The sequence below is a fragment of the Balaenoptera physalus genome (assembly GCF_965194825.1).
Source record: "Balaenoptera physalus genome assembly, chromosome: 6".
In the NCBI taxonomy this organism is placed as follows: domain Eukaryota; kingdom Metazoa; phylum Chordata; class Mammalia; order Artiodactyla; family Balaenopteridae; genus Balaenoptera; species Balaenoptera physalus.
In genome coordinates this window covers 3,119,030-3,191,118 of record NC_138885.1, presented here as the reverse complement: position 1 = coordinate 3,191,118, position 72,089 = coordinate 3,119,030, and the positions used below count along the sequence as shown (strand labels likewise).

Here is a 72,089-nt window from a genome sequence, read left to right as displayed (position 1 = left end):
TTTTTTGGCATAGAGTTGCTTGTAGTAGTCTCTTAGGATGCTTTGTATTTCTGCTGTGTCTGTTGAAACTTCTCCTTTTTCATTTCTAATCTTATTGATTTGAGTCCTCTCCCTCTTTTTCTTGATGAGTCTGGCTAATGGCTTAGCAATTTTGTTTATCTTCTCAAAGAACCAGCTCTTAGTTTTATTGATCTTTGCTATTGTTTTCTTTGTTTCTATTTCATTTATTTCTGCTCTGATCTTTATGATTTCTTTCCTTCTGCTAACTATGGGTTTTGTTTGTTCTTCTTTCTCTAGTTTCTTTAGGTGTAAAGTTAAATTGTTTACTTGAGATTTTTCTTGTTTCTTGAGGTAGGCTTGTATAGCTATAAACTTCCCTCTTAGAACTGCTTTTGCTGCATCCCATAGGTTTTGGATCGTCGTGTTTTCATTGTCATTTGTCTCTAGGTATTTTTTGATTTCCTCTTTGATTTCTTCAGTGATCTCTTGGTTATTTAGTAACGTATTGTTTAGCCTCCATGTGTTTGTGCTTTTCACGTTTTTTTCCCTGTAATTCATTTCTAATCTCATAACATTGTGGTCAGAAAAGGTGCTTGATATGATTTCAATTTTCTGAAATGCACTGAGGCTTTATTTGTGACCCAAGATGTGATCTATCCTGGAGAATGTTCCATGTGCACTTGAGAAGAAAGTGTAATCTGCTGTTTTTGGATGGAATGTCCTATAAATATCAATTAAAGCTATCTGGTCTATTGTGTCATTTAAAGCTTCTGTTTCCTTATTTATTTTCGTTTTGGATGATCTGCCCATTGGTGTAAGTGAGGTGTTAAAGTCCCCCACTATTATTGTGTTACTGTCGATTTCCTCTTTCATAGCTGTTAGCAGTTGCCTTATGTATCGTGGTGCTCCTATGTTGCATGCATATATATTTATAATTGTTATATCTTCTTCTTGGATTGATCCCTTGATCATTATGTAGTGTCCTTCCTGTTTCGTGTAACATTCTTTATTTTAAAGTCTATTTTTTCTGAAATGAGCTTTCTTTTGGTTTCCATTTGCATGGAATATCTTTTTCCATCTCCTCACTTTCAGTCTCTTTGTGTCCCTAGGTCTGAAGTGGGTCTCTTTTAGACAGCATATATATGGGTCTTATTTTTGTATCCATTCAGCAAGCCTGTGTCTTTTAGTTGGAGCATTTAATCCATTCACCTTTAAGGTAATTATCGATATGTATGTTCCTATGACCATTTTCTTAATTGTTTTGGGTTTGTTTTTGTAGGTCCCTTTCTTCCCTTTTGTTTCCCACTTAGAGAAGTTCCTTTAGCATTTGTTGTAGAGCTGGTTTGGTGGTGCTGAATTCTCTTAGCTTTTGCTTGTCTGTAAAGCTTTTGATTTCTCCATCAAATCTAAATGAAATCCTTGCCAGGTAGAGTAATCTTGGTTGTAGGTTCTTCCCTTTCATCACTTTAATTATATCATGCCACTCCCTTCTGGCTTGTAGAGTTTCTGCTGAGAAATCAGCTGTTAACTTTATGGGAGTTCCCTTGTGTGTTATTTGTCGTTTTCCCTTGCTGCTTTCAATAATTTTTCTTTGTCTTTAATTTTTGCCAATTTGATTACTATGTGTCTCGGCGTGTTTCTCCTTGGGTTTATCCTGTATGGGACTCTCTGCGCTTCCTGGACTTGGGTGGCTATTTCCTTTCCCATGTTAGGGAAGTTTTCGTCTATAATCTCTTCAAATATTTTCTCTGGTCCTTTCTCTCTCTCCTCTCTTTCTGGGACCCCTAGAAATGCAAATGTTGTTGTGTTTAATGTTGTCCCAGAGGTCTCTTAGTCTGTCTTCATTTCTTTTCATTCTTTTTTCTTTAATCTGTTCCGCAGCAGTGAATTCCACCATTCTGTCTTCCAGGTCACTTATCCATTCTTCTGCCTCAGTTATTCTGCTATTGTTTCCTTCTAGTGTAGTTTTTATTTCAGTTATTGTATTGTTCATCTCTGTTTGTTTGCTCTTTAATTCTTCTAGGTCTTTGTTAAACATTTCTTGCACCTTCTCGATCTTTGCCTCCATTCTTATTCCGAGGTCCTGGATCATCTTCACTATCATTATTCTGAATTCTTTTTTTTGGAAGGTTGCCTATCTCCACTTCATTTAGTTGTTTTTCTGGGGTTGTATCTTGTTCCTTCATCTGGTGTATAGCCCTCTGCCTTTACATCTTGTCTATCTTTCTGTGAATGTGATTTTTCTTCTACAGGCTGCAGGATTGTAGTTTTTCTTGCTTGTGTTGTCTGCCCTCTGGTGGTTGAGGCTATCTAAGAGGCTTGATGGGAGGCTCTGGTGGTGGGTAGAGCTGACTGTTGCTGTGGTGGTGAGAGCTCAGTAAAACTTTAATCCACTTGACTGTTGATGGGTGGGGCTGGGTTCCCTCCCTGTTGGTTGTTTTGCCTGAGGCAACCCAACACTGGAGCCTACCTGGGCTCTTTGGTGAGGCTAATAGACACTGGGAGGCTCACGCCAAGGATTACTTCCCAGAACTTCTGCTGCCAGTGTGCTTGCCCCCATGGCTTGCCCCCTCGGTGAAACAGAGCCACCTTCCGCCTCTGCAGGAGACCTTCCAACACTAGCAGGTATGTCTGGTTCAGCCTCCCCTGGGGTCACTGCTCCTTCCCCTGGGTCCTGATGCACACACTATTTTGTGTGCACCCTCCAAGAGTGGGGTCTCTGTTTCCCCCAGTCCTGTCAAAGTCCTGCAATCAATTCCAACTAGGCTTCAAAGTCTGATTCTCTATGAATTCCTCCTCTCATTGCCAGACCCCCAGGTTGGGAAGTCTGACGTGGGACTCAGAACCTTGACTCCAGTGGGTGCACTTCTGTGGTATAAGTGTTCGCCAGTCTGTGAGTCACCCACCCACCAGTTATGGGATTTGATTTTACTCTGATTGTGCCCCTCCTGCCGTCTCATTGTGGCTTCTCCTTTGTCTTTGGATGTGGGGTATCCTTTTTGGTGAGTTCCAGTGTCTTCCTGTCGATGATTGTCCAGCAGCTAGTTATGATTCTGGCGTTCTCCTGTCTCTTTATTTTTATTACATAGTCTAATAATACTGTTTCTCAGTCATTGTCAGTCTTCCATATTTTCAGTAATTTTTTAAAGCTATCAAAAACTGAGATACAAAGTTGTTGGAGAAATTAACAACACCTCTGCCGGAGGCCTTGTGTGGGTGCCCTGCTCAGCTGGCTCTGCCACAGTGGCCCAGCTCACTTCCCCTTCAGGGGAAATTTGGAAATATCTAGGGTTTTAAACTATTTTTTAAATCATTTCAGAAGATAGAAACTGAAACAGGAGGGAAGGGTGCAGGGGACAACATTTAAAAGAATGACATAGCCCCTTGAGGACATGACATGAACTGGTCCAAGACGGCAGATCAGTCGACTTTCACTAGACCTTGAGCCTCAGTATACGCTCATTGTAACACATCAGCTAAATGACACACCACAGGTGCCTTGACAGTTCCAAGACCATAAAAGGTCAAGTGGGCGGTGGTCCAATTCCTGGAAATCCCCACCCTTTCCCCAAAATAGCTGGAATACTCTTCCCATTAGCTTCTGAAATTACCCACCCCCTATAAAAACTGACAACCCCGTACCCTGATGCCTCTCATTTTCTGCGATGGCCCACACTCTATCTGTGGACTGTGCATCTCTCTAAATAAATCCACTTCTTACCTATCACTTTGCCTCTCACTGAATTCTTTCTGTGACGAGATATCAAGAAGCTGAGCTTCATTAAATCCAGAAACCAGGTGTGTGATCTCAATTAAAAGTTCCAGTCTGGGTTTTGGCAGGGTTCGAGTCCCAGCACATGGGTTCAATCCCAATCTGGGTTGCACGGTTTCAAAACCATGTAGGTAGCATTTTCAAATGGGCATAAACTATAAAGAAAACATTTTCTAATAAAATTGGAAAAATAAGCTTTATATTTTATTTGTTTCCTAACGGGTATTTTCTGAGGTGCAGCAAGTATGGGGATTAAATGTAATTAAAACGAGAAGCCAGAGCAAAGGTGACAACCCCACCGAGGGAACCAACTCTTTACAAACTCAGTGGCCCTGCCAGGAGAGCTTTGTTAAACAGTGTTGAAGTGGAAACCACAGTCCGAACTTTAACAAGAGAGAAGAAAAATGTACCTGAAAACGGGATTTGGTACATGGCCTGCAGATTCCTCATGGCAGTTTGTTTTTATGCCTAAATAAATAGGAGTTTTAATTGAGCCTTGGCTCCTAACAGGTTGCTGATGGTACTGCCCCAAGTCAATGAGATTAGATCCTCTCCAGGGCCCCTGGCAGTGGATACAGGGCTGGCACATGAATACCAACCTGTGGTGCTTCCCCAGCCCTCTCTCTTGGGTTGGGGCAGGGGAGTGGGGAGGAGGGTGCCTCATCCTTCTCAGGACCTAGAAGTCCATGAGCTCCACCACCAGGCCTGCCTGCATTCTGGCCAGACCCCACAGGTGCAGTCAGAGGGCCTCTAGCTTTTTCCATTCTTTCAATACAAGTCTGTTGAGAATCTGTGAGGCAGCTGGGCAGAGGAATTGAGACTAAAAGGCAGGTAGAGGCCCTACCCGTATGGGACACACAAGCCAGAGTGAACTTTTTTCTCCCTTTTTTTCTAGTTTTGCAATTGTTGGTGTTGGTGTTTCCTAAATCCAGAGCACTGGACACGTGTCAGTGATGTACTCACATGTCATCTAGGCTGAAGCAGAGTCCCAGGCACCCCTCCAACCACTGTAAGTGGGCAGAGGCCCAGAGGAGAGGTTCTGCTCCATCAGCTCTATTCAGGTGGGAAGGAGGAGCACTGCTGTGGTGGGCAGAGCTACAGTGGGACACAGGCCCTCAGGGACCATATCCAGACTCACACTGAGTCAATGGTTGAGTCATCCTGGCTGCCCCAGGGCTGGTGTCTTTAAGAGCTGTTTTGACTTTGGCTTTCATGACCCTGTAGGATGTGCAGCAGCCCTGGTGGCAAAGGCCTCCCTTTTTGAGGCAGCCAAGATTCAGAGCATCCACGTGTCCCCACACGAGACCCACTTGCCCAGGGAGGAGACATGTTAAGATGGTGGCAGACTGGAGGCTTCTCTTCCAAGCCCAAGAATAAATGCGACAGGCTGAGTGGAGAATGAAGCCAACTTATTGCACAGCAAAAGGCTGGAAAGAGTGCCTTCCCACCCTCTACCCTTTCCACCTGGATCAGGCTGGGTGGGATTAGCAGGACTGGTCAGTGAAAGAAACCCAGACCCCAGCACAGTGGAAAGTAAACTGCCTCTGTGCATGAAGGGGTGTGTGTGTGTGGTGTACATGGGTACAGTCCCAATTGCAAAGCATTTTGGTGGGTGTGTGGCCAGCAGTCATGCTCTGTGCCCTTTGACTGCTTCAGAGTGCTACCTCATGATGCTGACTGCAGGTCAGGTGCCATGTGCAGTTTCACTGGGTATGCAAAGCAGACAGGCTCTAAATAGCTAAAAATATGCTTATTGGGATACATTTAAAGCACTTGGATATGTAAGAATTTGAATTTGGTGTCAGTGGGCTTGGGGCTAGGCCTAGTGCTCCTAGTCTACTGGTAAGAAGTAAACAACCGAGGGCCACTATACAGAGGCATCTTTACTCCATATATAGCACACTGTTGAGCCAAGCAGTTGGAAACAATTCAGAGGTCTACCTGAAATAAATTCAGAGGTCTGCTTACAAAGTACATTTCCCTGGGAAAATGTGGGTGGATCCACAATGCTCCATTTCTCCAACAGTCGAGGAAAAACTGCACCAGATAAACTGAAAGAGTGTTACCAAGTCCAAGTCTGCTCTGCTCACTGCACGACAGGCCAATCAATTGGGAGATGAGTTGTTGAGGCAAGGAATAGAGACTTTATTTGGAAAGCGGCAGACTGAGAAGATGGTGGACTATGGTTTCCCAAAACCCATCTTCTCGGGGTCTGGATGCCAGTTTCTTTTATAGAACGGAGAGGGGGACGAGGTGAGGAAATGTTAGGTACGTAGTCAGACATTAGCAGCAAGGAGGTGACAATGGTGCAAAGACAAGAGGGGAGTAGCCAAGTCACACCCCAACCATCTGGGGACCCTCCCCTGACCCCACCCAGAATGGGCAAAACTATAGTCGGCTGGTGGGCAACTTATCCTGATAAAGAGGGAGCACAGTAACATGAAGGAACTTCCCCGGGCTGCGCATGCCCAGACTAGACAGGCGTATGACCTATACAGTAAACCCAAACTCATTATACCATCACTATAATAAAATCCGCATGTGGTTTTGCCCCCGCCCCGTGGGCTTTTCTTAGCGAATCAAGGGTACGGGCATGCGCAATGATGAACTTATTACATAGCTCGGGACTGTCAAACAAATAATGATCTCCGTCGCTCACCCATGATTGCGCCCACCTCCTCACGAACGCTCCTTATAAACACCCTTAAGCCTGTACAGGAGGGCTCGTTTCACTTTGCAGAAACAGCCCGCACTCTCCCTCTGAGAGTGTAAATATGCTTTAATAAACTTTGCTTTGCGCTTAAGCCCGAAGTGGTAGTCTGCAATTCTTTGCTTGCTATCACAAGGGCCTAGATTGCCGGTCCGGGTCTTCTGTCGACCTCCTCGGTTTAAGCTATTTGACACAGTGCAAGCTAACCCGGTACCGAGGGGCAGGGTTCCCTGTGGCAGGCCATTATGTATGCTTACAGCTATAGACAGTCATTATAATAACAAAAGCAGTGAAACGCGGAGGTTAACGTAAAAGAAACAGATCCAACACGGAGTCAGAACTGGCTCTTCCCTGTTACAAGAGGAGCGTCAAATATATTTATTGGGGCACAGAGAGAAGAGTGGTTAATTCCAGTTACGGGCAGAAGCATGGCAAAATGAACACTTTCTTTACCTGGTGTTTGCGGATGCTCTATCATGCTTGTGCTCAGTAAGGCGGTGAGGTAATCTCTGAACTCAGCAACGTTCTGTAGCAGTTTCTACACCAACAGCAGTGCAAGGAAGGTAAAGGAGGAAGAGGAGGGAAGAAAGCCAACAGGAGCCTCACATGGAAGAGGGAAAGCCGAGACACAGTAATTTGAATATAATGCACGAGACGGAAGAGGGGTAGCTCCCTCCCTTTCACATCACTGCCCTACTGCAGGAGTCCAGCACCCTTTCCTGGGTAGAGTGGGGGTGGGTGGTGCTGGGAACAGTAGCCCAGACAAAAGTGAGCCTCTTGACTGGAGTATGGCACCTGCGTTAATACTTTCTATTTATTTTTGGAGGGGATTCATTATAATAGCTGCCTATGGAGACACAAGATCAAGTCAAAGGCTTAGTTTTTATTTAACGTTATAATCATGAAATATAGGTAATGTCGACTAAAAAATATTTTCACAACCTAAAAGTTGAGAGTTATGTTTTATTCAGTGGGAATTTCTAGAACTTCAAGCCCGGGAGGCAGCATCTCAAGTAACCCCTAGAGAACTGCTCCAAGGAGTGAGGGGCGGGGAGCCAGAATATATAGGAGTTTTGCAACAAAGGGCGGGTAGTCTGAACAACAAAAGATTATTGTTAATAAAAGAAAACCAGATAGATCAAGTTAAGGAATTTAGTGCTTTTCTATGTATGGGAAGATGCAAGACTCTGGGATTACTGAAATCATTCCTTTAATATTCATCTCAGTAATCTGGGGCCGGTATCCTGTGTTTCCACATCCTGAGTTTCCTCAGGGCTCACCGGCTCACCTTGGAGGGCTGCAATCTCCGATGACTGTGACATCCTTTTTTATGAATATGGCAGGCAATATTCCATTTATCAGTAACAAAGGAAAAAAAAAATTATATAATCCTCAGGGGAAAACATGTAAGTTTAGGCTAACTTCATGATATCAAAGCTTAGATGACCAACTGTCTCACAGTTGTGCAGCATATGAATAACTCTACAGAATTTTTTTCTTTTGAATAAGTGTGTGTTTTGACATGGATCACTTCTTTCTGTGCTCCATTTCCCCAGAGTGATATTTGTCAGTTCATGACAGCTTATTTTTAAAATGCCTTAAGGCCAGTAACAGGAAGAAAATTTTCCAACTTCCTAGAGATTGTTTTGTGCTTTACAGCTTTCTGCATGAAACAATAAAAATGATAATAATAATAATGTTTTGCTTTCAAAACTCTCCCTTTTCTCACCTCCTTTATCTTCTTTTAATCCTTCACTGTTTCTGCCTTCGATTTACTGTCCTTTTTTATAGTTTTTAAATTCATGATTAAGAAGATATAAAAGCCAAAAACTAATTTACAGAGTGGAAAACTATGCAAGGATGCAAGATCTTATTTCAGCCAGATAGACAGATTTTTAATGACTATTTTCATCTATGAATATTGTGCTTTTCTCACCAAGACAGCCCACAGTTTAAGAACTTCTCCTTGAACTAGAGAAATCAAGGAGGGCACAGAAGCAGACACAGAGTCTGCAGAAGCCTGGAAGTTAAAATCTTAGTACAGGAGAAAGCCTGTAACCTCTTTACATCTGGAAGGGCCAGCTGTCTTTCTCGGCGTTCCTCCTGTTGTCACCAAAAATGAAATTTCTTCGTTGAGTAGTCTTTTCCATCTTAGGTCTCTGCTCGTGCATGGTGTCAGAATAATGGCCCCACCCTCCGCCCTGCCGCCCCAAAGATGTCCATGTTCTAATCCCGAGAACAAGTGAATGTGTTATATGGTAAAAAGGAGTTTGTAGACGTAATTAAGGACCTTGAGATGGGGAGATTATCACGAATTACCTGGTGGACCCAATCTCATCATATGAGAAAAGAAGAAAAGAGAGGCAGAAGTGTGGGTTAGAGAGATGAGATGGAAGGAGGAGCGATTCAAAGCATGACTCGACCTGCCATTGCTGGCTTTGGAGATGGAGGAAGGGGGCCGTGAACTGAGGAATGCAAGTAGCCTCTAGAAGCTAGGAATAACCTTTAGCTGACATCCATCAAGGAAGCAAAAACCTCAGTTCTACACCACAGGAACTGAATTCTGTCCACAACCCAATGAGAAAGGAAACGGATCCTTCCCTAGAGCCTCCAGAAGAGAACACAGCCCTGTCAATCCTGCTGTTAGGCCAGTGAGACCCATGTTGGATGTATGACCCACAGAACTGTAAGAGAATAAATTTTTGTTGTTTTGAGCTGCTAAGTTTGCAGTAGTTTATTACAGCAGCAAGAGGAAACTGATATATGCCGTGCATTTGAAAGGTCAGGCATACATAACAGTGTCTTTCCCCAAACATGATCTCCCATTGTTCTTTCATTTTTTTCTATAATCTTCTGCCCACCTGCTAAAGTGGGTAAGCAGATGATAAAGTCCTATATGATGAGTATTTTTAAAAATATGCCAGGGACTTCCCTGGTGCCTCAGTGGTTAAGAATCCACCTGCCAATGCAGGGGACACAGGTTTGAGCCCTGGTCCGGGAGGATCCCACATGCCGTGAAGCAACTAAGCCCATGTGCCACAAGTACTGAGCCCGTGTTCTGCAACTACTGAAGCCCACGTGCCTAGAGCCCATGCTCCACAACAAGAGAAGCCATCACAATGAGAAGCCTGAGCACTGCAACAGAGTAGCCCCCACTCGCCACAACTAGAGAGAAAGCCCGCGTGCAGCAATGAAGACCCAACACAGCCAAAATAAATAAAGAAAGACAAATTAAAAAAAAAAAGCCAGGTCTACTTTTTTCAGGAGTTAGCTAACAGAGCATCTTCAATCAACTATTGATTGTTGAGGTGTTCTGGCTCAGCCTTGGTACAGGTTAGCTGGATTCTGTGTTCAGGGTCCCACTAGGGATCAGCTGAAGCCTCAGGGAAGAGGACATTTGTCTAACTTTTCTTCCCAATAATATGGAAAACCAAAGTTTTCTGAGAAGATATACATTTAATACATATTGAAAATATATATTGAAATGTACCTTAAAAATAAGCAAAAGAGCATTGAAGACAGACCTTGCTTTGAATTCTCTTCTCTGCATCTTGGTTACTTTGTGACCTCCAAGTGGAAAACCACTTTCATAGAAATTCCCCATCAACTGTGGGTTGCAAAGTTATCCTGAAGGTTAAAGAAAATGTATGTAAAGTTCTTAGAACTGAGATGTTACTGAGTAAATGGTGATAAAATTTTACAGGAAAGACAATAGAAAGAGAAGTACCAAAGCCTCCAGTCAAAGGCTAGCAGCAACACACCTGTGGTTGAACAAGTTGGGTTCGTTACGCATTGCAGTAAGGGGGAACAGGGGCCATGGGGATCCATGAGGTTCTCAGTAAAACGTGTTTTAGAAGCTATTTAGAGGGTTAGAGCTTTGGTTCGGTGATTTAGGAGAGGGTCTAAGAAAGTGGGGCTTTGCACTACTTTCTACTAGTTAGAAAGTGGGGGAAATTCTGTGACTAACTCACTAAATCTTACCTAGAGGGAGGAGAGGCTAGAACAAGGATGAAATTATAAATTGGTAAAGAAGTAGCAGTGACTCATTTGGTACTAACAGGGAGAGTTTGGTATTTTGAGGGGGGCTCGCTGAATTCATTTTCTCTGGGCCTAGACAAAATTATGAAGTGGCCTTGCTTTGCCTCATTCTATCATGGTTTCAAAGTAATTCTGTCTGAGGTTAGTGTTCCATGAGATTGTTTATGCCCAATAGGAGAATAGCATGGAATAGCTGTGAGTGGGCTACCTTGTGAGTTTCAGGGGCTGCTCTTTTCTTTCTCAGAGGTATCGGTCTTTTTACATTTTAATATATTGGTTGACAAACAAAGATGCTTCTGGTTGAAGCCCACTTCATATTGAACAGCTATACACTAGCCTAATCTAATAATAATTATAACTATTCTAAAAATTAAAACATTATCTTTTCCTTCTATACAACTTCCAGTAAACCTAAGCATACCCTCTAACATAAAATTTTGATCAAGACAAAACTGAATAAGTGAACCAATAAATTTTAACTAATATCAAACACATCTTGGGCATATGCACACAGTGAGCCAAGATATTTGCAGCATGGTGGGTTTGGGGGTGATACTTGAGAGTGGCATTATGGGGACTGGACATTTAGTCATTGTTTGATTAATTCATTACTGAGGAAAACTGCCACCCAGCCATTTCAGGAAACTGATTTTAAAACGACCACTATAGTGTTTTGCTGGTGAAACTCTCTGAACGTGGGCACTCAAAGGAGGTAGAGTTGGGAGGGAGGAGAAAACAGTCTAATAAAACAAATTGTGCCCAAGTGGTTTTCTCATTGAGTCACAATGACAATGATGGTGTTGGCAGGAATGAGGTTCAATCCTGATGAGTGCTCTCCAGGTTGCTGATTCAAACAGCACTGAGCCCTGCTTACAATCTACTGTTCTCAAAGCAGGAGGGCCCTTTCTTTTTGTAGCATCTAGTGCCTGAAGAGTGTGGCATCCTCCTCCCCCCTTTTGTGAATTTGATCATTATAAAGATTAAAAAAATTTTATTTATTTATTTGGCTGCACTGGGTCTTAGTTGAAGCATGCAGGATCTTTATTTTTAGTTGTAGCATGTGGACTCTTAGTTGTGGCATGTGGGATCTACTTCCCTGACCGGGGATTGAACCCAGGCCCCCTGCATTGGGAGTGCGGAGTCTTAGCCACTGGACCACTCTGGAAGACCCTAGAAAGATATTTATATTTATATTCTTAACTCAAGGGTATAAATTTGAGTAGCAAAAGGAGCAAGGGCACCAATGTAGGTTGGGGGGGAAGTTTCCTGTGAAGCTTCTTTTCCAAATGCAGTTTAGAGCTGTGTTGGAGAGAGGCAGTTTGGGCATTCAGCATTTCAAGACGAACACATTTTTTAATCTTTGTGATAAAGTTGAATGATAAAATACAATTTAAAAAAATAGGCTCCTCTGGTTTCATGGATATCAAAGAGAATTTAGAAAATAGCATTTTGGAGAAGAATACAAATAGGAATGCATAATATTCCAACAACCTAAGAATACACTGGAGTTTAAGAAATATTATGTGTAAAAGCATGATTCATGATTTAGAAGAGACTTAAAACATAAGGAAAAGAAAATGTAGATATTCTGACATTTCTAAATTTCCACTGGGGCAAACTGTCATTGCCTAAAGGAAAACGGACTCATTTCTTGGTATAAAGGCAATGTATTCTCCAGAGCCTTAGCCCTGTAGCATTTTTATTTCAAGTTGGAACAATTAGTGATGGATTGATTCACTGTGGAAGAATTAAAGTTCCCTACCCTCTACATATATTCTCTGTGAGCTCGTGGGGAAGGGCAGCTCTAATTACAAGACATAATTACAGATGAGTACAAGCAATTTCCCATTTCAGTTGATGAATCATACTGAAGGAAGAAGGAACTCTAGGGGAAAAGCCAATACCTTCACCTGCAGGATGCTGGAAGTCATTGCTAAGTCCAAAATATTTAATCCAAGAGAGATGCTTGATTGAAAAGTATTTGTTAACAAGTGGCAGTCTCTACTGTTTTCAGGGAAGTATAGTCATTCAATATTCACCACAGATTTTAATACCCCAAAATTTAGTTATTTGCTGATAATAAGTAACTACTACAAATCCAGGAAATGAATCAGTTATAGTGATCAGGGAAAGATGGAGGGAATCTGACAAAATGATAACTTGAGAGTGTCCCACGCCTGAGTCTTACTTGGTAAAATCCATATTCTTTAATTCCTAGTGATGGATAAACCCTCTTTGTTGGTAATGGTGATTCCTGGTTGCATTATCCCAGTGACTTTCAAACTTTAGTATGCATCAGAATAACCTGGAAGGCTTATTAAACTGAATTTCTGATTCAGTGGGTCTGAGATAAGGTCTGAGAATTTCCTGTCCTAACAAGTTACCAGGTGATGCTGTGCTTAGGGGCCACAATTTGAGAACAATTGCAAAGCCTTTAGGTCAGTGATTCTAAACCTATCTACACATTGGAACCACCTAGGAAATTTTATAAACTTCTGATGCTGGAGTCCTGTACCTAAAAGAGTCTAACTTAGTTGGTCTGTGTACCTGGAATTCAGTGTTTTTTCCAAAGTTCATTAGGTGATCATAAGGTGCAATCAAAGTTGAGAACCTCCATCTAGTAGCTCCCATCTTCTCTGAAATCTCCTAACTTCAGTTAACAGGTGCTCCTCTGACTCACTCTCACTCACAAAATCCGACACAACCCTTTCTAGAAGGCTCAGGAGGTGTCTCACAAATGTGCACAAATAAGTCTTCTCAACTCCCACACAATGACAACTACATTTCCCCCTGGCTTCAGCAGTGTCGCTGAAGTCATGGGAAGGGCCCTCTCATCTCAGTCCTGGGGCAGTTCTCATTTTGTCCCTTGCCCAAAAGCCCACCCCAAAGTGACAGCATGACAAAGCCATCCATTACTGTGAGAAAGCTCCACAGCTCTGGATTCCCAAATACCACAGAGATTTTTGTTTCAAAGAAGTTCTTTGAGTCTATAGATTTAAATATTCAGGATAAAATCTCATGCTTTCCTCAGCCCATACTGGTGCTATTTATCCCCCAAACACATTTGACCCTGAGGCCTGTGTCTTACCGTGATGCTGCACATGACTAATCATTAGTTAATATTTTTCTCAACTCTCATTTCTTTTTGTTCTTCCCATCTGTGCTTTTGTCACTGTGTGCCACTGCCTCAAAACTCTGCATCTATGAACCTATCCTTCAGAAATACATGTATCTGTAAGCAAGTTGGCCACACAAATGATCATTTATAGCACTATTTGCAATAGCAAGAAGGGAACAGTTAAATGAAAACATACTATGGAATATTAACATTACTGAAACAAATAAAGAACATCGATATGTATTTGTACAGCATATAACCCTATTTGTGTTAAGAATGTAAAGTATTTGTATGTGAAGTAATACAAATACCTGCAATCACACACAACTGCATATGAAAAAGGTATAAACGGACCCTTCACTATTAATGGTTACTTCTGTAGGGATTTGAAGGATTTGGAGCTGATCAAGGAAACCTATGTCCACAAGAGTCAGTAACACACAACAAGTTTTATCAGGTGGCACTGGAACAGGGTTGCCTGAGAGCGGAAGTTCCTTCCAGTATAAGACCTCCAGCAGTCTTACAGCGAGTGGGGTACCACCCAAAAAGGGAAGAGGGGAGGGGATATCTGGAGGAGAACTACATGGGAGAGGGGCGTATGTGTGTAGGTAATATTGCTCAGTAGCACAATTACCTACACACATATGGGAATCTCTGGCTCAGCAGCTCTGAAGGCTACAGTGGCTTTGGCTTTTACCCTAGGTTCTACTTTTCAAAGTCTAGCAGATGCTAGGTGAGGTTTTGCAGAGTATGCAAAGCAGGCAGGCCCTAAATGCCCCCAAATTTGTTTGTTTGGGTATTTAAAAAATAATCAGATGCGTAAAAGTTTGAATTTGTTGCTGGCAGGCTTTTGAGCTAAGGGGTACCAGCCTGCTGTGATATTTCTTCAATATTTCTTCCTAAACAACTTAGGAGCCAATACGTAGAGGTCACCTTTGCCTCATTAGCATGACAATTTCCAATGAGGGGAGCAGAATAGCAAGTGGGGTGAAAATGATTTCTTTTACTTTATGTGCTACTATATCTTCCATTCTTTTCACGTACATATGTATTCTTTCTTTACATGTTATTTACTTTAAATAAATGAGAAAAGTAGCCACTATATTTTGCATTGAGGAGGTCATCAGTGATGCTGGTGAGGAGAGTTTCAGTAAGTGTTAGGGATGGAAGTCTTGTTGAATTGGGTGACCAGTAGGGCAGGGAGAGGGAATGGCAATGAAGGATCAGTAGTCTCCAAACATTTGGTCCCACAATAGTTCAGTAACAATCTTTTCATGTATAATCAGGGGCAGATCCAGGATTTGTGGGACTTTATGCAATTTGGGGACAATTTCTCTAAGAAAAATTATACAAAGTTATGAATAAATTTAGGTTTTTAAGTGAATAATTATTTGAAATTAAAAAAATCACAAATGCCACAAACTAACTAATGCAGAAAAATGTCATAATAGTTATATTAATTACTTCTTGATACATTGCTATAGTATTTTCCACAGACTAGCTTCTGGCTCTGTATATCTCAAAACTTGCTTCTCCTCTGTTATTCAAGTAATCTGGGATTATGTGTCATTGGACATATTTTTATCATATGATTTTTGGCCTGGATGTCAGTACTATTGGCAGTAGCAGTCTTAGAAGCCATGCCTACACAAAGATGGCCAGAAACTAACTATACACAGCAATGATTGCAAATCACATAAATACATCCTACTAAAGCTAAGCTAACCATATTTCTCCCTACAAAAAAGGGTGACATTCCATGATTAGGTGAGAGGGCATATTTAGGAGAACTTGTGAGTACCCCCTAAAGCCTTTTAAAAAGTCTACAAGATCCCATAGCTACACAACACTACCTGACTTAATAAGAACTGTGACAGAGGAGAGTGAGAAGAGGAAATCAGAAAAGAAGTGACAGTAATCTGAACAGACTGTGATTCAAACATCTTATTTTTGTAAATTTTACTATAACCTAGGAAGCTGAAAATACATTGCTAGGGCCCTTGACAGAGTCTTGGAAGCTTTAGAGCCTCCCCCTTCCCACGTAGGTGGGAAGGGGGAGGCTCTAAAGCTTAAGTTTCATTAACGTCACAGTAAATCATCCTCTGCTATACTCCTTACAAATGCATAATTATTTACAAACAATATATGTATATGTCATGTATTCCTCAAAAAATACATAAAAGCAGAAAATAAATGTTGGAGATGAAAATTAAAGGTGTAAAATATTTAAATAGATGGCTATTTTGCTAACTTCATACTGGTAATCTTCATCTGATAATATTTCAAGACATAATACACTCTTAGGGTGTTATTCACTGATATCAATAATGGAAGTAAACATATTCAATTGTCCTCCTGATATTTTTTATTTTTGGTCATTTTCTTCTCAGATCTGATGAGATTATTGTCTTTTAATCCCTTAATATGTCTGATGAAGAGCTTGTATTAAGAGTATTGGAAGTGTCTGCTCAGCTATGTTCTTATTATTTGCTTGCCTTTCAGTATCATTTTATGTTTAATCCTTGATTTATTTTCAAGTATACTCTAGTTTGGAAAGTTGGTTTAGTTAAACTGAATAATATAATTTATAAATCTACTTGAGACACATGTAACCCACCTATATTACTACATACTGAAATTAACAATTGAGGGGGCTCTGTTAAATGTTCTTTCTTCAAGAATCCTTGAGGGAGTGAATGTAGATTGACTTTGTGACTATGTGTCAAGCAAGGCCATCAATGTCAACCCAAGCATAATTATTTGCAAAGATAAATAACTTTTTTATTGGATTAATTGTCTTGTATGCTTTTTAGATTATGGATCTAGATGATTTTTCCAGAACTCTTGTAGGTAACAGATGAAGAAAAAACAGTAACTAGGCAGAATTTTGTGGTATATAAAAAGTATTTTGCCTTTATTTCTTTAATCTAGAGTTTTAAGATGATATGGATTTGAAGATACTGCTATAATAAGAGGAAAGAACAAATGTTTCCCTAAGTTCTATCAATTTCTTGAATTTTCTCAGATCATGGTTCCTAAAATTAGGCTTAGAAATTACTATCTCATTTCAAATCACAGGCCTGAAGCCACATGTACAATGATAGAGTTGACAATAACAACAAAACATAAATGGGCCAACAAACTAATAGAAGGGGACTTCCTAAACCTTATAAAGGGCATCTATGAATTATGCACAGCTAACATACTCAGTGGTGAAGAACTGTGACCTTCCCCTGTAAGATCAGGAAGAAGACAAGGAAATGTGGGCACTTTTGCCATTTCTATTCAAGACTGTATTAGAAGTTCTAGACACAATCGGGCTGGAAAAGGAAATAAAAGGCATTCATATTAGAAAAGAGGAGTAAAACTGTCTTTACTTGTGAATGACATGATCTTGTATGTAGAAAAGTCTTTAAAAGTCTACCAGAAAATTTTAGGAGCTATTAAATAAGCTCAGCAAGATTGCAGGATACAAGTTCAATATACAAAAGAACAATTGTACTTCTATACAGTAGCTTGAACACTCTTAAAGTTAGGAACACAATTCCACTTGCAATAGCAACAAAAAGAATAAACAAGAGAGTGAGATCAGCAAAATGGCAGAGTAGGGAGCTCCAAGCTCCTGTACCGCCCCACAGAAACATCAGAAAAATAAGCAGAAATTGCCAGAGTCAACACTGTTAAAAGTCTGGAAAACAAAGTTTTACAACAATCTAATGAATGCTGAATCAAGAAAAAGGCAATTTAAAAGGATAGGAAACATTAAGACTCAGAATTTTAGAAGAGTGGCCACGATGGCAGAGTAGAAGGACCCTAAGCTCACTTCCTCTAATGAACACACAAAAATCAAACTTAACTGTAGAACAACCATTGATGAAAAAGACTGAAACCTACTATAAAAGATCTTCTACCTCTAAAGACAGACATAAAGAAGGAACCACAATGAGATGGGTAGGAGGGGTGGACTCATAATTAAATCTCACACTCACAAACTGGAGAATAATTATATTACAGAGGTTCTCCCACAGGAATGAAAGTTCCGAGCCTGACATTGGGCCCCCCAGCCCAGAAGTCTGGCACTGGGAAGAGGAGGCCCCAGAGCATTTGGCTTTGAAAGCTGGCAGGCTTGACTGCAGGAGCTCCAAGACTGGGGGAAATAGACAATTCACTCTTAAAGGGTGCACACAAAATTTCATGTGCACTGGGACCAAGAGCAAAAGCAGTAATTTTATAGGAACTTGGGCCAGATTTACCTACAGGTCTTGGAGGATCTCTTGGCAAGGGGAGGGGGGAAGGCTGTGGCTCACCCTGGGGACGTAAACACTGGTGGTGGACATATCGGGGAGCATTCATCTGCGTGAGCTCTCCTGGATGCTGACATCTTAGGACCAAGGCCTAGGCCCACCCAATAGCCTGTAGGATCCAGTGTTGGGATGTCTCAGGCAAAATGACAAACTATGAAGGGACACAGTCCCACCCCTCAGCAGACAGGCTGCCTAAAGACTTCTTGAGCCCATCACCACCTCTAGACATGCCCCTAGATACAGCCCTGCCCACCAGAGGGCCAAGACCCAAATCCACCCACCAGGGGCAGGCAGCAGCCCTTCGTATGAGCCTTATCCAGCAGGGGGCACACACCAGAAGCAAGAAAACTACAGTCCTGTAGCCTGCAGACTGAGTGCACAAACACAGGCCAGACATTACCCTGGGATCAGCTGGCCCCTGACACGGGTGATGAGAGAGGAGCACACTGCTGGGATTCATAGATGTCTCCTACGGGGGCCACTTCTACAAGGCTGAGAAATGTAACTAACCTACGACATACAAAAAATACAAATAGCAATTTAGACAAAATGAAGCAACAGAGGAATATATTTCAAATGAAGGAACAAAATAAAATTCCAGAAGAACTAAGTGATATGGAGATAGGCAATCTACCTTAGAAAGAGTTCAGAGTAATGATTGTAAAGGTGATCAAAGAACTTGGGAGGAGAATGGATGCACAGAGCAAGAAATTAGAAGTTTTTAACAAAGGGTTAGAAAATATAAAGAACAACCAAACAGAATTGAAGAATACAATAACAGAAATGAAAAATACACTAAGAAGGAATCAACAGTAGACTAAATAAAGCAGAAGAACGGATCAGTGAGCTGGAAGACAGAGTAGTGGAAATCATGACCATCAAACAACAACAACAACAAATAATGAAAAGAAATGAGAACAGTTTAAGAGGCCTCTAGGACAACATCAAGTGCACTTAATTCAAATTATAGGGATCCCAAAAGGAGAAAGAGAGAAAGGGCCTGAGAAAATATTTGAAGAGATAATAGCTGAAAACTTCCCTAATCTGGGAAAGGAAGCAATCACCCAAGTCCAGGAAGTGCAGAGAGTCCCGTACAGGATTATCCTGCAGAGGAATGCACAAGGACACATAATCAAAATGACAAAAATTAAAGATAGAGAGAAAATATTAAAAGCAACAAGGGAGGATTCCCTGGTGGTCCAGTGGTTAGGACTCCATGCCTCCACTGCAGGGACAAGTGTTCAATCCCTGGTTGGTGGACTAAGATCCCACATGCCGCATGGTGGGACCAAAAAAAAGAAAAAAAAAAAAAAGGAACAGGGGAAAAGCAACAAATAATATACAAAGTAACACCCATAAGGGTATTAGCTGATTTTTCAGGAGAAAACCTGCAGGCCAGAAGGGAGTGGCATGATATAGTTAAAGTGATGAAAGAGGAAAACCTACAACCAAGAATACTCTACCCAGCAAGGCTCTCATTCAGATTTGATGGAGAAACCAAAAGCTTTACAGTAAGTCACCTACATACAAACTAGTTCCATTCCAAGAGCAAGTTCATAAGTCCAATTTGTTTGTAAGTCCAACAAAGTTAGCCTGGGTACCCAACTAACACAATCAGCTATATAGTACTGTACTGTAATAGGTTTATAATATTTGTTCATGCAAATAATACATAAAAAACAAAAAAATACAAAGAATAAAGAAAACATTGTTAATCTTACAGTACAGTACTGTACTGTAGTACAGTACAACAAGCTGGCATCCAGGGGCTGGCATCAAGTGAACAGGCAAGAAGAGTTACTGACTGGAGAGGGGAGAGGAGGTGGGAGATGGTAAAGCTGATGGATCGTCAGCAATAGGAGACAGAGGGCAAGCTGCAATTTCACTCACGCCTGATGTTGATGGCACACGTTCTGGTTCCTTGCTGGATTCAGTTCTATCTACCCTCTTGAAAAAATGATCCAGTGATGTCTGGATAGTAGCTCTTTTTTTTCCCATCATAGATGACATGGTAGTACTGGATTGCATTCTGAACAGCTGCTGCAACCTTTGTGTACCATTCTACATTTGGGTCCTGTGCCTCAAAAACTAACAGTGCCTCCTCAAATAAAGAAAATCGCCTTGCCATTTCCTGCATCGTGAATCTCTTCAGTTCTACAGTTACTTCTTCTTCCTCTTGTTGCTCCAATCTCTCAATTATTTTCACTTTTGTTTCCATTGTTATTGCTTAGCACTTCTTAGGAGTACCAGCTACATCACTGCTGCTTTTATGTTTGCTTCTAGACATCCTAGGCTTGAAATAAGGATCCTGCACTACCGTACTCTATACAGTACTGTACAGTAAAGTAAAGAAAAACACAACCACTTGTAGAGGACGCATGCATGTGACAATATACACCAGACACATGAACTAACTTACATGACTGGACATGTGAATGCATGTTTGCAATTTGAAGGTTCATATGTAGGGGACTTAGTGTACAGAAAAGCAAAAGCTAAAAGAACTCAACACCACCAAACCAGCTTTACAACAAATACTAAAGGAACTTCTCTAGGCAGAAAAGAAAAGGTAACAACTAGAAAAAAGAAAATTATGAAATGGAAAAGCTTACTGGTAAAGGCAAACATACAATAAAGTTAGGAAATCATCCACACACAAAGCTAGTAGGGAGGTTAAAAGACAAAAGTAGTAAGATCATCTGTATCCACAATAAGCAGTTAAGCAATACACAAAACAATTAGAGGTAAAATATGACATCAAAAACAGTAATCATGAAGGGAGGAGAGTACAAACCCAGGGTGTCTAAAATGCATTTGAAATTAAGAGACCAGCAAGTTAAAACAAGCACATATATAATTAGACTGCTGTACAAAAACCTCATGGTAACCACAAACCAAAAAACCTATGATAGATATACAAACAAAATAACACTAAAGATAGTCATCAAATCACAGGAGAAGAGAACAAAAGAAGAAAAGGGAAAAAAATCTACAAAAAAATTTAACAAAATGACAACAGGAACAAACATATTGATAATTACCTTAAATGTAAATGGACTAAATGCTCCAATGAAAAGACATAGACTGGCTGCATGGATACAAAATGAGGACCCATACATATGCTGCCTTTAGATCTAGAGGCACATACAGACTGAAATTGAGGGATGGAAAAAGATACTCCACGCAAATGGAAATTAAAAGAAAGCCAGAGTAGCAATACTTATATTAGACAAAATACACTTAAAAATAAAGACTGTTAGAAGAAACAAAGAAGGACATTACATAATGATCAAGGGATCAATCCAACAAGAAGATATAACAATTGTAAATATACATGCACCCAACATAGAAGCACCTCAATATATAAGGCAAGTGTTAATAGACATAAAAGGAGAAATTGACAGCAACACAATAATAGTGGGGGACTTTAACACCCCACTTACACCAATGGACAGATCATCCAGACATAAAATAAGGAAACACAGTCCTTAAAAGACACATTAGACCAGATGGAATTAATTGATATTTATGGGACATTCCATCTGAAAGCAGCAGAACACAAATTCTTTTCAAGTGCACATGGAATATTTTCCAGAACAGATCACATAATGGGCCACAAAGTGAGCTCCAATAAATTTAAGAAAATTGAAATCATATCAAGCATCTTTTCCAACCACAATGCTATGAGATTAGAAATGAACTACAGGAAAAAAACTGCAAAAACTACAAACACGTGGAGGTTAAACAATATGCTACTAAACAACCAATGGATCACTGAAGAAATCAAAGAGGAAATCAGAAATACCTAGAGACAAATGAAAATGAAAGTACACGATCTAAAGCCTATGGGATGCAGCAAAAGCAGTTCTAAGAGGGAAGTTTATAGCTATACAATTTTACCCCAGGAAACAAGAAATATCTCAAATAACCTAACATTACACCTAAAGCAACTAGAGAAAGTAGAGCAAACAAAACCTAAAGTTAGTAGAAGGAAAGAAATCATAAAGATCAGAGCAGAAATAAATGAAATAGACAAAGAAAACAAAAGCAAAGATCAATGAAACTAAAAGCTGGTTCTTTGAAAAGATAAACAAAATTGATCAAACTTTAGCCAGACTTATCAAGAAAAAAAGGGAGAGGACTCATATCAATAAAATTAGAAATGAAAAAGAGGTTACAATTTACACTACAGAAATACAAAGGATCATAAGCGACTACTACAAACAACTGTATGCCAGTAAAATGGACAACCTGGAAGAAATGGACAAATTCTTAGGAAGCTACAATCTCCCAGGACTGAACCAGGAAGAAATAGAAAATATGAAAAGGTTAATCACAAGTACTGAAATTGAAACTGTGATTTAAAAAACTCCCAACAAACAAAAGTCCAGGACCTGATGGCTTCACAGGTGAATTCTACCAAACATTTAGAGAAGAGCTAACACCTATCTTTCTCAAACTCTTCCAAAAAATTGCAGAGGGAGGAACACTCCCAAACTCATTCTATGAGGCCACCATCACCCTAATACCAAAACCAGACAAAGACATCACACAAAAAAGAAAATTACAGGCCAATATCACTGATGAACACAGGCACAAAAATCCTCAACAAAATATTAGCAAACTGAATACAACAACACATTAAAAGGATCTAACACCATAATCAAGTGGGATTTATCCCAGGGATGAAAGGATTCTTCAATATATGCAAATCAGTCAATGTGATACACCATATTAACAAATTGAAGAGTAAAAACCATATGATCATCTCAATGGATGCATAAAAATCTTTTGACAAAATTTAACACCCATTTATGATAAAAACTCTCCAGAAGGTGGGCACAGAGGGAAAATATCTCAACATAATAAAGGCCATATATGACAAACCCATAGCAAACATTATTATCCATGGTGAAAAACTGAAAGCATTTCCTCTACAATCAGGAACAAGATGAGGGTACCACTCTCACCACTATTATTCAACATAGTTTTGGAAGTCCTATCCATGTCAATCAGAGAAGAAAAAGAAATAAAAGGAATCCAAATTGGCAAAGAAGAAGTAAAATTGTCACTGTTTGCAGATGACAAGATACACTACATAGTTAATTCTAAAGATGTCACCAGAAAACTACTAGAGCTTATCAATGAATTTAGTAAAGTTGCAGGATACAAAACTAATACAGAAATCTCTTGCATTCCTATATGCTAACAATGAAAGATCAGAAAGAGAATCCCATTTACCATCACATCAAAAAGAATAAAATACCTAGGAATAAACTTACCTAAGGAGACAAAAGACTCAGAAAACTAGAAAGAAATCAAGGATGACACAAACAGATAGAGAGATATAGCATGTTCTTGGATTGGAAGAAACAATATTGTGAAAATGACTGTACTACCCAAAGCAATCTACAGATTCAATGCAATCCCTTCCAAATTACCAATGGCATTTTTCACAGAACTAGAACAAAAAATGTTACAATTTGTATGGAAACACAAAAGACCTCAAATACCAAAAACAATCTTGAGGAAAAAAAACACGGAGCTGGAGTAATCAGGCTCCCTGACGTCAGACTATACTACAAAGCTACAGCAATCAAGGCAGTATGGTACTGGCACAAAAACAGAAATATAGATCAATGGAACAGGATAGAAAACCTAGAGATAAACCCAAGCACCTATGGTCACCTAATCTATGACAAAGGAGGCCAGAATATACAATGGAGCAGAGACAGCCTCTTCAGTAAGTGGTGCTGGGAAAACTGGACAGCTAGCTACATGTAAAATAATGAAATTAGAACACTCCCTAACACCATACACAAAAATAAACTCAAGGGACTTCCCTGGTGGTCCAGTGGTAAAGAATCCACCTTCTAACGCAGGGGACGTGGGTTTAATCCCTGGTCAGGGAACTAAGATCCCACATCCCACGGGGGCAATTAAGCCTGTTCGCCACAGCTACTGACCCTGCGTGTCTCAACTAGAGAGCCCATGTGCCGCAAACTACAGAGCATATGTGCTCTGGAGCCTGCACGCCACAACTAGAGAGAGAAACCCACACACCACAACTAGAGAGAATCCCACATGCCACAACTAAAACCCACACACCACAACAAAGAGCCCACGCACTGCAATGAAAGATCCCACATGCCGCAACGAAGACCTGACACAGCCTAAATAAAAATAAATAAATAAATGAAATAAATTAAAAAACCTCAAAATGGATTAAAGACCTAAATGTAAGGGCAGACACTGTAAGACTCTTAGAGGAAAACATCTGTCTTTGACATAAATCGCAGCAAGATCTTTTTTGACCCACCTCCTAGAGTAATGAAAATAAAAACAAAAATAAACAAATGGGGCCTAATTAAACTTAAAACCTTTTGCACAGCAAAGGAAACTATAAACAAGACAAAAAGACAACCCTCAGAATGGGAGAAAATATTTGCAAACGAAGAAAATGACAAACGGTTAATCTGCAAAATATACAAACAGCTCATTCAGCTCAATAACAAAAAAACAAACAACCCAATTAAAAAATGGACAGAAGACCTAAATAGACATTTCTCCAAAGAAGACATACAGATGGCCAACAAACACATGAAAAGATGCTCAACATCACTAATTATCAGAGAAATGCAAATCAACACTACAATGAGATATAACCTCACACCGGTCAGATTGGCCATCATCACAAAATCTACAAACAATAAATGCTGGAGAGGGTGTGGAGAAAAGGGAACCCTCCTACACTGTTGGTGGGAATGTAAATTGATACAGCCACTATGGAGAACAGTATGGAGGTTCCTTAAAAAACTAAAAATAGAACTACCATGTGACACAGTAATCCCACTGCTGGGCATATACCCAGAGAAAACCATAATTCAAAAGACACACGCACCCCAATGTTCATTGCAGCACTATTTACAATAGCCAGGACATGGAAGCTGCCTAAATGTCCATCAACAGATGAATCGATAAAGAAGATGTGGTATATATATATATATATATATATATATATATATATATATATATATATATATATATATATACACATACATACATACACACACACACACAATGGAATATTACTCAGCCTTAAAAATAAAAGAAATTGGGTCATTTGAAGAGACGTGGATGGACCTAAAGAGTGTCATACAGAGTAAAGTAAGTCAGAAAGAGAAAAACAAATATATATCATATATATGGAATCTGAAAAAATATTCTCATTCTATATGTTCCTTTTTATTGTTTGTTTTGTTTTGTTTTTTTGCTGTACAGAAGAGTTTTAGGTTGATGTAGTCCTTCTTGTTTATATTTGCTTTTATTGCTTATGCTTTTGGGGTCATATACAAAAAAAATCATTGCCAAGAGCTTTTCCCTTATGTTTTCTTTTAGGTGTTTTAAGGTTTCAAGTCATACATTTAAGTTATTAATTCATTTTGAGTGGTGTAAGATAAGGGTACAATTTAATTGTTTTGCAAGTGATTATTCAGTTTGCTAAACCCCATTTATTATTATTTTCCTTAAAGTAGTATTCTTGGCCCCCTAGTGAAAAATTAGTTTACCATATATGTGTGGGTTTAATTATGGGCTCTCAATTCTATACCACGTGTCTGTTTTGGCCTATGTGTCTGTTTTTGTCTATGTGTCTGTTTTTATGCCAATACAATGTTATCTTTTAATGTTATTTTTTATTGAAGTAAAATTGACTTAAAATATTATATTAATTTCAGGTGTACAACACAGTGATTTCACATGCTTATGCATTAAAAAAAGGTCACCATTATAAGTCTAGTTCCCATCCATCATCACACAAAGTTATTAAAATATTAATGACTATATTTCCTATGCTATTCATTACATCCCCACAACTTATTTACATTATAAATGAACATTTGTACCTCTTAATCTCTCTAACCTACTTCCTTTATCCTTCAGAGATATGAGGTGGTTGCCTTGTATCTCTGTCAACCACTTGTTCTCTGTATATGTCTGTTTCTGTTTTGTTATGCTTGTTCATTGTTTTATTTTATTTTTTTAGATTCCACATATAAGTAATAACATGGTATTTGTCTTTTTCTGTCTGATTTACTTCACTTAGCATAATACTCTCTAGCTGTCATAAAAGGTGATTTTATTATTTTTATGCCTGAGTAATATTCCAGTGTTTGTGTGTGTGTGTGTGTGTGTGTGTGTGTGTGTGTGTATGTGTGTTTGTGTGTACCATCTCCTTTATCCATTCATCTATTTATGGGCACTAAGGTTGCTTGCTTTCCTGTCTTCGCTATTATAAATAATGCTGCAATGAACATAAGTGTGCATATATCTTTTTGAGTTAGTGTTTTTTTCTTTACATAAATGCTAGATCATATGGTAATGCTATTTTAAAATTTTTGAAGAACCTCCATACTGTTTTCCATAATGGTTGTACCAATTTACATTCCCACCAACAGTGCATGAGGGTTTACTTTTCTCCACATCCTCATCAACACTTGTTATTTGTTGTCCTTTTTTAAATTTTTTTAATTTATTTTTGGTTGCATTGGGTCTTTGTTGCTGCGTGTGGTCTTTCTCTAGTTGCAGTGTGCGAGATTCTCATTGCAGTGGCTTCTCTTGTTGTGGAGCATGGGCTCTAGGCATGTGGGTTTCAGTAGTTGTGGCATGTGGGCTCAGTAGTTGTGGCTCTTGGGCACTAGAGCACAGGCTCAGTAGTTGGGGGACATGGGCTTAGTTGATCCGCAGCATGTGGGATCTTCCTGGACCAGGGATCAAACCCATGTCCCCTGCATTGGCAGGTGGATTCTTAATCACTGTGCCACCAGAGAAGTCCCTATTTGTTGTCTTTTGATGATAGCCATTCTGAGAGGTGTGAGATGATATCTCATTGTTTTTTGTTTTTTGTTTTTTCTTTAAGGGCTCCCAGTGGTTTTTTTTTTTTTTTTTTTTTTTTTTACTTTTTATTTTATATTGGAGTATAGTTGATTAACAATGTTGTGATAGGTTCAGGTGTACAGAAAAGTGCTTCAGTTATACATATACATGTATCTATTCTTTTTCAAATTCTTTTCCCATTTAGGTTGTTACATAATACTGAGCAGAGTTCCCTGTGTTATACAGTATGTCCTTGTTGGTTATCCACTTTAAATATAAGTGTGTACATGTCAACCGCACACTCCCTAACTATCCCTTTCCCCCACCCTTCCCCCTGGTAACCATATGTTCTTCTCTAAGTCTGTGAAACTGTTTCTGTTTTGTTCATTTGTACCATTTCTTTTTAGATTCTGCATATAAGCAATATCATACGATATTTCTCTTTCTCTGTCTGACTTACTTCACTCAGTATGACAATCTCTAGGTCCATCCACGTTGCTGCAAATGTCATTATTTCATTCTTTTTAATGGCTGAGTAATATTTCATTGTATACATGTACCATCTTCTTTATCCATTCCTGTCAATGGACATTTAGGTTACTTCCATGTCTTGGCTATTGTAAACAGTGAACATTGGCATGCATGTATCCTTTCGGACCTTGTTTTTCTCTGGATATATACCAAGGAGTGGGATCGCAGGATCAAATGGTAGCTTTAATTTTGGTTTTTTAAGGAACCTCCATACTGTTCTTCATAGTGGCTCTACTAGTTTACATTTCCACCAACAGTGTAGGAGGTTTCCCTTCTCTCCACACCCACTCCAACATTTATTTTGTGGATTTTTTGATGACAGCCATTTTGACTGGTGTGGGGTGATATCTCATTGTAGTTTTGATTTGCATTTCTCTAATAATTAGTGATGCTGTACATCTTTTCATGTATTTGTTGGCCATCTGTATGTCTTCTTTGGAGAAATGTCTATTTAGGTCTTCTGCTCATTTTTTGATTGGGTTGTTTGTTTTGATGATATTAAGCTGTTTGTAAATTTTGGAGACTAATCCCTTGTTGGTCACATGATTTGCAAATATTTTGTCCCAATCTGTGGGTTGTGTCTTTTTGTTTTGTTTATGGTTTCTTTTGCTGTGCAAAAGCTTTTGAGTTTAATTAGGTCCCATCTCTTTATTTTTGTTTTTATTTCTATTACTCTGGGAGATGGATCAAAAAAGATATTGCTGTGATTTATGTCAGAGAGTGGAAGCCCTTCCTAGTGCCTGGGGAGGCAGGGGCTGGTGTGTGAGGAGAGAGGCTGCAATGGCAGCCCTGCCCCTGTGCATCACTCAACAATGGCACTTTGCTCCTATGTCGGTCTGGGCTTCCTCAACGAGCATTCCCGGTTGTGGAACTCCTCACTCCTGTCCCCTCAGGCTATCTCCTCACAGCCAACAGCTGTACCCCCACCTGGTCTGCTCTCCACACCCACCCTGTTCCAGCCCCCAGCCCCCATGTGCACTGGCAAATACATCTCAGGCTTGGGCACGCAGGGCTGTGATAAGGACTATCTGTGTAGGTTTCACTCTGTCCTGCCTGCCACAGGCCAGTTGCTGCACTCTCCTCCGATAGCCCCCAAAACTCCCCTTCTGTCCCAAAATATCTCCCTGCTAGTGAGGGGGCTTACCTGAATGCAGGAACATCTCCTCTCCTTCAGCTCCTCCTCCAGGGGCACACATCCCATCTCACTTCCTCTCCTCTTCCTTTTCCCTTCTTCTTTCTTTCATCCTACTTGCTTATGTGGGGATCTTTCTTGTCCTTTTAGGTGTCTGAGGTCCTCTGCTAGTGTTCCAGGTGCTCTTTGAGAGCTGTTCCATTTGTGGATGTATCCTTGTTGCATTTGTGGGGAGAGATGAACTCCACATCCTCCTATTCCTCCACCATCTTGACTCCTCTCCTCCATTTCTTGTTTGTAGGAAAAAGGGTTTTCACCTCCTAGACATTCCCTGGGGTTCCAAAGGGCAGATTCCAACAGTTACTAATTAGGGGAGTGAGGGAAGGCAGAAATAAAGGAAAAGCAGTCAAGAAACAATAGTGCAGCAATGGGGCAGAGTCCTGGTTCCTACTCAAGGAATATATATAACAATCTGATACATACTTCTGAGTTCTTCTATAGGAGCTAAGGTCTCCACTCAGGTGGAAGATGGTAACTTTAGGCTAAGCATAAGCACATGGACCCCAGACTGGCTGGAACCAGAAGGCTGATAGTTGAGATTTCTGGATCACTACCCTGTTACCTCACCACAAATCAATCAGAGTACAGTCACATGCCCTGTAGCTCTCCCTCCAAATTTTGCCTATAAAAACTCTTCTCAGAAAACCAGTGGAGTCTTAGGGCTTTTTGAGCATGAGTTGACTGTTCTCCTTGCTTGGCCCTTGCAATAAACTTTTCTCTGCTCCAAACTCCATGACGTTTGGTTTGTTTGGCCTCATTGTGTGTCAGGCACACAAACTTGGGTTCGACAACAAGTGTGACAAACCTTAACATTCCCTGTTTCCCCTTTCACAACCCCCTTACTTGTTCCTCCCTGCTCCCCACCTCTGCAAAGAAGCCTATGTAACTTCTTTCAGAATTCAGCTCAGCATCCTTCTTCTAGTGAAAAAACTGTCCCCATTGTAACAGGGAAGAGCCAAATCTGACTACACATTGGATCTGTTTCTTTTACTTTAACTTTTGCTTTCCATTACTTTTTGTTCACTAAACGGATACTGTCTACACATAATGGCATGACTTGGTAAACCCTGCCCCTCTGCCTGACTGTTAAACCAAAGTGCCTTTGTTCAGGGAAAAATCTGGACCCTGTCCACCTGTGGATGACTGCAAGAAAGAAGAAACTAACACATCCCCTCCCTGAGGCTGGCCATTCCAGGTGATATTTGCAAAACTTATGGCCTTTTTACTTTACTTCTTCGTCTCCTCCCCCTCTCTGTGCTATAAAAGAAACTGGCATCCAAACCCCGATAAGATGGTTATTTTGAGACTTTAGTTTGCCATCTTCTCGGTCTGCTGGCTTTCCAAATAAAGCCGTATTCGTTGCCTCAACACCTCGTCTCCAATTTACTGGCCTGTTGTGCGGTGAGCAGAGCGAGCTTGGACTCGGTAACACCATCACAGACCCCTAGTTAGGCTGCTTTCCTCTCTACCTTCCTTTGCACCTGCACACTGCTTCAGTTTACCTCTTTAATGACACTTATTGCCTGCCTGGCCCCCACACATTTTCACTATTTCTGTATGCCTGTCTCATCCAAGAGTGAGTCCCTAAGTCAGAGACTCTCAGTCTTGGCTGTGTATCAGAATCACCTATGGAGCTTGGTAAAAACAAAGATCAGATCCTACTCCAGAACCATTAAATCAAAATTTTTGAGTGGGATTGTAACCCAACCAAACTTGGGTCTACTTACCCATGTGCAGTAAAGCCAATCTACTGAACCAGTCTGGGTTCTACCTGCTTGTTCACAGCATATAGTTAATGTCTTCAACCTGATGGGGGTTTCAGTGTTTGAAAAACAGCACAAAGGATATGAATCAGAATATTATCTATAACTCTTGAGGAGGAAGTAAAGGTCTGTGACTTTGTTTAATGGCTAAACTATTATTATTTTGTCTTGCTTAACTGTTTCCCTTTGTTTCTGCATTTTCTCAGTTCTCTGATGAAATTTATTCTTTGGAACTCTGGGGAAGGCCTAGGAGGCTAAAGTTTTTCTACAAACAAGAGGCAGGCAGAGGATATGGTGTGGTCTGTCCTGGGAAGGGCCCATAGGTTCTGCTTCGTTACAGGAACAGATTTTTCTAATGATTAGAAAGAGTTGAGAAACAGTCACCTAACGGGTGATGAGCATTCAATGTTCAGAGGAAAGTCCCATATAAGATAATAAATATTTCTTGAATGGAAAGAATGAAGGAATGAGTGACAAAAACTTTGGAATTGATGTTTTTCTATTTAACCATTGGACACCAAATAATGAAGAAGAAATGTCAGAGATTATTCAAGGAATTTTAAAAAATTCTCCTAAAGGGAACCATCCTACACTGTTGGTGGGAATGTAAATTGGTGCAGCCATTATGGAAAATAGTATAAAGGTTCCTTAAAAAACTAAAAATAGAGTTGCCATATGATACAACAATCCCACTCTTGGGCATATATCTTGGGAAAACTCTAACTTGAAAAGATACATGCACCCCAATGTTCACTGCAATACTATTTACAATAGCCAAGACATGGAAGCAAACTAAACTTCCATTGACAGATGAATGGATAAAGAAGATGCGGTGTATATACACAATGGAATGTTACTCAGCCATTTAAAAAAAATGAAACAATGCCATTTGCAGCAACATGGATGGACCTAGAGATTATCATACTAAGTGAAGTAAGTCAGACAGAGAAAGACAAATACCATAGGATATCACTAAATATCTAACATATGACACAAATGAACTTATCTACAAAACAGAAACAGACTCACAGACATAGAAAACAAATTTATGGTTACCAAAGGGGAAAAGGGGTGAGGGAGGGATAAATTAGGAGTTTGGGATTAGCAGATACAAACTACTATATACAAAATAGATAAACAACAAGGTCTTACTGTATAGCACAGGGAACTATATTCAATATCCTATATTAAACCACAATGGAAAAGAATATTCACTTTGCTGTACACCAGAAACTAACAAAATATTATAAATCAACTATACTTCAATATAATTTAAAAAAAACTGTGATTTTACTCTTTCTACTTGATATGCCATCTGAAGTATTCATGCGTTCTTAGACCTTATTTTATTTATTTTATTATTTATTTATTTAGTTAGTTTTTGGCTGGGTTGGGTCTTCGTTGCTGTGTGCAGGCTTTCTCTAGTTGCAGTGAGTGGGGGCTACTCTTCATTGTGGTGCATGGGCTTCTCTCATTGTGGGGTCTTCTCTTGTTGCAGAGCATGGGCTCTAGGCACACAGGCTTCAGTAGTTGCAGCACGTGGGCCCAGTAATTATGGCATGCGGGCCCTAGAGTGTGCAGGTTTCAGTAGTTGCAGCATGTGGGCTCAGTATTTGTGGCTCGCGGGCTCTTGAGTGCAGGCTCAGTAGTTGTGGTGCACGGGCTTTGTTGCTCCATGGCATGTGGAATCTTCCTGGACCAGGGACTGAACCCGTGTCCCCTGCATTGGCAGGTGGATTCTTAACCACTGCACCACCAGGGAAGCCCTCCATTCTTAGATTGAAAGTGTCTCTAATCTTCTATTATGTGAAAGCAATTTGGTAAATTCTAAATGAAGTTTTGTTATTGAACGTTGCCATATTTTGGTGACATCAATGAAATTTTAAAAAGTTAAATAGACTTTCTTTTCAAATGCAATTTATGTGCATCAGAAACAGGGTACAGAGGCATTTTTTGGAAGGGACTCACTCCTTCACTGTTGCCCTGGCACACAATGCACTGTTGCAATTGTGAGTTCTGTGGAGCAGAGAAATGCATGGAAAAAGCTGCTCAGCCCAGCTGGTCTCTCCTTTATTCTGATGGAGTTACAGGCCCAAGGGTCTGGAGTGGGGCCACAAAGCCTTTGGCAGTAGGGTAAATTAACATTCCATCCCTGAATCAGACTTTCAGAAAGTCATTCAGGCCTTCACCCTGGGCAGATATGCTGCACTTGTCACAGAGCAGTGAGGCATGCATTTAATCTGAGAAAATAGACTGATCTGAGCTTTGCTCAAGATTGGGTCAACAATTCCTCCTCCGTGACAGCTAGTTGTTGGAAGATTTAGAAACAGAATTGATGTTGTCCATTTCTCTTCTTTTCTTGGCAAAATGAAGCTAGGCTAAAAAACCTGAGATAGTAATATAATGTTCTGGGATTTTAACAGTTTTGTGAAAAACAAGAAAAAAACCATCATGGTCAAAACTGCCCTGGGTATGGGTAGGTCAAAGCCTTTTCTGACCTGGTTTAAGTGTGTCATTCTTTCACCTATTAGCAGTTCTTGTTAAGAATAGAATAAATACAAAAAGGAAAAACACCAAAGGCCTGGGGGATGGGGGAATAAGATAGCAGGTATTGCTGAATGAGTGAAGATAGGCATTAGGCGGGTTTAGATGTGTGAGCAGTTCTGAGTATTGAGATGTTCTTTGACATGCTTACTTCAGCTGTTTATTTCTCATCCACTCTCTTGTTCATTTAGGAGACACACAGAAATTTTTCTCATGCACTTGCATGTGCTGGGCAACTCTATTTATATATATAATTGAGCTGTAGATCTTCTTTACATATTTTGGATTAAATTATTTTCTCAGATGTGTGATTTGATTATATTTTCCCCAGTCTGTGTTTTTTCACTTTCTAAATGGTATCTTTTGAAGTGCAAAGGATTTTAAGTTTAATAAAGTCCAATATTTCAATTTTTTCTTTAATGGTTTGTGCTTTTACAGTTGTGTCAAAGATCTCCTTGCCTAAGCCAAAATTATGAAGATTGTCTCATGTTTTCTTCTAGAAATGTAATACTTTGAGCTGTTACATTTAGATGTGTGATCCATTTTGAATTAATTTTAGTGTATTGTATGAGGTAAGAATCTAAGTTTGTATCATTGCATATGGATATAGAATTGTCCGAACACAATTTGTTTAAAAAGACTATTCTTTCCATATTTATCTTGTCCCCAGTATTGAAACACAATAGACCATAAATGTGAGGGTTTATTTGTAGACTTTATATTCTTTTCTGTTGATTTATATGCCCATCCTTTCGCTAATATTATTTTGTGTAAGTTTTTAGTAAGTTTCGAAATCAGAGACTTTCTTCTACTTTGCTCCAACTTCATTTTAAGTTTTTAAAAAATTAATTAATTAATTAATTTTGGCTGCGTTGGGTCTTCGTTGCTGCACACAGGCTTTCTCTAGTTGCAGCGAGTGGGGGTTACTCTTCATTGCGGTGCACATGCTTCTCATTGCGGTGGCTTCTCTTGTTGCAGAGAATGAGCTCGTGGCACATGGGCTCAGTAGTTGTGGCTCACGGGCTCTAGAGCGCAGGCTCAGTAGTTGTGGCACATGGACTTAGTTGCTCCACAGCATGTGGGATCTTCCCAGACAAGGGCTTGAACCCGTGTCCCCTGCATTGGTAGGCGGATTCTTAACCACTGCACCACCAGGGAAGTCCCTCATTCTACTTTTTAATAGTTGTTTTAGCTACTTTAGGTCCTTTGCATTCCCATATGAATTTTAGAATCCGCTTGTCAATTTCTATAAAAAGCCTGCTAAGTTACTGATAGGGATGTTGTTGAATCTATATGTCAATTTGAAGATTATTGCCATTTTAACAATATTGAGCCTTCAAATTCGTGATGTTTGTCCATTTATTTAGACACTACTGTTGCAGCAAAAATAGAAATGAAGTTTTCCCTCTCCTGAGAACAAGGAAAATAAAGGGAACAGTGAAAAGGCTAGAGAAGAAACATAAGCTGGCCTGAAAGAGTTAATCACTCCTAGTGTTTTTTTTTTTTAGCTGTTATTAATCTGTAGTGTCTGTAACTAGATTTGTACTTCACAAAGCTAACCTATTACTCTTTACACTATGTGAATTACATCCTGCACTCCCTTGTAGCAAATCACTCCTTTTAGCATTTGCATTTCAGAAAAAAGGTCACAAGCCAATAACCAAGAGACAGAAGGACCCAATTAACGGGCTGCCTGACACCAGGTGTGATTGTTTTGAAAAAATGCAGGAAGAAGAAGAATGCAAGTCCTTCATTACTTTGATCCTTATCATATACCCTGGACTAAGAGCCCCACATATAAAATCTTCTCCGATTCCCGAAGGTGGGAGGGGGCACAGTTCTTGAGGCCCTAGCCTGCTGCGTCTTCCCTTCTGAAAGCCATCTCTCTCTTCCTCCAAAATCTATCTCCGTATTTCTGTTTGGCATTGGTGCACAGAGAAGCTGAAATTTCGGCAACACTACTTTATTCCTCTCAGCACTGTTTTGTAGTTTTCAGTGGACAAGTGTTAGTCTTCTTTTGTTAGTTGCATTCCCAAGTCATTATTCTTTATGGAATTGATTTTTAATTTAATTTTTGGATGGTCTGTTGCTAGCTTATTAAAAAACTATTGACTTTTTTAAAAAAAAGTGTCTTTATTGACTTTGTTACAATATTGCTTCTCTTTTATGTTTTGGTTTTTTGGCTGTGAGGCATGTGGGATCTTAGCTCCCTGACCAGGGACCAAATCCACACCCCCTGCATTGGAAGGGGAAGTCTTAACCACTGGACCACCAGGGAAGCCCCTACAACTGACTTTTGTATCTTGATCTTGTATCCTACACTGATAAATTCATCTATTAGTTCTAGTAGTTTTATTGTGGATTCCTTAGAGTGACCATGTTTTTTGCTAATAAGATTTACTACCTTCCTTTCATGTCTAGATTCCTTCTCCAGCCTTAATTGCACTGCCTAGAACCTCCAGTAAAAGGTTAAACAGGAATGGCTAGAGTAGATATACTAGTTCCTTTCTTCTATTTCTAATTTGTTGAGAATTTTATGAATGAGTTACATGAATGAGTGTTGGATTTTATCAAATATCTTTTCTATACCTATTGAAATGATTTTTTGTTTTTTTGTCTTTTTTCCATTAATATGATGCATTATTTTATTTGATTTTTAGATATTGAAAAAATTGCATTCCTGGAATAAACCCCAGATAGTCATGGCATATAATCCTTTTAATATACAACAAATGACTAAATATGCTAATATATTGTTAATGATTTTCTTTCTATGTTCATGAGGAATGTAGTTTTCTTATGATGCTTTTTTGGTGGCTTTGGTATCATGTAATATGGTCTAATAAAATAAACTGGGACATGTACCATTTTCTTCTATTTTATAAAATAATTTGTGAAGGATTATTATTATTCCTTCTCTCCATATTTTATAGAATTCACCAGTTAAGTCATCTCAGCCTGGGCTTTTATTTATGGAAAGTTTTTTTTTATATTACTAATTCTATTTCTATACATGTTACAAGTCTATTCAGATTTTCTATTATTTGTTGAGTTAGTTTTGGAATATGTGCCTTTCTAGGAAAGTGTCCATTTTGTCTAAGCTGATTTGTTGGTATGAAGTTGTTCATAATATTCCCTTATTATCACTTTAACTCATATGGGGTTTTTAGTGATGTTTTCTCTTTCATTTCTGACTTTGGTAATTTGTGCATTCTCTCTTACTTTCTTGGTTAATCTAGCTAAGTTCTGTCGATTTTGTTCATGTTGTCAATGAAGCAATTTTTTTTTTTTTTTGGCTTTCCCTTTTGTTTTTCTGTTTTCAATTATATTGATTTCTTCTCTAGTCTTTATTATTCCTTCTGTTTTTTTAGATTTAGTTTCTCTTCTGTTTCTAGTTTCTGAAGTTGAAAGCTTCAGCATATTGATTAAAGACCTTTCTTTTCTTCTTATATAGATACATGGCTGATGGGTCTTTATGTCTCCTGTTTTGGCTCATACACTGCTTCCTCTGAAAGAATAGAAGCTGAGTGTCCAAAGGGTTGGACTATATTTTTCTATCAGATAGGTTTTTCTCCTTCTCTGCTGTTGTGAACTGCGCCCCCCCCCCCCAAAAAAAAACCAGAATGGACCTTCTGGACACCACCCCCACCTTGAAATTTTCATTTACATGTTGAGATTGAGAACACTGCATGTTTACCAAGAGGGTATGAGAAAGTTTATTACTCATATATGAAGTTTTCTGGGGAGAGCAGAGCAGGTTCTTAAGCAGGTCCAGAAATGGCTTGAGAGAACAGAGGAAGGAGCCTGGCTTGGGATTTTTTTGATGGTGAAAGGGTAGGAGAGGAGAGAGTTTCCTCACAGGCAGGGTCTTCCATGGTCTGAACATACCTCCCACTGGCATCAAAGGAGGGAGCTCCCATTCTTTCTAATTAGACTATCCAGAGGTGAGACACAATGGGAAACAGTCAAACATCAAAAAATGGAGTCAGACTTTTGAATAAACCTGCCCTTCTCTGTAACCTGGTAGGCATATGGACTGTATCCCTCAACTCCCTTGATGGCAAGCTTCTTGTTGGGTTGAGGTGATGGGAAACACCAGCAGGTGGCAGGAGAGAGCAATAGGAATGGATCTGCATCCACACTGTTTCTGATCCCAAGGATCTTCTGCATGTGTGCATCCTCCCTGCGCTGCTTAGGATCTCACTAGATCTAGTAACACCCTTCAGATTAAGAAGTCATTATGGTTTTCTGCTGTTTCTCTCCTCTGCATGCCTTGACATCCTTTTGGGATTCCACACCTCTATTAATTGTGCTTTTATAAAATTATCTTAAAAATTACAGCTGAGTATGCCTCCCCTGCTTTGTCCCTGAATGACATTAAATCATATCACAGTTATTCTTCTAAAAAATTATTTATTCTTGAATAAACTTCAAATCCATTCTACAACCTACAGGACCCTACATACTCTGACCCCTGACTACCTCCTCACACCCACCATGGGGCCACCCCAGGTCCTGTCATTTCTCAGTAAATCTAGCTGTACTGGCCTTTTGCAAGTTCCTGAAACTTGAGTAACCAACCATCCCAGTTTGTTCAGGACTGAGGGGTTTGCTGGCACATGGGGCTTTCAGTGTTAATCATGCTCAGTCATGGGCAAAGTAGGGTGACTGGTCACCATGTAGAACACAAGCTTTTCACTGCTCAGTGCCTTTGTATGCATTCTTCTTTCTACCTTGAATTTTTCTTGCCCTTTTCCTTATTGCAGATCTGGTTTCCTCTCATCAGAGGATCCTTCCTTGACTCCTTATCTAAAGAAACATCCTCTTTCTCACCTCCATCTCTGCTGTTTTTTCAAGATCACAGCACTCTGATGATTTTCTTTCAGAGCAATGGGTGCAACTTGTGATTACTTACTTATGTTTTGTTCACTAGTTTTCTTAACCTTTTTCCAGTGAGATGTCAGGGACCTCACCCACCTTCTTCCCTTCTTCAAAACACAGAGCCTGACACCTAGTAAATGCTCAGGAAATATTTGTTGAATGAGAGAATGAATAAGAGGATTGGGGTTAATTAATTTACATAAGGGTTTATTAATTTACATTGGGGTTTATTAATTTACATAAGGGGCTTATTAATTTACATTGGGGTTTATTAATTTACTGGAGGAGGAGCAGGATGACTTGTCAAGAGAGGTAATTTTGAGTTCTATTTGGGACATGTGCCATCACCCTTATTAAATCAATGGTTTCCACAGTGGGCATGTGCACTAAGAATGTGAATGCATGGAAATTTATTGGAGTATGAGAGAATTGGGTAGTATTTTTAAAATTTTAATATATTTTATCTAAGTTAATAAGAAATAAATAGTTTTTCTAATTTTTGCTTAACAGCAGCATGAGGCAAATTATTTATTGTTCTATGATCATTTCTTTGTCCACCCATCCCCACTCCACCCCACCAAAAATCAGAACCCAGTCAGATTTGCTAAAGCAAAAATCAGAGTATTTGCTGGAAATTTTTTTATTGGAAATTAGTTACTTCATCTCACAAATCATAAGAGCAGGAAGCAAGGTAGTTTCTCAACAAAAGAGGAACCTGGTATTGGAACAAATGTTAATGTTCCAGTTCCCTCTCTGCCTCTCTCTGCTCTCCAATCCACTCCCCACTCCCACTCCAAGTACTGAGCTTTCCTTCCTGAGTATGCCCAGGGGAATGAATGGCTATCCCAACCCCACTTCTGCTCTTTTGTTTGTTAAATTTCTTTAGGCTTAGGTTCCAGATTGGTATTTGTATTTGTGGGGTCTTTTGTCCTTCACTATCAGCTATGTCCAAAAAGGATATGAACTGATTTACAACAAATAGAGCCCAGAGCTGTGGGGGGAATCAATTTTCTAAGAAGCAGTAAGCACAAGGAGTGCTAGGTCAAAGAAGTCATTGGTACCAATTGCACATACATCATAATACCATTTATGACTCAATGTCTTAAACTTATTTCAAATATGAGCAACTTGAAACTGACTATCTTACTATATATATTACAAATACTATGAATTTCTAGATTCCTTGGATCCAGTAACTGTCAACAGAATATAAAAGGAGTTTTCAATCAATGGCAGAAAAAAAAATGGTTCTTAAAACCCAACTCAGCCAATAATTCTTACAGACTAGGTTATCATTTATTTTGCCAAAGGGGGGGAAAAAAAGAGTACTGTAAGCATTTTCTGCTTCTTTAAAGAAGAATGCAATGTGTTTAGCAGATAGGCATAACTGGACAGTATCTTCAAAATACTAGTACCTTCTGGTTCTATCAAGGTGATTAAATGATTTAATTACATAGCATAAGTCACATTGAATGCTATCAGTTCATTGATACCTGCAGAATAGTGACTGAGGCTAAAAAAATGGATCTTCTAAACTCACTGAGTTTGGTAAAAGGCTTTTGAAATAAAAGAATCCAACATTACATGGCTGGGATGTTGCTCAATGACTAGCACACCCTGAGGAAAGACGTGGCTGGCATCCTTACCAAAACCAGCCCTTACACCAAAAGCACTGGACACACCCAGTCTACACAAGATGCTTCCATATGAAAAAACCCCTTCAAGACCAAAGTACATAATTGTTTCTCCTAAATTCATAGAGACAGAGAAAGTTAAGTAAAATGAAAAGGCAGAGGAACTATTCCCAATTAAAAGAACAAGAGAAATCCCTGGAAAAAACAAACAGTGAAACAGAGCTCATCAGTCTACTAGACCTGAGTTCAAAAATGTGGTAATAGGAGAGACCTTCAAGATGGTGGAGGAGTAAGATTTGGAGATCACCTTTCTCCCCACAAATACATCAGAAATACATCTACATGTGGAACGACTCCTACAGAACACCTACTGAACGCTGGCAGAAGACCTCAGACTTCCCAAAAGGCAAGAAACTCCCCACGTACCTGGGTAGGGCAAAAGAAAAAAGAAAAAACAGAGACAAAAGAATAAGGACAGGACCTGCATCTCTGGGAGGGAGCTGTGAAGGAGGAAAAGTTTCCACACACTAGGAAGCCCCTTCACTGGCGGAGACGGGGGGTGGCATGGGGGTGGGGAAGCTTCAGAGCCATGGAGAAGAGCTCAGTAACAGGGGTGGAGAGGGCAAAGCGGAGAGACTCCTGCACAGAGGATTGGTGCCGACCAGCACTCACCAGCCTGAGAGGCTTGTCTGCTCACCCGCCGGGGCGGGTGGGGGCTGGGAGCTGAGGCTCGGGCTTCGGAGGTCAGATCCCAGGGAGAGGACTGGGGTTGGCTGCGTGAACACAGCCTGAAGGGGCTAGTGTGCCACAGCCAGCCGGGAGGGAGTCCAGGAAAAAGTCTGGACCTGCCTAAGAGGCAAGAGACGATTATTTTGGGGTGAGCAAGGAGAGGGGATTCAGAGCATCGCCTAAATGAGCTCCAGAGATGGTCACGAGCCATGGCTATCAGTGCGGACACCAGAGATGGGCATGAAATGCTAAGGCTGCTGCTGCAGCCATCAAGAAGCCTGTGTGCAAGCACAGGTCACTATCCACACCTCCCCTCCCAGGAGCCTGTGCAGCCCGCCACTGCCAGGGTACTGTGATCCAGGGACAACTTCCCTGAGAGAACACATGGAGCATCTCAGGCTGTTGCAACGTCATGCCAGCCTCTGCTGCTGCAGGCTCGCCCCGCATTCTGTACCCCTCCCTCCCCCCAGCCTGAGTGAGCCGGAGCCCCTTAATCAGCCGCTGCTTTAACCCCATCCTGTCTGAGTGAAGAAAAGATGCCCTCAGGTGACCTACACATAGAGGCGGGGCCATATCCAAAGCTGAACCCCAGGAGCTGTGCGAACAAAGAAGAGAAAGGGAAATCTCTCCCAGAAGCCTCAAGAGCTGTGGATTAAATCTCCACAATCAACTTGATGTACCCTGCATCCCTGGAATACCTGAAGAGACAACGAATCATCCCAAAATTGAGGTGGTGGACTTTGGGAGCAACTGTAGACTTGGGGTTTCTTTCTGCATCTAATTTGTTTCTGGTCTTATGTTTAGCTTAGTTTAGTATTTAGAGTTTATTATCACTGGTAGATTTGTTTATTGGTTGGGTTGCTCTCTTCCTTTTTTTCCATATATATATATTTTCCTTTTTCTCTTGTTGTGATTGTGTATGTGTATGCTTCTTTGTGTGATTTTGTCGGTATAGCTTTGCTTTTACCATTTGTCCAAGGGGTCTGTCTGTCCTTTTTTTTTTTTTTTTTTACTATAGTTCCTAGCGCTTGTTATCATTGGTGGATTTGCTTTTTGGTTTGGTTGTTCTCTTCTTTCTTTCCTTTTTTTCTTTTTCTTTTTTTTATTAACCTTTTAAATTTTTTATTTTTAATAATTTTTTATTTTTTATTTTGATAACTTTATTTTATTTATTTTTTTCTGTCTGTCTGTCTTTTTTTCTCCCTTTTCTTCTGAGCTGTGTGGTTGACAGGGTCTTGGTGCTCCGGCCTGGTGTCAGGCCTGTGCCTCTGAGGTGGGAGAGCCGAGTTCAGGACATTGATCCACCAGAGACCTCTCAGCTCCACATAATATCAAAAGGTGAAAGCTCTCCCAGAGATCTCCATCTCAACGCTAAGACCCAGCTCCACTCAATGGCCAGCAAGCTACAGTGCTGGACACCCTATGCCAAACAACTAGCAAGACAGGAACACAACCCCACCCATTAGCAGAGAGGCCGCCTAAAATCATAAGGGCACAGACACCCCAAAACACACCATCGGACGCGGTCCTGCCCAACAGAAAGACAAGATCCAGCCTCATCCACCAGAAGACAGGCACCAATCCCCTCCACCAGGAAGCCTACACAACCCACTGAACCAACCTTACAGACTGGGGGCAGACAACAAAAATCAACGGGAAATACGAACCTGCAGCCTGCAAAAAGGAGACCCCAAACACAGTAAGTTAAGCAAAATGAGAAGACAGAGAAACACACAGCAGATGAAGGAGCAAGGTAAAAACCTACCAGACCAAACAAATGAAGAGGAAGTAGGCAGTCTACCTGAAAAAGAACTCAGAGTAATGATAGTAAAGATGATCCAAAATCTTGGAAATAGAATGGAAAAAATACAAGAAACAAGGACCTAGAAGAACTAAAGAGCAAACAAACAATGATGGCCAAAACAATAAATGAAATGAAAAATTCTCTAGAAGGAATCAACAGCAGAATAACTGAGGCAGAAGAACGCATAAGTGACCTGGAAGACAGAATGCTGGAATTCACTGCCACAGAGCAGAATAAAGAAAAAAGAATGAAAAGAATTGAGGACAGTCTCAGAGACGTCTGGGACAATATTAAACGCAAATCATAAAGATCAGATAAGAAATAAATGAAAAAGAAATGAAGGAAACAATAACAAAACTAAAAACTGGTTTTGAGAAGATAAACAAAATTGATAAACTATTAGCCAGACTCATCAAGAAAAAAAGGGAGAAGACTCAAATCAATAGAATTAGAAATGAAAAAGGAGGAGTAACAACTGACACTGCAGAGATACAAAGGATCATGAGAGATTACAACAAGCAACTATATGCCAATAAAATGGACAGACAACCTGGAAGAAATGGACAAGTGCTTAGAAAATCACAACCTTCCAAGACTGAACCAGGAAGAAATAGAAAATATAAACAGACCAATCACAAGCACTGAAATTGAGACTGTGATTAAAAATCTTCCAACAAACAAAGCCCAGGACCACATGGCCTCACAGGCGAATTCTATCAAACATTTAGAGAAGAAATAACACCCATCCTTCTCAAGCTCTTCCAAAATACAGCAGAGGGAGGAACACTCCCAAACTTATTCTACGAGGCCACCATCACCCTGATACCAAAACCAGACAAAGATGTCACAGAAAACAAAAACTATAGGCCAATATCACTGATGAACACAGATGTTAAAATTCTCAACAAATTACTAGCAAACAGAATCCAACAGCACATTAAAAGGATCATACACCATGATCAAGTGGGGTTTATCTCAGGAATGCAAGGATTCTTCAATATATGCAAATCAATCAATGTGATAAACCATATTAACAAACTGAAGGAGAAAAACCATATGATCATCTCAATAGATGCAGAAAAATCTTTCAACAAAATTCAGCACCCATTTATGGTAAAAATCCTCCAGAAAGTAGGCATAGAGGGAACTTACCTCAACATAATAAAGGCCATATATGATAAACCCACAGCCAACATCGTTCTCAATGGTGAAAAACTGAAACCATTTCCTCTAAGATCAGGAACAAGACAAGGATGTCCACTCTCAACACTATTATTCAACATAGTTTTGGAAGTTTTAGCCACAGCAATCAGAGAAGAAAAAGAAATAAAAGGAATCCAAATCAGAAAAGAAGAAGTAAAGCTGTCACTGTTTGCAGATGACATGATACTATACATAGAGAATCCTAAAGATGCTACCAGAAAACTACTAGAGCTAATCAATGAATTAGGTAAAGTAGCAGGATACAAAATTAATGCACAGAAATCTCTTGCATTCCTATACAATAATGATGAAAAATCTGAAAGTGAAGTTAAGAAAACACTCCCATTTACCATTGCAACAAAAAGAATAAAATATCTAGGAATAAACCTACCTAAGGAGACAAAAGACCTGTATGCAGAAAACTATAAGACACTGATGAAAGAAATTAAAGATGATACAAATAGATGGAGAGATACACCATGTTCTTGGATTGGAAGAATCAATATTGTGAAAATGACTCTACTACCCAAAGCAATCTACAGATTCAGTGCAATCCCTATCAAACTACCACTTGCATGTTTCACAGAAGTAGAACAAAAAATTTCACAATTTGTATGGAAACACAAAAGACCCCGAATAGCCAAAACAATCTTGAGAATGAAAAATGGAGCTGGAGGAATCAGGCTCCCTGACTTCAGACTATACTACAAAGCTACAGTAATCAAGACAGTGTGGTACTGGCACAAAAACAGAAATATAGATCAATGGAACGGGATAGAAAACCCAGAGATAAACCCACGCACATATGGTCACCTTATTTTTGATAAAGGAAGCAAGAATACACAATGGAGAAAAGACAGTCTCTTCAATAAGTGGTGCTGGGAAAACTGGACAGCTACATGTAAAAGAATGAAATTAGAACACTCCCTAACACCATACACAAAAATAAACTCTGAATGGATTAAAGAGCTAAATGTAAGGCCAGACACTATAAAACTCTTAGAGGAAAACATAGGCAGAACACTCTATGACATAAATCACAGCAAGATCCTTTTTGACCCACCTCCTAGAGAAATGGAAATAAAAACAAAAATAAACAAATGGGACCTAATGAAACTTAAAAGCTTTTGCACAGTAAAGGAAACCATAAACAAGACCAAAAGACAACCCTCAGAATGGGAGAAAATATTTGCAAATGAAGCAACTGACAAAGAATTAATCTTCAAAATTTACAAGCTGCTTATGCAGCTCAATATCAAAAAACCAAACAACCCAATCCAAAAATGGGCAGAAGACCTAAATAGACATTTATCCAAAGAAGATATACAGATTGCCAACAAACACATGAAAGGATGCTCAACATCACTAATCATTAGAGAAATGCAAATCAAAACTACAATGAGGTATCACCTCACACCAGTCAGAATGGCCATTATCAAAAAATCTACAAAGAATAAATGCTGGAGAGGGTGTGGAGAAAAGGGGACCCTGTTGCACTGTTGGTGGGAATGTAAATTGTTACAGCCACTATGGAGAACAGTATAGAGGTTCCTTAAAAATCTAAAAATAGAACTACCATACGACCCAGCAATCACACTACTGGGCATATACCCTGAGAAAGCCATAATTCAAAGAGTCATGTACCACAATGCTCATTGCAACACTATTTACAATAGCCAGGACATGGAAGCAACCTAAGTGTCCATCAACAGATGAATGGATAAAGAAGATGTGGCACATATATACAATGTAAAATTACTCAGCCATAAAAAGAAATGAAATTGAGTTATTTGCAGTGGGGTGGATGGACCTAGAGACTGTCATACAGAGTGAAGTCAGAAAGAGAAAAACAAATACCGTATGCTAACACATATATATGGAATCTAAAAAAAAAAAAAGGTTCTGAAGAACCTAGGAGCAGGACATGAATAAAGACACAGATGTAGAGAATGGACTTGAGGACACGGGGAGGGGTATGTGTAAGGTGGGACGAAGTGAGAGAGTGGCATGGACATATATACACTGCCAAATATAAAACAGATAGCTAGTGGGAAGCAGCCACATAGCACAGGGAGATCAGCTTGGTGCTTTGTGACCACCTAGAGGGGTGGGATAGGGAGGATGGGAGTGAGATGCAAGAGGGAGGAGATATGGAGATGTGTGTATGTGTATAGCTGATTCACTTTGCTGTAAAGCAGAAACTGACACACCATTGTGAAGGAATTATACTCCAATAAAGATGTTAAAAAAAACCCCAAACTAATATATGCTTGAAAGTTGCCAAGAGGGTAGATCTCAAATGTTATCACACACAAAAATTGGTAATTACATGAGGTTATTAAAGTGTTAACTAAACTTTAGGTAATTGTTTCACACTATACATGTGTATCAAATAACCATGTTGTACACCTTAGACTTACACAATGTTATATATCAAGTATATCTCAATAAAGCTGAAAAAAATTTCAAGAGGGTGACAGCAGAGCATGGAAACAAGCATGGGCTTTTTTGAGCAAAGGACCTTGTGTGAGAGCAAAAGTGTCATACCCGTGAAGCTGGCCCTTGTTGTACCTGCAAAACCGCATCTAAAACCTCTCCACCTGTCACTACCTCTATGGCTAACAACCTGGCCTAAGCTCCCACCTGGGTTACTACAGTCTCCTAACTGGTCCTCTGATTCTGTTTTTGCCCCTTCAGTCAGTTTTTAGGACAGCAGCCAGAGTAATTCAGATAACTAACCTCCTCTGCTTAAACCCTTTCACTGGCACCTCATTTCACCCAGAGTAAAAGCCAAAGTTGTGACAATGGCTGACAAGTCTCTTCACAACCCCCAGGACTCTCTCCCTTGCTCACTTAACTTCAAACACACAGCATTCCTGACAGTCCTCAAACAAGCCAGGCATGTTTCTTTCTTGCGGCATTTTACCTTGCTGGTCCTGGAATCTTTGTGCACATTCTGCATGCCCTCCCTCACAGCTTTTAAGTCTTATTCACAAGTATTTACTGAGCACACACTGTGCCAGACACTACTTCAGGCACAGATGTTTGGATCCAGAGTCTCTCTGATCATTACTGAGATGGAACATCATTTCATAAACTCGTTATCTATTTTATAGCTATTTTTCTGAAAAAAATAGATAAATATGAGAGTGTAGGAATCTTTCAGGCATAAACCCTAAAAATTGATATAGGTGTTTAACTATCAGGGATGTGGAGCATAACTTTCCCCTCCTTAATGTACCTTGTAGAAGACAGCACCATTTTATTATTATTATTTTTTTAATTTTATTTATTTATTTTTGGCTGCATTGGGTCTTTGTTGCTGCATGTGGGTTTTCTCTAGTAGCAGCGAGCAGGGACTACTCTTCTTTGTGGTGCATGGGCTTCTCATTGTGGTGGCTTCTCTTGTTGTGGAGCTCAGGCTCTAGGCATGCAGGCTTCAGTAGTTGTGGCTCATGGGCTCTAGAGCACAGGCCCAGTAGTTGTGGCGCATGGACTTAGTTGCTCCACCGCATGTGACATCTTCCTGGGCCAGGGCTCGAATCCGTGTCCCCTGCATTGGCTGGCAGATTCTTAACCACTGCGCCACCAGGGAAGTGCCCCCACTCCTTAAATGTGGGCTGTGCATAGTGTCATCCTTCCAAAAAGTATATATAGACGGACTGGGGTAAAGAGGAACTTTATAGTGGAGAAAGCTGACAAACCCTACCTCAGCCAGGTGATCAAGGGTAACATCAAGATGAACCGGTTTGCAGGGCAGAAATTGAGACACAGATGTAGAGAAGAAACGTATGGACACCAAGGGAGGAAAGTGGTGGGGGGTGCGGTGGGGGGGTGGGGGTGGTGATGTGATGAATTGGGCAATTGGGATTGACATGTATACACTGATGTATTGATGATGACTGATTGATGATTGATTGATGACTAATAAGAACCTGCTGTATAAAAAAATAAATAAAATAAAATTCAAAAATTAAAAAAAAAAGGGGGTAACATCAAGAGTAACAAGGCATCTTCACAGCAATTGCCCTGTATATGAAGTGTTGTGAAGGACATTTATCCTCTGTGGTCTTCCTCTCCAAAAACACATAATCCTAGGTTAATCACGAGGGAGACATCAGGTGCAGAACATGCTACAAAATTCCTGGCAAGTACACTTGAAAATTGTCTACATCATCAAAAACAAGGGATGTCTCAGAAACTCTAGCAACCAAAAGTGTCCTAAGGAGACATGATCACTAAATAGAGTGAGGTATCAGTGGGATCTTTGAGAAGGAAAAGGTAAAACTAAGAGAATTGGGAAAAGACAGGAGTGAAGCTAATAGTCACATATTAACATTGGTTCATTAATTATAACAACGTACCCCAATTATATAAGATGATGTTAAGATAGGAAACTGGGTCTGGGTTACTTGTAGAATCCCACACTGTCTTTGCAAAATTTTTATAAATCTGAAATTATATTGAAATTAAAATGTATTAATGAAACACATCAGCTTTTTACACTTTATCTAACACATTATTTCTAACACCTACTAGTAATTACTATAAATTTCCCCTCTCACCTAGTTTTATTACTTTTAAAAATTGGATTTATGTTACTGAAGTAAATAACCCAGGATTATATAATTTCTGATAGCATCCATATTACATATTTTAAGTTAAATTATTAATGCATATGTGTACAATTATTTATTATACATCATGTTATTTAGGAGTTTTCTTGGTTGTTGTTGTTTTACTGGTTGGCTGTGTCCTTTGTTCACTCTCTAAAAAGCCTATCACAGGGATATAGGTCAGGATTCAGACTGTAGTGAGCATATTTCACTTCATGGCTGAACGTATACAATAGACCAGTTTATAAAATAAAAATAAAATGACTAATGATTCACCGTGGCTGGCTCACTTATTCCAGGAATGCTTGTTTTAATTTTGTTTCCATGTTTACATTGTAGGACTAATAACACAAAATAAAATATTTGCCAGCTCAAATAACAGATAAGAATAATGAGAAAGGTTGTGACTACAAAGATTCAATTTCTCATCATGATTATTTCTAACCAGAAGTGCTTAAAAAATATTCAAACTCATCAGTTCCTAAGTGATATCAATAGGAGAAAGTGACAAAATCAGAGAACCAACAATGGCAGACTATTTTGCAAGTGACTTCAGATGCTGCTATATTTCGTGTCAGAAATAAGTTGCCTATTATAAGATCACATGGAATTACTAAAGTTCAAAGCCTAGAATGTTTCTCAATTTAGTTGAAATTACATGTTACTTCAATGTCTATAAAGTTAGCAATGTAAGTCAACATAAAAAGCGATCTGTTCCTTTACGTTTAATATACTTCAAAAAATATATATAGTGCTCCTGGGACTTCCCTGGTGGCGCAGTGGTTAAGCATCCGCCTGCCAATGCAAGGGACACGGGTTCGAGCCCTGGTCCGGGAAGATTCCACCTGCCGTGAAGCAACTAATCCCACGCACCACAACTACTGAGCCTGCGCTCTAGAGCCCGCGAGCCACAACTACTGAAGCCCACGTGCCACAACTACTGAAGCCCGGGTGCCTAGAGCCTGTGTTCCACAATAATAGAAGCCACCGCAATGAGAAGCCCGTGCACCACAATGAAGAGTAGCCCCCACTCGCTGCAACTAGAGAAAACCCGCGTGCAGCAATGAAGACCCAACGCAGCCAAATATAAAATAATTAATTAATTAATTTAAAAATGTATATATATAGTGCTCCTAAGAAATCAGGTTAGATCTTAAATACAGTTGAAAATATAAAAAGCAAATACTTTTCCTTGCTTTGATTATACAAGAGAATGAGAGCATGGTAAACAAATATGTCACCTGACAAGGTATGTTCATGTTAAGAACACATCCATTACCACAGGAGAAAAATTGATTAATTGTATTGAAATGATAAAAAACCCCAAATGTACTGTAAATTGGAAAAAGATAATGTCGACATGAAAATGCTCATCGTCACAGATATTATACATGAGTGACTATGGCAGTTGCACACAGAGGTAGACACCATTATTCTTCAACTATAAATGAATATGCCAAATGTATGCCTTGTTAAGCTCACAATCTTTTTCTTTTTTTTCTGGCCACCCCGCGCGGCACGTGGGATCTCAGTTCCCCCACCAGGGATTGAGCCTGTGTCCCCTGCAGTAGAAGCACGGAGTCCTAACCACTGGACCACCAGGGAATTTCCTCAGCTCACAATCTTAAGAGACAAAATATTTGCTCCTAAAAATTAAAACATGACAACCTTTAAAATATTGTGCAATTTATAAACATGTTTTGTGAATTCAGTGAGTAGAGTGGATATTTTCACGTCTGTTATAAAAGGTACTTTAAACACTCATAAGAAAGCCCAGTGGGTATCAAGATCAAATGCAATCAGCTACAGTCCCATACAAATTAAAGACATCTAGCAAATACTGATATATGTGTCCACATAAGAAAGCATATATAAGTATATAATATATAACATAAAATCAAATACTATATTATTTTATTAATACTTAAAATAAAATCATATTAGAGAATGTACCATGGTGAAATCAGAAACATCTTGGTATAAATAGATTACAAATATTTATGCAGGTTTCGTTATGGGATGATAACTGTGAACCAAGTGGAAATTGTAAAGAAAGCTCTCCATGGAAAAATCCTGACTATATATTTAAAATGCATGCTTATTAGAAAGTCTCTCCCCTTGTTTACAGTGGGAGAAAGTACCTTTGAAATACATTAGAAAAATGAAAAGCTTTAACAAGACACAGGAATACATTTTCTTTCTTTTTTTAAAAAAATTTTAAAAAATTTATTATTTATTTATTATCTTTTTTTTTTTTTGGCTGTGTTGGGTCTTCGTTTCTGCGCGAGGGCTTTCTCCAGTTGCGGCAAGTGGGGGCCACTCTTCATCGCGGCGCGCGGGCCTCTCACTACGCGTGGGCCTCTCACTATCGCGGCCTCTCTTGTTGCGGAGCAGAGGCTCCAGACGCTCAGGCTCAGTAGTTGTGGCTCACGGGCCGAGTTGCTCCACGGCATGTGGGATCCTCCCAGGCCAGGGTTCGAACCCGTGTCCCCTGCATTGGCAGGCAGACTCTCAACCACTGCGCCACCAGGGAAGCCCCCAGGAATACATTTTCTGATATAGAAAATAAACAAAAAGGAAAAGCAAAGAAACAAATGGGCAATGACAAATCTACAGAGAAAAATATCAATTCTTATGGGAAAGGGGCTTATTATTTTTAAAAAAGGAGATTATAGATATTCTAATTTACCATTTGAATAGATATGCAAAATTAAGCTAAATGCCTTCAGATTTTGAACTTATTAGGATAAAGTTTATTTGCAATTATATATCTAACTTACATTCTATCCGTATTGTCTGCCCATAACAGGTGTCTAAACACCTGTTGTCTAAGCCCTTGAGGATAAGGGGAGGCAAACACTCTTCTACGCCACCCAAGAAAATAGACATTTTTATAACATTTTGTGGGGCATATGAGGAAAAATAATGAAAGTATGTTCATAAGTGTAAGCTTTCCCCCTTTCACCCCGGGATTCTGTATGTCTTGCCAGGCATGTGCCGGTGTCCCCAGCTCATTCAACTCACTGGACTGGAAGGTCCCTATAACTTGAATTTTCCTTCCACGACTCTCCGCGTGTTTCGGTCTCTCTGAATCTGTGCAGCGTTTTCTCCCACAAAAGAACCCCGAGTCTGTGACAAACCCCACAGCATGCATTTCCTCCCGCCAAGCCGCTTAAAGCCAGATCCTGCTGTAAAATAAGCCTTGTTAAAATATTACCTGAAAAGTAGGGAGTAAACTACCGGGGGAGCATCCAGAAAAGCAAGGCTCTGCGCTATTTAAGAAAAAACCGTCCTGGACGAGCGTCCCACAGCCCCTCCTCAGACGCTGGGGCGCAGACCGGGAGCGCTTGTCTCCGGCAGACATGACCACAAGCAGGCACTTGTGGTGCTTCCTCCGTTGGTCCCGAAGAAAAAAAAAATCTCTCGACCTCAGGGAAGAATGGCCACCGAGCATGTGGGCGGGTTGCGCATGAGCCCCGCACGCAGAAGGGCGGGGTGGGGGTGGGGGGCTCGGCGCCACCTGCCGGCCGTTGAGGGCAGAGCAGGACGGTCAGAACTCCATCTGAAGGGCACGCGCCCCCCCCCCCCCCCCCGCCCCCCGTCCCCCAGCCTGGCTGGAACGCTAACTCACTCAACACATCAAAGCCCCATACTCTTTCCCGATAGCACTGGTGATAGTCCGCTCCAGCCAAGCCTAGAAAAGCGCTGCCCATTTCCACCGTCAGATTCTCCACCGGATCTTCCGTCTCTTAGGCACAGAGGACCACAGCTCTGCTCAGAAAAAAATCCTCCTTGATAAACTCCTGTGCAATCTTGATCATAACCACAAACAACTGAAGCAGAAGACAAAAGTTGAAAATCTTTGTGTAACAGGGAAGAGCTGAATTGGACTCCATGTTCCATTTACTTCTTTGACTTTAAACTTTGCTTTTCGTTGCTTTTGTTATTATAATCATGCCTAATGGCCTGCCTCGGGGAACCTTGCCCGAGCCTGAACGTTAAACTAAAGGGCCTCTGTTCAGCTCACAGGGAGACCATCTGACCCCGCCCACCTGTGGACAGCTGCAAGAAAGGAGAAATTAACACATCCCCTCCCCGAGGCTGGTCATTCCAGGGGATATTTGCAAAACTGGTGGCCTTTTTACTTTACTTCCTCATCTCCTCCCCTTCTCTGTGCTATAAAAGAAACTGGCATCCAAACCCTGATAAGATGGTTTATCGGAGACACTAGTCTACCATCTTCTCGGTCTGCCTGCCGGAATAAAGTCATATTCCCTGTCTCAACAACTTGTCTCCGATTCATTAGCCTGTCGTGCAGCGAGCAGAGAGAGCTTGGACTCGGTAACATTTGGAGGTGTCAGCATTTGGGTATTGAGGCCCAGAGGTGATTCCAAGAAAGCAGTGGCTATCTGAAGCAGTGGAATACAGCTGTCATGCCTTGGAGCTTGTTAGAAAAGGAATCAAACTGTGCTTTTCTCTCATTAAGCAATTCCTCCAAAATATAAATAAATAAGGAAGAACATTATGCTCATGACCCTCTCTAGTCAATTATATTTTTATGAACAAGAAAGTAATCTGCACTCATATGAGCTATAAAATATCTGAAAACAAAATAATGGTCATAGATTTAAAATATGATTCATCTTGATTATAACAAAAAATTATTTAAAGAGAACATGATCTATATGTCAAATAAATAAACTTATGAATTATATTTTTAATTTATTCTTCAGAACTTCAAGTGGTATTTGCTGTTTTCAGATTTTGGAATAGATGTTTTCTTGAAAAACCGTCTTCACAATATTCTTTAAAGTTAGCTAAAGTAAGAGATATACATGAAGATATCAGTCATTTGAACTTTTTATAAACTTCTGTTTACTTCATATAACACCTCAACACGGGCTTTCAAATAGGAAATGACTCTGTTAGTTGATTTCCTACTAGTCAGAAATGCAGGGACCCAGTGACCTTCAGTGTGTCGATTTTCCATCCCAGCATGTGGCTTCAAATCTCAGTATGTTCCTTGGGTTTATTCTACTCAGTTGTAGAGGTGAAACATATGGCACATCATGGGACACATTGTCATGACCTGAGCCTGTATACAGCAAATATCACTTCCACATCGATTTACTTGCTGAGAACTACTTCAATGTAAATTATCCTGGCCTCATAGCTCTAGAGGATGTGGGCACTTAAAGATGCAGATGGGGCATCACAAAGAGCTCACCTCCTAAGCAGAGCCCTTGGCCCATTGTACCACCTTGTGCAGGGAGGTGGGTTTCAGGGGCACTCACTGTCTTGGGGCCTGCCCATGGCCACTCGTTTGTGACCTCAGCAAGAGTCCTGGCCACCCCTGCTACATATCCACCTGCATCTGCCCACATTAGAAGGCCTGTGAACCTGTGCCTGCCTGAGCCCACACACACCAACATCCCACCCAGTGCTGATGGAGCCTGAGAACATGCCCACCCAAGTGCATGCTTATGCAATTCTGCTTCCAAACTCCCTTCATGTAGTTGGGAAGCTGAGGCCCTGAAAGAGGTAAGGACTGGTTTAGGGTTCAGTTCATGGGCAGAATCCAGAAGAAAAGTGATGATTCCAGCTTCCTAGGCCAGGACTCAATCCTTCCTATCATATTTAGTTTGGAAATAAAAGCCCCTAAGATTTTGGTGACCCCTGTCATCACCTCCCAGTTCAGGCCATTTTTCTCTCTGTATCTCCATAAGCACAGAGGGGTGCACAAACAGAAACAGACTTTGTAGTTGGGAGCCATGAGGCAGTGGTTAAGGAAGAACAGACACACTGTAAGTGACAAGGGAGAGAGGAGAAAAAGGTTGGAGACATCTCTGCCATGGATCAGGCACATCCACTCCCCTGACAATATGTCCAGAGGCCCATAGCATGAGGGGGATTCTGGGCTTGGGCCATCTCCCTAGTGTTCTCCAGGGGACAGGGCCTGGGGCCTTACAGCCTACCATTCTCAACTCCTAGAACTGAGCTGAGCACACATCCCATCTCCCAGTATAGTCAAAGGCTACAAGTGAGAGGGACTATTTCTCTATGAATTGGGTGCTTGCCTTGGCTGATGCCAAGTATTCTCCATGCTTGGAAAGTCTGTTTGAACTTGATCTTCCACCAATGACCCTCTGTGCTCTGAGAGCTTGGGAAAATGCTTTCAACTCATGGAGGTCCTTCAGCAGAGAGGAGCTTGGGGGTTGGAGAATGAGGACTTGTGGTAGAGCAGAGTGGGGCACAGCCATGGGCCAAGAGTCAGGGGTCCAGGAACAAGACCAGTTCTAGTTGAATCCTAGGGGTCTTCATTTGGCAGTGTCAACTTAAAGACAAATGAGTTTCATGAGCATAAGTTTTATTCAGGGCCTTACTGAGGATTATAACCCAGGAGACAGCCACTCAAAAGCTCTGAATACACTGCTCCAAAGAGGTAGTGGAGGAGCAAGTATGTATATGAATTTTGTATGTATTAGTAGTATACTACCCCAAAGTAGTAAAGATGTATGCTTGACTACATGTATACATATATACATGTAGTCAAGCATACCTCTTGGTAAAAGATTACTGCTAGTCACAAAGAACAGATATCTCAAGGTCATGTTTTTAGTACTTTTCTATGTGTAGAAAGATGCAAGAATTTGGGGTTATTGAAATTCTTCCAGAGATATGCATCTTACTATCTAGGGGCCCATTTACCCAAAGCACAGAGTGCCTCATCCTGTTCTTTTCATCATGAATTCCTGTTAGGATTTACTGTAGGTGGGTGACTACAGTGGACTGCGACTTCACCCTTGTATAACTTGCGGGTGAGCAATGCTCTTTGATTTTGTGGTTGCTGTTCACAGAAGTAGGGGGTTTTATTGCCCTGTCTGAGGTGAGGATGCCTAAACTAAACACCCCAGAGTGTGGGGGGCAAGGAAGGGAAAGAGTGGTTTCTGACATCCAGGTCACAGCTGAGAAACATGCAGGTTGTGCTCTTTTACCCCTGGGACTCTGGAGAGCTCTACCTTGAGGACCCCCAAATAAAGACTCAGACCTGGTGCTGCAGTGCCAGCGCTGGCCACCAGGGGGCAGGGAGCCTCCCGGGTCAACGTTGCCCACTGAGATTTCCCAGAGCTACAGGAGCGGGCAGAGTATTGCAGAGGTCATTCTGGCCATGCCCCTGCCTCAGGAATAGCATACACCTCCTATTACAAGTGATCATACCTACAGACTGAGATGGACAGAAGCAGGAAGGGGAGCTCCAAGATCTTCCCATTTGTTTATTCAGTAAGTATGCTCTTAGAACTCACCCTGTGCCTAGTTAGACCATGTGCAGTGTTGAAAATGACCAGGTGGTCCCTGCCTTCCAGGAGTCTGAAGGAGAGAAGGACAAAAGGATAAAAACAAGACATGTGAAAGAAAAGAGCAACTGCTCTACCAAAAAAAACAGGGTGTTGTGAGGAAGTCTTGGGAGTCCCTGGGTGGGAGGGTCTGAAAGCCTCATTGAGGTGATATTTCCTGGGCCCAGAATGGAAAGTGGGAGCCAGCCCTGCACATGATGGGGACAGTGTGTCAGCGAGAAGGCACCACTGGTGCAGAGATCCATAGGTAGAAGTGAGTTGGCCAGAGGAGGTACATCAGGTGACCAGTGTGGCTGAGGGAGACTGAGAGGTGAGAACAGGAGACAAGGGTAGATGGTAGGCCTGGTAGACTGTGGTAGGCCTGGTAGACTGTCTTTTAGCTGTTTGTCCTCTCTGACAATATTACTCCAAACTTAGCACTTATAAAGCAAAAATGTTTAATTGCTCACAGTTTCTGTGGACCAGGAACAGCTTAGCTGATGCTTCTGCCTCGAGGTCTCTATGTACTTGGGGCCTCCACTGAGGCTGAATAGTGGGAGGCTTTTCTTCCAAGCTCACTCACCAGAAATTTGGACTAAGGGCCTGAGTTCCTTTAATTCTGTTGTTATTGGAACTCCCTCTCTTTTCTCCTCTGTGGACCCCTCCATAGGACAGCATCTAACATCTGTGCCTTTGCCCCCAGATCCAGGAATATAAACAGAGAGAGAGAGACAAAGAGACAGAGACAGAGAGAGAAACAGAGGGAGAGAGATAGGGCTTGAACATAAGAGAATGAATAAGAGGGAAGTGACAATCTTTTTGTCATTAAAACTTAGATGTGACATCCCATCACCTTGACTGTGTTCCTTTGGTCAGAGACCACTTACTAACCACTTAGTGATGAGAGTAGGATGTATGTATCAGGGCTGGGGGTCAGTGGCAGCCATTGTGGAGTGAACATCGTGATATATTCACTACAATTCACCCAGAGCAAGAAACTGAGGTAAGACTTTGATTAACGGATATTATTGATATTAAAAACTAGAATGTGCTCCCTGGGTGTCATAATTATGGTCTCATCAGGTTGAACATAAGTCTACATTAAAGATAATTAAAAAGCCCAAGGGCAACAGTGAAGTATAGTAATATGGAAGGATCAGTACATATTTCAATGGTCAAGTAAAAGGTAAAGTCCATAACATTTTATGTGTAAAATAATTTTACTTAAATAATTCATATTACAGCTATATCACTCTGGTTTTTAAATTCTACAAGGTTATGTGTCCTAATGAAGTAAATTTAAACAGAATTTGCATCACTTGTTTTATAGATTAAGCAATATTTGATTATATACCCATTGAATTCAGAGTTGCAAGAGGTTTTGGAAAAATATTTAGTATCCCTATCTATCTCCATTTTACAGATAAGTAAACTGAGGCCTAGTGAGGTCACCACTTGAACAATGACACAAATAAGATTCTCTGGCACCTGGTTTACATTCTTTGCTCCTTGAGGGAAAAGGAAGTTCTTTCCTTTCTAGAAGTTTAATAGACAAATTCTTTGTTTCATTTTTAAAGAAGAATGACATCAGTGAACATTTGAAAGATATAAAAAAAATTATCTTAAAGAAAAGTTTAGGATCTTGTTTTTACCCCAAAATGTAAAATATAAGATAATTACTGTTCTTCCCATTAGCACTGATGCAAAATAGGTTTTTGAGATGCGGGAACTCTCACAGAATGTTAGTGTTTTCAGTTTAGCCTTCAACAGGTTTTTTAAAATGTCTTAAGTTTCAGACCCCTTGCCCTTCTAGTCAATCCTGGGCACAATAACTGGGTTGTAACACACATTTTTTTCTCCAATACGACTCACCTTATGCAGGTAATTTCAAGAGTAGCAGTAAGACTTACTACAGGTGTGCACCTGACAGCACTTAAAGTCTCTTTCTCAGATTCCCATGCAGGTGGCACAAACTGGTGGATGATGGTTTTACCTTTTGTGATATGATCAGTTCTTTCACCTGTAGGATGACTGAGGTTAGAGTCTACATCTCATTCATAAAGGAGATGTAACACTCCAATGCACCTTCACATATGTCCAGTTCATCTCTCCCATTTACAAACTAGAACTCAATGGAAATAAACAGGGGCCACAGAGCAACATACAGTTCAGTCTTGGGGTTTGAGCCCAGTTTCTTCCAGTCATTCAAAACTCTTCTAAAATTGACTCCAGACTCTGGATATACCACAATGAGAGGGATTATGAGTTCTTGCATGCAAGAGTCATCCCACACTCTCTTTATTACCCTAAAAGATAAGCCCCCTCTCATGGGATTGAGAAACTCTAAACATCAGTGGAATCAGTGAAATGAATGGCTAACTTTTAAAAAAAAATAAATTTATTTATTTTTATTTTATTTATTTTTGGCTGCATTGGGTCTTCGTTGCTGTGCGCAGGCTTTCTCTAGTTGCAGCGAGCGGGGCTACTCTTCATTGCAGTGCGCGGACTTCTCATTGCAGTGGCTTCTCTTGTTGCAGAGCACGGGCTCTAGGCATGCAAGTTTCAGTAGTTGTGGCTCTCGGGCTCTAGAGCACAGGCTCAGTAGTTGTGGTGCACGGGCTTAGTTGCTCCACAGCATGTGGGATCTTCCTGGACCAGGGCTCGAACCCGTGTCCCTTGCATTGGCAGGTGGATTCTTAACCACTGTGCCACCAGGGAAGCCTGAATGGCTAACTTTGAAGATGAGGTGACACTGGGCACAATCCCAGCCGTATCTCTCACTGCTCCCATCATCTGTGAAGACAGTACACACATTGGAGAAGGTACCATTTCTTGTACTCATCTCATGCTTGCCCACCAAACATATTCTTCTCGTCATGCCATCACATTTCATGGCCCCATCCTCATGCCATTGCTTCTAGATTTCAGGCTGCTGCCTTATTCCACCAACCAGATCCTTTTTACATCTGAAATTGGAGTTCAATAGTAAACATGTTTAGCAGCTTGACAAAGCAGGTTTTGGCAGTGATTTAATGGATATGATCTCCAAGGTGCAGGCCATAAATTAAAAAAAATTTTACACACTGGATTTCATAAATAACAAAAACTTTTATGTCTCAAAAGACATTATCAACAGAGTGAAAACACAACTTACAGAATGAGAGACCATATTTGCAAATCATATATCTGATAAGGGCTTAATACCTGGAATAGATAGAGAACATTTAAACTCAAGGAAAAGAGCAAACAGCCCAAATGAAAAATAAGCAAATGATGTGTAGAGACATTTCTTTAAAGAAGACATATATATATGGTTAATAAGCATAAGAAAAGATATTCAACATCACTTATCATTAGGGAAATACAAATCATCACACAATGTGATACCACCTCACATCCATTAGAATGACTCCCATCCCCCCAAAAAAAAGAGAGAGAGAAAGAAACAAAGAAGTGGGGAAATTGGAACCCTCGTGCATGGTGGTGAAAATAAAAAATGCTATAGTTGCTCTGGATAGCAGAATGGTAGTTTCTAAAAAGAAGTTAAAAATAAAATTACCATATGATCTAGCAATTCCACTTCTGGCTATATACCCAAACTAATTGAAAGCATGGTCTTGAAGACATATCGGAACACTCGTGTTCATAGCATCATTATTTCTAATAGCTAAAACATGGAAGCAACCCAAATATCTGTCCAGGGATGACTGGATAAGCAAAATGTGGTATATACACACAAATAATGAAATATTATTCAACTTTAAAAAGGAACAAAATATTGACATATGCCACAACATGGATGAACTTTTAGGAGATTATGCTAAGTGAAATAAGATAGTCACAAAAATGCAAACCTTGTGTGAGTCCAATCATCGGAGGTACCTAGATAGTCGAATTCATAGAGATGGAAAGTAGACTGATGTTTGCCAGGGGCAATGGGAGGTAATGGGAAGTTATTGATTAATGGGTGCACAGTTTTAGTTTTGCAAGATGAAAGACTTCTGAAAATGGATAGTGGTGATAATTGCATAACAATATTAATGTATTTAATACACTTAAGATGCACTTAAGGACATGTGCACACAAAATAATTAAGATGGTAAATTTTATGTCGTGTATTTTGCATCAGTAAAAAATATTTTTATCTTAAAACTTCAAGTACAGAGACATGAGACGAGAAAAATTTTATCTTGCCAAATTTACTCTTCTATTTTGACCCTGCTAATTTTGTCCCAACCATTTCATCTGAGACAACTTTGATCAAAGTATTCTGATTCTGTGCCTACTAAAGCCTTGGAATCAGAATTATATAAAAAAAAGAGTAAAATATTTGCTGAAATTTTCAGAGGTAACTTAATAAGACATTTTAATTCTTAGATCAATTTTTTTCCTAGCTAATATCTGTAATTTACTATTTTATATAGAATAAAATATGTTTAAGGAAATTGGATTAGGTAGTCAGTAATATGTTTAATACACCAAAAAGATGTATACAGATCATACATTCTAATGTGATATGATTTTGTTCACATTGTTAAAATGTATAATTCTGGCCAAAGTGGTTAGTTAACATTTGAGTTTATAATATATTGCAGCAAATTCTGGATTAATAAGATAGCATTTTTCTTTGTATTACCTTTTAACTATATTGGATAAATCTCTCCTTTACTGTTCTTTGGAATGGGTATTTTCATGAACCATATTATATTACAATGCTTGATTTATCATTAGCTTAACCTTTTCTGAAAACCTCCTGTTGAAAGATGGAACATTTCGTTAAATAAAACTTTTACTAAAAAAAGCAGTCCAACAAAATGATTTTTGACTATAGGCTTGCTTTTACAATGGACTGTTTATAAAAATGCTTTCTTCTTTTTGTATAAAGATAGGTTACAAATATATTATTGTCATTTTCAATTACAGACAATGACATAATATGCATTTTAATTTTTCATGGCTAGTATACTATTTCTGAAAAAAGCTTCTTTTAGTCTAAGACTATACCTGAAATCAAGAATAATCTAGGAAACCTCGTAATAACTGATTCATTATTTATTCATTTTGATGTCTCTTTCAGGACAGTTTTTTAAAAGGCCAGTTTTTCTAAAATAGGCCATCTCATAAAGTGTTTGAAATAGTGATGAAATAAACATGAGAATCAGATGATGCTCCATTTTGTTATTTCTATCATTTTCCTTTTCTTTTTAAATGAAGTATAGTTGATTTACAATATTGTGTTAGTTTCAGGTATAGAGAAAAGTGATTTATATATATATATTAGATTACTTTCCATTATAGGTTATTACATTCCCTGTGTTATATAGTAAATCCCTGTTGCTTATCTGTTTTATGTATAGTACTTTGTTCTGTTTATCCCATACTCCTAATTTATCCCGCCCACCCTCCCTTTGGTAAACATAAGTTTGTTTTCTATATCCTTAGTCTATTTCCATCTTGTATATAGATTCATTTGTATTATTTTTTAGACTCAACATATAAGTGACATCATATAACATTGTCTTTGCCTGACTTCACTTAGTATGATATTTTCTAGGCCCATCTATGTTGCTGCAAATGGCAATATTTCATTACTTTTATGGCTAACATTCCATATATATACTATATATATCTCACATCTTCTTAAACCAATCATCTGTTGATGAACACTTGGGTTTTTTCTGTGTCTTGGCTAGTGTAAATAATGCTGCTATTGAACATGGGGGTCCAGGTATGTCTTCTACGTAGTTGTTTTACGTTCAAGATATATACCCCAAAGTGGATACATACCCAAAAGTGGAATTACGGGATTATATGGTAGTTACATTTTGCATTTTTGAGGAATATTCATACAATTTTCTATAGTACCTGCAACAATTTACATTCCCACCAACAGTGTAGAAGGGTTCCCTTTGATTCACATTATTGCCAGCATTTATTATCTCTCACCTTTTTTTATGGTAACCATACTAACATATACAAGTATAAGAAAAGTATGTGGGGAGGAGGGGAGAGTGAGAAGGCCTCTGAGACACATCTTAATTGGTCTCTCGTTTTGTTTGCAGGGATTCTGTTGGTTGAATGCCTGCAAGGGGAGGTGGAATGGCCTTCAGATTGTACCAGCTTAACTAGCATCGCAAACCACCTGTTGTAGGCTCTGAAGATAACCATCGTGAACCCGCCACCCCCCAGCCCCCGCCAAAATCACTAATCATCAGGGAAATGCAAATCAAATTTTTTCCCCAATCAATGTTGAGTCAGTGATCAATTTTACCACATGCAATGGTAAAATGCAAAATCACGATGATAAAATTTACCAGAATTTGTATAATTCCGATATTAACCAATATCAGTTTCATTTTGTGTGGATGATTTTAACTAGTATTATTCACCTTGTGGGTTCAAAGTCTCCATGGAGTATATATGGTGGGATCAAATCTTGTATACCTTTGATATACAGGGATTCAATTTTGACTCAGAGTTTCAGGAATATGCTGGTTGCCTAAACAGACTCTAAAATCTCAAGCCTGCTTCACTCCTTTTATGAAATAGAAAGGATTTACTCAGATCTACTTACCAGGCACAGGTGGGTGAAGCCGTACAAGTGGTTCTAATCATTCTACTGGGAACAGAAAGCAGACATCTCACTCGTATTTCCTGGTTTGAAAACAAGACTTTTGTTTTTCTGTGAATGAATTAAAAAGCTAGAAAAGAGAAACTGTGGTAGGTGAAAAAAATGTCCAATTTCTCTGACAATATCATTATCTCCTCCTCTTCATCCTGAAAATAAGTTAGGGAGAGAGAACTGGTAATTTCCACTGTTTTTATTCTCCCTTATCTTTGAGAACAGCAAGTTAGATTTCTTTCGGGAATCAATTCAATAAACTAAAAGATAAAATTCTTGACAAGTCTTGCAATTAAGGATTACCGGACAAAGTTCAGGTCAGTGACGTCTGACCAGATGTAAATGTGGGACTTTGGGGAGGCTCCTCAAAAGGAACTAATAGAGCTGGGAGGGCCTGCTTTGCCTCTTTCTCTTCTCTTTCCTGTGGTCTGAGATGCAGACATAGTGCCTGATACAGGGAAAAGATCCAGCAGCCATCCCAGATCATGAACAGCCTTGATGATGGAAGTCACATACTAAGATGCTGGAGCAGAAAGACAGATGATCTGTGACCTGACATGATGGGAATTCCAGGATTAGTTTGGAGTGCCTGCCGCTAAGGTTCTTTTATAAGAAAAAGAAATAACTTTCTCCTGATTATGCCACTAATATTTCTGGATTTCTAGACTAAAAGTACAAGTTTTCCATTGAATAACTGTTTGACCTTGGACGAGAGAGGTCCTTTCTTTGGGACATATCCCCTTATGCAATCACACAGAGCAAGTGTGGAAGCAGATTGTAGAATTCTGATATCTGATGTTTTTGCCTGATTGCCATCCCTGTTTCTTCTATAGGGAATAAAATGAGTGTGAAGGGGTGAGGAGGACAGGCACTCTGCTGCATATGCTTTGGCATATTGTTCATGTATGCATGGGAAACCGGGCTCACAGGCCAGAGCTGTCTTTTGGCCTTCGCATGGACACAGGGACTGGTGACTGGCAGGTTTCCCCCATTTCCCCAAATGTATTAGTGCCCATGACACCTTTTGAACCTGCATGCAATGAAGAGTTTTCCATAGTAACCAGAAGATCTTTTTAGCAAGCTACCACCACAAAGCATTTAAAACACTGTTTGTTTTTTTTTTTTCCTGTGAAGGGAAGTTTTACCCAGTATGTGATACATGTAGTGATTGATTAGTTCTATAAACATGTAAATTTAGCATTAGTAATTCCTATGTGATGTTGACCTAAACTAAGTGTGCTCAATGCCATTGGAGGGTAAAGCCTTGCAGATAGCACAGTTAAAGTGTTTCTTATATAAGGAGCGTAGCTGATTGTATCTTCCCATGAGAAAGAAATACTATGAATTGTGTTTCTTTCATTGATTGGAAGATGTATTTGAAGTGTGTTGCATGTAGTATATTGTTAAGAGATCTTTCTAGAGGTAATTTAAGCTGTGCTCAGCTCTGTGTTTTAAAGATACATAAGAATGAAGGCTGTTCACACAGTGGAAGAGGCTTATATTCCACAGAGAAAATGTATGTGCTTCTTACAAGTTAGATGCTCTAAGTTTATACAGATTGTTCTTACAGTGTATGGAACTTGTACCCACAAATGGGAGTAGCTAGTGAAATGATCGAGAGACCTGCAAATCTACCCTTTTTAATGTTTAACTGAAAGCCGTGTGAAGTTACCAGCACAAAGTTTTCTAAGTGTTCTTTCTGTGAAGTGAAGTTATAACCAGTGCTTGATACATGTAGTGATTTCTTCCATACTCTTGTAAATTGAGCCTTTGTAGTTCCTGTGTGATTTGAACTAAACTAGGTGTGCTTAATGCAATTGGAAGGTAAAGCCTTTCAGAATGCACAGTCAAAATGTCTCTCATATAAGGAATGAAGCCAAATGTTTCCTGCCATTAGAAAGAAATGTGTCCTTTCATTGAATGGAAGATATATTTAAAGTGTGATGCATGTAGTATACAGTTTAAGAGATCTGTAATATTACTCTTTCTAAAGGTACTTTAAAGCTGATCTAATCTCACTGTTCTAAAGACGAATAAGACTGAGGGCCTTTAACACAGTAGGAAAAGGCTTGTTTCCCATAGAGAAAATGTATATTTTTTACAAGTTAGATTAATGAAGTTTTATACAGATTGTACTTTCAGTGTATGTAACTCAAAGGCTAAGCTGAGTCTTTCCTCAAAACAGGCACCTGAGAATATAAGCAAAGACATTTTCATTTTTCTTTATTTTTATTTTAAAAATGTATGTGTATATTATATAGTCTTTTTGTATGCAGACTTGCCTTACAGTAGACTACAATCATTCCAAAATGTTCAGTCTATTTAAGTTATTGTTATTAAATAAGATGTACACAGTCTAAATGGATAAAACACAATATTCAGTTCAAAGCAAAAGCCTTTTGAACTCACAATAAAGAGCTTCCCATAGTAAACAGAGCACCTTTTCACCAAGCCACCAGCACAAAGTTTTCTAACAGTGTTCTTTCAGGAAAGAGAAGTTATAACCAGTGTGTGACACATGGTAGTGAAATGTGCCATAAAAGTGTGCATGAAGTATCTGTACTTATGTGACGTTGAGCTAAACTAAGTGTGCTCAATGTGACTGGAAGGTAAAACCTTTCAATAGCAGTTAAAATGTTTCCCATATAAGGAATGCAGATGATTATTTCTTGCCATAAGAAATACTATGCACAGTGTTCTTACATTGAGTAGAAGATATACTTGAATTGTGAATCATGAAGCATATTGTTTAAGAGATCTGTAGTATTGCTCTTCCTAGAGGTAAAGTTGTGCTAGCTTATGTGTCCTAAATGCGAATAAAGCTGAAAGCCTTTCACAAAGTAGGAAGAGCTTTGATACCAACTGAGAAAGTGTATGTATTTCTCACAAGCTAGATGAAAGAATTTTTATGCATCCCGTGATTTCAGTGTATGGAACCTGTACGTAAGATTTGGAATAGCTAGTGAAATGTCTGAGGGGCAGGCAAATCTACTATCTTTAACGTTTAATTGAAAGCTGCTTAAATCTCTTTGTTCAACGGACAAATAGGAGTGAGACCCTTTTAGACTGCAGGGAAAGACTTTTTGTATAAACACATAAAAGTATGTGTTTCTAACTAGATAGATGAAAGAACTTTTGGCACAATGTTCTTTCAGTGAATGGAAGTTAGGTCAAGTGTTTGAAGCAAGGATTGTTCTCACAGACTTGAAAAACTAGTGTTTCTATTAGCAAAAATCTTTACTCATAACAGGTGTGAAACTGAGAATATAAGCAAAGGTCTGTTGAACCAGTATAAAATGAAGTGTGTCAAAGCAATCAAAAAAAATTTTTATGAAACTATCAGAAGAATCTTTTTCTAACACTGTTATTTCTGGAAAGAAAACAGGTTGGTGATACAGGTAGAAATTTTTTCCCTAAACTTGTAAATCTAGCATTTATAAGTCATCTATGATATTGAGCTAAATTAAGTGTGCTCAATGTGATTGGAAGGTAAACACTTTAAAAAACAAAGTTAAATGTTTCTAATATAATGAATGGAACCCACTGTTTACTGACATATGAAAGAAATACTATGCACTGTGTTCACTAGCTACTACCTTTATGCACTGAGTTCTTTTAGTGTATGGAACTTAAAATAAGTGGCTGAAGGAGTTTCTATGGGCTATTTTGAGTCTTTCTCAAAACAGGTACTTAACTGAAAATAAAAGCAAAGGTATTTAAACCTGCATACCCTGAAAACTTATCCATACTATCCAGAAGAACTTGAAACCACGGAATTAGCCCAGATTTATTATGAGTGTTCTTGCAGTTCATTGGAGATATATGCAGTCTCGGATACACGTAGTGCTGTGCTCTATCTCTATACACAGTTTGTGGCTGAAGCAGGTAGGGTTTTGTTCCACTGGTTTCGAAGACTTGAGTTTCTTATGAGCCACTTTGCGTTCCTTCCTCCACACAGGTACGCATGACTGAGACCACGGGCACTGATTCTGGCATTCACAACCTGGGTACCCCGAAACGATTTCCATGCTATCCTGGAGACCTGTGTACCATGGACCCAGCCCAAGGTTTGTCAAAGCGTGTTCTTTGTGTGCATGCAATCTGAAATGCAATCACCTAGTGACTTGCTTTACATAGACTTCGCAAGCAAGCACTGGTCATCTCAGTGGGAGGTTGGATGCCCATGCTCGGGGATGTCAAGCCTTTCTGGAGGCCTAGTAAACAGGTCTCTCCTAGAAGCAATGTCCAGTAGGTGTGTCTGGCCACGAGAGAGTGGTACTTACTACGCACTGTGTTCTGTCTTCAAGTGGAAGTGATATTTGAAGCGTGAGGCAGGTAGGATGTGGTTTAGGAGATGGGCAAGGCAGCTCTCCCTATGGTGCTTGAAGTCGCACTAAGCTCTGTTGTTCAAACAGGCAGGGTGTGGTGAAGGCCATTCGAAGAGAAAGAAGAGGCTTGTTTCCCACAGAGGCAGAGTCTGTGTTCTGACACGCTAGATGAATGAAGTTTTGCACAGAGAGTCCTCTCCGGGTAGGGAGCTGGTACCTGGGATTTGCAGTAGCTGCAGAAATGTTTGAACAGCCTGCAGAAGGCCGGCATTTCCCCAAGTTGAGTGCAGAGCAGCGTCGAAGCTCCATGTTCCAAGCCCAAAGAAGAGTGGAAAGCCTTCCAGGATGCTGGGAAGAAAGGCTACTTTCCCGTTTAGTAAATGTGTGTGTTTCTCACAAGCCTGTGGAAAGAACATTTATGCACTGTGTTCTTTCAGGGTAGAGACCCTAAGCCAAGCGGCGGAAGTAAAGTAGTCTTTTCCTTCACAAGGTCAAAAACACTTAGTGTTTCTATAAGCTTTCCTGTGACTCTCCCGCAACAGGTCCCTAACCGGAGATGGACGCAAAGGCATTTGGGCCCCACGTGAAAACGCAAAGTTTCCCACGGTAAAGAGAACACAGTTTTGTCTGTTGGTCTGTCTTTAAGTGAACTACCAAGAGGCAGAGGGGTTTTTCAACAGTCGTCCTTGTGAAAAGTGATTTATCAGCGGGGCGGAACACAGGTAGTGATTTGTTCCCGGAACTCGTGAGTCAAGCCGGTCTAGTTTCTCTGTGATGTTGAGCTAGAGTGAGTGGGCTCATAGTGATTGGAGGTGGGCCTTTCAGGCGGCCACAGTTACCATGTGTCTCATAAAAGGAATGTGCCCGTTTGGCTCTTGCCATAAGAAGGATTGCATAATCGAGTTAATGCCCTAGGTAGACCTACGTGACACTGGATCTTCCCAAGGCCTAGCAATGCTAAGGGAAAAACAGTACATTTTTTTTAGGCTGACTTTAAAGTCGAGTTTCTGCTTAGGGTGGAGAGATGTCAGGTGTGAGTTCCCAGAATGAATGCTCAGCACAGTGTTTATTCAGTGCAGCTCAGGTTTAAGCACACAGGCACACTTGCAATGCACATAATAGCGGCTAGAATGGTGTTCATGAGGCCGTTTGAAAGCTTTGGAAATCTAGGAATCCAACGAAGAGAGCAGTGCATTGTCCTTCACTCTGCATACAAAGAGGTGATCCCAACAGCTTATGTGGCTGGATGTTGCTCAGAAGCCAGAGAAGAGACATTCGGTATACAATGTGCCTGCATAGGAAAAGGTACGTAGGCGAGAGTCCTATGAATCCTGAAGGGAAACTAGCGTTCAAGCACTATATTGACTAAGCGTTCTTGGAAAGTACAGCATGCCCATTTCTTTTTTAAATTTTTTCTTTTTTTATTGGGGTATAGTTGTTTTACAAGTTTGTTAGTTTCTACTGTATAGCAAAGTGAAGTAGTGTTCCCTTTACTATACAGCAGGTTCTTGTTAGTGATCTATTTTATACATATTAGTGTATATATGTCATCCTAATCTCCCAGTTCATACCCCCCAACCCCATATGCCCAACTTTCTTGATGGAGAAACTGGAGCTTACTTTGTGGCTAGTGGTCAGGTTTAATTTGCCCTTTAGGCCAAGAGTGCTGTGGGATGAGCTCGCAGCAAGGAATTGCAAACACCCTGTTTCTTTGGAAAAAACTCCCTTTTCCTCACAGAGGATTTGGTTCAGTGAATAGAAGATGGGCAAAAACAGTGATTTTCAGGCAGCTTTGAGGCCACAACTATCCAGCTTGCATGGAGGGAAAAATACTGCTTTTCCCATCAGGCCCCAGTTTCAAAGGTGACAAACAGCTTATGAAACTACAGTTTCTAACCAGCAAAAAGACACACATGCAACACACTGGGACCTTCCATGAGAAAACTGTGGTACGCAGGAACTTCTACATGTGGGGAATTGCCTAATAGAGTTAATGCCATTGCTAGGCCTAGGTGACATTGGATCTTCCCAACGCCTAGCCATGCTAAGGGAAAAACTATACTTTTTTCAGGCTGGAATTAAAGTTGAGTTTCTACTTGAGGTAGAGAGATGTCAGGTGCGAGTTCCCAGAATGAACGCTAAGCACAGTGTTTTTTCAGTGCAGCTCAGGTTTACGCACACAGGCACAATTGCTATGCATGTAATACCAGCTAGAACGGTGTTCCTGAACATGTATGAAAGCTGTTTAAACCTAACACTCCAGGGAAGAAAGCAGTGTGTTGTCCTTCACTATGCATTCAAAGAGGTGATCTCAACGGCCTTTGTGGGTGGATGCGGTTCAAATCAAAGAAGAGGTGTTCGGTACACAGTGTGCTTCCAAGAAAATGGTGTGGAGTTGAGAGTCCGATGAGTCCTGAAAAGCATACTAGTCTGAAAGCAGTACATTGACTGAGGTTTCATAGAAACTGCTACATGCCCAACTCTTTTGATGGAGAAAATGGACCTTATTTTGAGGTAAGGTCAGGTTGAATTTGCCCTTTAGGTAAAGCGGCCTTGGGGATGAGCTCCTACCCAAGAATTGCAAGCACCCTGTTTCTTTTGAGAAAATACTCTGTTCCTCACAGAGGCATGCCTGCAGTGAATAGAAGCCGGGCAACCTCAGTGTGTTTCAGAGAGTTCCAAGGTTGCAATTACCCAGCTTTCCAAAGGGGAAAAGACTGCTTTTCCAATCAAGGTCCCTATCCTAGTTGACACCCAGCATAAATACCTGCAGTTTTGGACCCGCAAAGCGAGACACACGTGACAGACTGGAAACTTTGCTGAATCAATTTAACTGCACAGGAATTCTGGTGTGGTGAATCGCCTAACCCAGTGAAGGCCCGAGGAAGGTCTAGGAGGCACTGGATCTTCCAAAGGCCTAGCAGTGTAAAGTGAAGAATTGTGTTTTTTGGTCAGGCTGGATCTCACGTCGAGTTTTTGCTTGAGGCAGAGAGACGGCAATATGAGTCGCCAGAAGGGACACTGAGCAGAGTGTGTTTCTCAATGCAGGTCAGGTTTCAGCACTGAGGCCCTGTTGAATGACACATAAGACCGGATCAAACTGTGTTCCTGAGCTGTTTGCAAGCGGTGTCAACCTAGGTCTCCAAGGAAGAGAGTAGTGTGTTGCCCTGGACTCTGCATGCAAGAAGTGTTCTGAAGGGCCTACACGGCTGCTTGTTGCTCAGCAGGCAGAGAGGAGACTTGGGGTACTCAGTGTACTTGCATGGAAAATGGTGCAGACGCGAGAGACCTAGGAGTCCTGAAAGGCATACTCGCGTTCCATTTAAGCAGAACAACGAGGAAGACCTCATGGAAACTGCTGCATGCCTAAATTGCCTGATGGAAAAATTGAACCTTACACTGAGGCTAGTGGTCACCTTGCGGTTTCCCAGAACTACCGAGGGCTGCGGGATGAGCACCTACACAAGAATTGCAAGCACCCTGTTTCTTTGGAGAAAATACTGTTTTCCACCCACAGACGTGCCTGCAGTGAATAAAGCCGGGCAAACTCAGCATGTCTCAAACAGCTCCAAGGCCGCGAGTATCCAGCTTTCCACAGGGGGGAAAGACTGCTTTTCCAATCAGGGCCACCTATCCTATTTGACACCCAGCATAAGTAACTGCAGTTTTGGGGCCGCAGAGCACAGCACATGCGACACACTGGGCCCTTCACTGAATCAATTTTACTGTGCAGGAGTTCTGGGTGTGGTGAATTGTGAAACCGAATGAAGGCACGAGGAAGGCCTAGGTGGCTTTGCATCTTCTAAAGTACTAGCAGTGTAAAGTTAAGAATTGTGGTTTTTGGTCAGGCTGGATCTCACGTAGAGTTTCTAACTGAGGTAGAGAGATGGCAGGTATGCAAGCCCGGAAGGCATGCAGAGTGTGTTTCTCAGTGCAGGTCAGGTTTCAGCACTGAGGCCCCGTTCCGTGGCTCATAAGACTGGTTCAAACTGTGTTCCTGAGCTGTTCGCAGGCTGTGTCGGCCTAGGTCTCCAAAAGAGAGCAGTGTGTTGCTCTGGACTCTGCAGGCAAAGAGGTGTTCCAAAGGGCAGGCATGGCTGTTTGTTGCTCAGCAGGCAAAGAGGTGACTTGGGCTACTCAGTGTAGTTGCATGGAAAACAGTGTGGACACGAGAGACCTAGGTGTCCTGAAAGGCATACTCGTGTTCCCTTAAAGCAGAACAATGACAAATGCCTCATGGAAACATCTGCATGCCTAACATGCCTGATGGAAAAATTGGACCTTACACTGAGGCTAGTGGTCAACTTGTGGTTTCCTGGAACTACCGAGGGCTGTGGGATGATCTCCTCCCCAACAATTGCAAGTACCCTGTTTCTTAGGCGAAAATACTCTTTTCCTTGCAGCGGCGAGCCTGCTGTGAGTACAAGCAGGGCAAACTCAGGGTTTCTTAAACAGCTCTAAGGCCGCAAATATCCAGCTTTCCAAAAGGGAAAAGACTGCTTTTCCAATCCGGGCCCCCTATTCTAGTTGAACCCTGCATAAGTACCTGCAGTTTTGGAGCTGCAAAGTGAGACACGTGACACAGTGGACTCTTCACTGAATCAATTTTACTGCGCAGGTGTTCTGAGCGTGGCAAGATGCTGCACAGAGTGAAGGCCCGAGGAAGACCTAGGTGACGTTGCATCTTCCAAAGGCCTAGCAGTGTAAAGTGAAGAATTGTGCTCTTTGCTTAGGCTGGATCTCACATCAATTTTCTGCTTGAAATAGAGAGACGGCAGTATGAGTTCTCAGAGGGAGTGCAGAGCAGACTGTGTCTCTCAGTGCAGGTCAGGTTTCCGCAATAAGTCCAACTTGCACAGCACATAATACAATCTAGGACTGTGTTCCAGAGCTGGTTGCAATCTGTGTCAACCTAGGTCTCCAAGGAAGAGAGCAGGGTGTTGCCCTGGGCTCTGTATGCAACAAAGTGTTATAAAGGGCCTACACACTGTTTTTTGCTCAGAAGATAGAGAGGAGAATTGGGGTACTCAGTGTAGTTGCATGGAAAACGGTGCGGACGTTAGAGAATAGGAGTCCTGAAAGGCCTACTCGCATTCCATTAAAGCAGAACAATGAAAAATTCCTCATGGAAACTGCTGCAAGCCGAACTTGCCTGATGGAAAAATTGGACCTTAACTGAGGCTAGTGGTCAACTTGCGGTTTCCCAGAAATACTGAGGGTTGTGGGATGAGCACCTCCACAACAATTTCAACCACCTTGTTTCTTGGTGGAAAATACTCTTTTCCTCCCAGAAGCTTGCCTGCAGGGAATACAAGCGGGACAGCCTCAGGGTTTCTCAAACAGCTCCGAGGCCGCAAGTATGCAGCTTTCCAAAGGGGAAATGACTGCTTTTCCAATCAGGGCCCCCTATCCTAGTTGACACCCAGCATAAGTACCTGCAGTTTCAGAGCCATGAAGCAAAACACACGTGAAACATTGGGTCCTTTGCTGAATCATTTTACTGTGCAGGAGTTCTGAGTGAGGAAAATTGACTAACCAAGTGAAGGCCCAAAGAAGGCCTAGGTGGTGTTCCATCTTCCTAAGGCCTACTAGTGTAAAGTGAAGTATTGTGCTGTTTGCTCAGGCTGGATCTTGTGTCAAGTTTCTGCTTGAGGTACAGAGAGAGCAGTATGCATTCTCAGAAGGAATGCAGAGCAGAGTGTATCTCTCAGAGTAGGTCAGGTGTCCACAATGAGTCCAAGATACATGGCACATAAGATCAAGGACAATGTCCCTGAGCTGTTTGCAAGCTGTTTCAACCTCGGTCTCCAAGGAAGAGAGCAGTGTGTTGCCCTGGACTCTGCATGCAAAGAAGTGTTCTGAAGGGCTTACATGTTGTTTGTTGTGCAGCAGGCATAGAGGAGACCTGGGATAGTCAGTGTAGTTGCATGGAAAACAGTGCGGACGTGAGAGAACTAGGTTCCTGAAAGGCATACTGGCATTCCATTAAAGCAGAACAATGAGGAAGGCCTCATGGAAACTGCTGCACACCTAACCTGCCTGATGGAAAAATTGGACCTTACACTGAGTGTAGTTGTCACCTTCTGGTTTTC

The 72,089-nt window shown here is 40.4% G+C and overlaps 1 long non-coding RNA gene across 1 annotated transcript; it reads right to left on the bottom strand.

Annotated features, from left to right (window-relative positions):
• Positions 1-21,485: 21,485 nt before the first annotated feature.
• LOC309662708 lies at positions 21,486-51,259 on the bottom strand. The gene is made up of 2 exons (XR_014264904.1): positions 50,931-51,259; positions 21,486-50,266 (listed from the first exon to the last, which is right to left on the bottom strand). It is a non-coding gene; the product is annotated as an uncharacterized lncRNA (long non-coding RNA).
• Positions 51,260-72,089: the final 20,830 nt, after the last annotated feature.